Below are 72089 nucleotides of genomic sequence, written 5' to 3'. Positions count from 1 at the left end.
TGCCATATCCCTCCAAACCTATCCTATTCATATACCCATCCAAACACCTCTTAAATGTTGCAATTGCACCAGCCTCCACCACATCCTCTGGCAGCTCATTCCATAGATGTACCACCCTCTGTGTGAAAAAGTTGTCCCTTAAGTCTCTTTTATAACTCTCCCCTCTCACCCTAAACCTATGCCCTCAAGTTCTGGACTCTCCGACCCCAGGGAAAAGACTTTGCCTATTTATCCTATCCATGCCCCTCATAATTTTGTAAACCTCTATAAGGTCATCCCTCAGCCTCCGATGCTCCAGGGAAAACAGCCCCAGCCTGTTCAGCCTCTCCCTATAGCTCCAATCCTGGAACGCTGGCAACAACCTTGTAAATCTTTTCTGAACCCTTTTCAGGTTTCACAACATCTTTCCAATAGGAAGGAGACCAGAATTGCACGCAATATTCCAACAGTGGCCTAACCAATGTCCTGTACAGTGCAACATGACCTCCCAATTCCAATCCCAAACAGACAATCATTTTTTCAATGTATAATTTCAGTTACATCACACTGCAAATTTTTGTTATAAATTCTGTGTTACGATCGAGCCCTCCACAATCATCTGATGAAGGAGCGTCGCTCTGAAAGCTAGTGTGCTTCCAATTAAACCTGTTGGACTATAACCTGGTGTTGTGTGATTTTTAACTTTGTAATCCCAATTCCTGTACTTAATACTCTGACCAATAAAGGAAAGCATACCGAACACCTTCTTCACTATCCTATCTACTTGCGACTCCACTTTCAAGGAGCTATGAACCTGCACTCCAAGGTCTCTTTGTTCAGCAACACTCCCTACGACCTTACCATTAAGTGTATAAGTCCTGCTAAGATTTGCTTTCCCAAAATGCAGCACCTCACATTTATCTGAATTAAACTCCATCTGCCACTTCTCAGCCATTGGCCCATCTGGTCAAGATCCTGTTATAATCTGAGGTAACCCTCTTTGCTGTCCACTATACCTCCAATTTTGGTGTCATCTGCAAACTTACTAACTGTACCTCCTTTGCTTGCATCCAAATCATTTATGTAAATGACAAAAAGTAGAAGACCCAGCATTGATCCTTGTGGCACTCTACTTGTCACAGGCCTCCAGTCTGAAAAACAAGCCTCCATCACCACCCTCTGTCTTCTACCTTTGAGCCAGTTCTGTATCCAAATAATTAGTTTTCCCTGTATTTAATGAGATGTAACCTTGCTCACCACTCTCCCATGGGGAATCTTGTCAATCGCCTTACTGAAGTCCATAAGGAGAGAGAGATAAGAAGGGATTTCTATGGCTTTAAATGCTGGACAGACTTGGTTTAGAAAAGATGAGGCTTAGGTGCTTAAAAGTATCCACAACACTCTTCCAAAGTCAAATCTTGTTTCATTCAGGACCTGAATAGATTAATAGATGAAAACATTTTTCCAAAGTATGCAGTAGACAAGTCTCTCTCTCTCTCCTGAAGAAAATAAGAAGCAAATTTAATATGAAGAAATGTGAGATACGTCAGGGCACTGAAAGGAAATGCCCATCCTGACAGCTAGCCCTGGTGAAATCTGCTGGTTGTATATCAAAGACCAACTAAATTACATCCACCATTGTGACCAGTTTGTTCTTGGGAATTATTTGGCAGCATGTAAGGTGGAAGTGACTCCCCTTGTTGTGGAAAAGCCCAAGGAAAACTAAGAAACTGAGGAGTTAAAACAGAAATATCTTGGTATTTTTCCAGTCTGTGTGGTAACCAGATTCCATTATCAAAAGTCACAGCATGAAGTGAGAAGTAAAGAGAAAGATGAAGGAGTTGAGGTTCAGTTAGTGGATACCCTGTTTGACATAATGATGGAGGAAAAACCTGAACAGGCAGAGAATCAGACTGAAGTGTTCACTCTTGAAAGGCTAAGGGACTTGCAACAGCAAGACAAGACAATAAAAGATATATGTGTGGATGCCTACTCTGTAAAGGAGGCAAAGAATATTCTGGAGGGTTATTATCTGAAAGATAGAATTCTAAGGCAGAAATGGAGACCATGGCAGGTTAGTGCAGAAGAGAAATGGGCTGAAGTGCACCAGATTGTGTTGCCGGTAGTGTACAGACAGGAGGTACCCAGGGAAACGGAAGACTCAGGCTCAGGTACAAAAACATTTTTATTGCCTGGAATCCACAAGGATGTGGTTAATTTTGCTGTATGTGTCAGCCATGCCAAATGGTATGTAAGCGACAGGTGGTAATAAAACCAGTACTTTTGTTGCCAACTCCTGCATATGAAGAACCTTTCACATGGGTTATAGTTGATTGTGTAGGTGCCCTTCCAAGACCTAAAAGTGGAAACCAGTACTTGTTAACCATAATGGATGAGCCTACCAGATTTCCCAAGGCAATTCCATTACAGAGAATCAAAGCAAAAAAGGTAGTAGAGGAGTTAGTAGCTTTCTCCACAAGTATGGGCTACCCAGAGAGATTCAGTTGGACTAAAGGTCAGATTTTACTGCTAGGCTGTTTAAGGACATTATGGATAGCTTAGGTATACAGAACTTTAAATCCAGTGTGTATCATCCTGAATCCCAGGGACCTTTAGACAGGTGGCATCAGACCTTTAAGACCATGTTGAGAGCATACTGTCAGGATTACCCGAATGATTGGGATAAAGGTACCCCATTCGTATTGCTTGCCAATAGAGATGCCCCAAATGAATCTACTCAGTTTACTCCCTTTGAGTTAATATTTGGTCATGAGGTGAGAGGCCCTTTGAAATTAAAGAAAAATTGACAGGACCGAAGTTGGAGATCTCACACTTAGATTATGTATCAGGGGTGAGGGAGAGACTAAATCAAGTAGGTGAGTTAGCTAAACAGCACCTAAAGAGGGCACAGTATAGAATTAAACATGTGGCATATATAAGCTCTGAGACTCGAATGTCTTCCCGAGGAGATAACGTGTTAGTACTGTTACCAGTGATAGGAGATTCCTTCAATGCCAGGTTTAGTGGTCCCTATCAAATTGAGAAGAAGTTGAGTCAGGTGAACTATTTAGTAAAGATGCCAGATAGAAAATAAAGGTTTCAAGTATGTCATGTGAACATGTTGAAATCGTATTACACTTGAGAGAAAGAACTGGAGAAACAGATGTTAGTTACTGCCCCGCAGAGTAAGGAATCAAATCCAGATGATATGAATTTTGGGGTACTTCAAAATAGAGTAAAAATGAAGAAGTCCTTGAGGAGTGGGATAGGTTAGTAAGTTATCTATCTCAGGAGCACAGAGTGGAGTTGAAGAATGTGTTACCGTATTATAAGGACATATGTAAGAATCAGATGGGGAGGGCTAATGCTATTGTACATGAAGTAGACATAGGGAATATTGCTCCAATAAAACAACACCCCAATTGGCTTAATACTTTCAAAGCCAGATAGGTCCAGATGGAGGTGAGGTCATGCTCAACGAGGACATCATTGAACCAAGTCAGAGTGAGTGGAGTTCACCTATCGTCTTAGTTCCCAAACCAGACAGGACTCAACGATTCCACATGGATTATTGGAAGGTCAAGGCTGTTACAAAGTCAGACTCCCATCCAATTCCTAGATTGGAGGACTGCATTGAGAAACTCAGATAAGCCAGTGACATCACCAAGTTGGACTTGATGCGGGTGGTTTTATCAGAGTCGGCGAAAGGAATTTCTGCATTTGTAACCCCAAATGGGCTATATCAATTTAAAGTGATGCCCTTTGGAATGATGAACACACCTGCCACATTTCAACGACTTATGAACAGAGTTCTGGTTGGGTTAACAAACTGTGCACTCTATTTGGACGATTTAGTGATCTTTCGTAAATCCTGGAAAGATCACATAATACAGTTGGCAGAACTCTTTGAATGACTACGAGAAGAAAAACTGGTGATAAACTTAAATAAAACGAAATTTGCGAAACCAGAGGTGACTTTCTTGGGATATAACATCAGTCATGGAGGGTTGACCCCACGGAACGCAAAGACAAAAGCCATTGAGAAATTTCCACGATGAACCTTGAAGAAAAAGGTGCTTCGATTCTTAGGATTCTATTGGAAGTTTGTTCCAAACATCAGCAGTGTCGTGGCACCGTTAACTGATTTGCTGAAGAAGAACACAAAGTTTCTGTGGACAGAACCAGGCCAGGAGACAGTGAGGTCTGCAGATGCTGGAGATCAGAGTTGAGACTGTGTTGCTGGAAAAGCAAGAATCAGGATGAAGGGCTCCGGCCCGAAACGTCGATTTTCCTGCGCTCTGATGCTGCCTGGCCTGCTGTGTTTTTCCAGCAACATACTCTCAACTCAGAACCATGCCAGGAGGCATTTGACCATTTGAAATCAAGATTATCCACCAAAACAGTTTTAGCTACACCAAACTTTTCAAAACCTCTTAAAGTTGCCATCGATACTAGTGACATTGGAGTTGGAGCTGTACTCCACAGGAAGATGACGATAGGATTGAACTGCCAGTCGGATACTTTTTGAAGAAGCTCAACATCCACCAGAGGAAATACTCCACAATTAAATGGAACTGTTCAGTTTGGTACTGGCCTTACAACATTTTAACATGTATGTCACGAACAATGTGTCGGAGACAGTTGTGTACACTGACCACAATCCACTTACATCCTTAGAACGTTTTAAAGATAAGAATATGAGACTATTTCGTTGGAGTCTTATATTACAGACTTTTAAAAACTCATACATGTTGCGGGTCGGAAGAATGTAATTGCAGATGCGTTATCGCGGATTTAACTGATAGATTTTAGATGAGATTTGTCTTTATTTAACGTTATAGAGATATTCAGGTATATGGGAAGAAGTTAAGTTGAACTTATATTAAAGTTATCTGTATGTTAGGGTAATGTATTTATAAGGTAGAGGGAAAAAAAATGAAGCCATCTTTTCATTATAATGATTCATTTTTTCTTAAGGGGGAGGTGTTATGAAGATATTATGGGTGTGCGATACCTTTAAAAGAGTAAAAGCTAGCAGTGACAGCACCAAGTGTTCTCAATAAGACACAATGTAACATGTGCTCCAGCTACTGGGGTAGCTAGTTGCCTGGAAACGACAAAACAGATTCAAATTTGGCCAATCAGGTTAAATTATATCCTGGAAAAAAACATATCAAATTTCAATCTGGTTTGAATTGGGTATATTGATAATCTTAAAAGCCAATAACACAATCCAATGCTTTGGATTAGAAGACCGGGGAAAATTGAACAGTTGGGAGGAGAACTGCCACCAGACCAATAGCTAGAGTCTGCTAGTCAGAACTCTCTGAGAAGTACCTGTCTAGAGAAGGATTTTGCACAGAGAAAAATATCAACACTGACCTGGAGAGCAAATCTATTGACAAAGATAAGGAGAAGATTCAGCCGCTGGCTGGTTTCAAAATTTGAATTTTCCTGTAAATCTTAATTGGGAGTTTTATCGGACTAGTATTATAGAAGGGAAGGTAAAGATAGGTTAGAGAAAGGTGGTGTAAATAGTTGTGAGTTAATTATTCTCTATTATATTTTAAGAAATAAAGTTGTTAATTTTTACTTTAAATAGTTCTTGGCCTCTCGAAGTTTCTCAAATTACTGCACAGGATAAATCTTTTCTGTGTTGCTGCTTCAAATTAAGCAGGAAAGTTTACCCCATGTATAACATTATATTATGGTCTTGTTTAGCCTAATCCATTCTTTGGCTGATTTTTGCACCTTACATTCATTCATTTTCCTAGGATCACATGTTGCACTCAACTCCCATCTCTTTGGCATTTTGGTTTCTGAGTCACTGTATTTCTTTCAAGTCCTGGCAGTGGGATGAAGAGAACTTTTTAAAAATCAGTTCTTCAAAACCACAATTTATTTGTATCTTACATAAATGGTATTTTCTCGTCTCACTAGTTCCACAATCTCAAATAGAGCTCTATTGTCAAAGCTGCATTCTAAAAGAGGAAGAGAAAAAAACTTCCATTTATACAATATATTTTATGTAGTTGTCAATCCAAAGCATTTTAGTGCCAATTAATTAGTTTATAAAGTGCACTGTTGCAAAAAAAAATGGCAGATATGTAAGTATAGCAATGTTCTAGAAACAGCAAGAACAAATAATGTATTGTCATGTTGTTTGAAAGGAATACGAGCCAAAAAACTGGGGAGAACACATTTCAACTTCTCTGAATACTGTAATGGAATCTTTTAGCTGAGAGGGCAAATGATGTTGAGATTTAATATCTTGTCCAAACTCACCACTAACAGTGCAGTACATCTTCGATACTCAATTTGGTGTGTTAACTTGGGTGATGTGTTCAAGCTTCTGGAGTAGGATTTGAAAATTAAACCTTTCGATATTGATACAGTGACCCATTGATCTAAAACTACCACAACAAAGGTGCATAATAAAAGATTTCTTTTCCCTTTTGTGTTTCTTTGTCTCCCTGCAAACTTTGATTAAAGAAAAGTAAGTCTGAAGGGAATGCTTATTGTTCTGTCTGTGCTTCCTTTTATACATTAATGCTATTGATTTACTTATTGCATGTGCTTCTAGTAAGTTCTGCATATTTCCTGCTAAACTTCAGCATTTCCTGTGAGACATTCAATGGGTGATATGCTACTGAAAATCTTGCATGCATGGTATGAGCTGTAACTCTTTAGGAAACATTTATGCCTCTGTACTGAATTTTCTCAGGTCCTGAGTACAGTAATATGGGCAATAGTGAGGTAGTTGGGAAAATACAGTGAGCATGGGAAAATTAGATTCTTGATACTGAAAATAATAAGTCTGATTTTGCACATAAGGTGGAGGTGCCAGTGTTGGATTAGGGTGGACAAAGTTAAAAGTCACATGACACCAGGTTATAGTCCAACTGTTTTATTTGGAAGTACAAGCTTGCAGAGTGCTGCTCCTTCATCCGGTAGCTAATGACTAACTACCTGATGGAGCAGCGCTCTGAAAGCTTGTACTTCCAAATAAACCTGTTGGACTACAACCTGGTGTTGTGTGATTTTTAACTTTACATATAAGGTTGAACAAATAGATGAGAATCTCGCTAGTGAGTGATGAGGGGTCTATTTGCATGCATTAATACCTTACTAATACCAAATCTCACCTCATTGACATGCAAGTTGCTATTTTCCCAGGCAGTAGAGTGGAACTAGACAGTGACAATTTCTTGCACAAAATTCTGAGCAGATCCCTAGCTGTTGCAACTTGCCAGGATCTTCTCTAGATAGCCATCTTGGCCAACATTTTAGGGGATGCTCCCTAGGTTGTGTTCCATCCAGGGAAGCTGGCATCGCACAAACATCAGTTTTACCACATGAAATTGACTCATCTCCAACTCACTTATAATAAAGTTTACCACTTTAATACTGCATATTGGAGATCAGCAACACTTTTTATTGGGCGAGATTGAGTACTGCAGATGCTGGAGATTAGAGTCAAGAGTGTGGCGCTGGAAAAGCACAGAAGGTCAAGCAGCATCCGAGAAGCAGGAAAATCCAGTGCAATAGGTGGATGGAGGTGGGGGTAATGGTGATATGTTGGAGGGGAGGGGGGTGCAGATAGGTAGGAATGAAGATGGGACAAGTCATGAGAATGGTGCTGAGCTGGAAGGTTGGAACTGGGGTAAGGTGGGGGAGGGGAAATGAGAAAACTGATGAAATCCACATTGATGCCATGGGTTTGGATGGTCCTCAAGTGAAAGATGAGGTGTTCTTCCTCCAGGCATCAGGTGGTAAGGGAGTGGTGATGGAGGAGAACGCATCATCTTCCGCCTCAAGACCCTCCAACCCCATGGCGTCAATGTGGATTTCACCATTCCTCATTTCCCCCTCCCCCACCTTATCCCAGTTCCAACCTTCCAGCTCAGCACTTGTCTCATCTGTTTATCTTCTTTCTGCACCTATCAACCTACCTGCATCACCCTCCCCTCTGACCTATTATTTTCACCCCACCTCCATCCACCTATTGCACCACTCTCCTCTCATTTATCTCTATACCCCCCAGGCTCCCAGCCTCATTCCTGATGAAGGGCTTTTATCAGAAATGTAATTTTCCTGCTCCTCTGATGCTGCTTGACTGCTGTGCTTTTCTAGCACCACACTCTCAACACTGCCAGCCTGTTCTTTTGTGCTCACTCGTTCTGCGTCTCTTTGGAGATGACAGCATCTCTTTCCATTTTGTGAATTGGCATCTCATTCAGAACTTAAGGATTCACAGTAATTGATTTGCTTTGTCTTTAGTACGGACACAAAGTTAAGTATTCTGACAAATTTGCCAGCAATGGTCAGTCAGGGGGGTAGACGTGTTGGTATCATTTACATCAATGTCAGTCCTGCAGCATATGATAACGTAAGAAAAATGAGCAGGAATAGGCCATCTAACCCATTGAGCCTACTCAGAAATACAGTAAGATCATGTCTGATCATTTTGTGGACTCAGCTCCACTTACCTGTGCCCTCACCCATAACTCTTAATTCCTTCACTGTTCAAAAATCTATCTATCTTTACCTTAAAAACATGCAATGAGATAGCCTCAACTGCTTTACCGGGCAGAGAATTCCACAGATACACAATACTTTGGGGAAGAAGTTCCTCCTCAACTCAGTGCTAAATCTGCTCTCCCTTATTTTGAGGCTGTGCCCCTAGTTCTAGTTTCACACACCAGTGGAAACAACCTCCCTGCTTCTATTTTAACTATTCCCTTCATAATTTTATGTTTCCAATAGATCACCCCTCATTCTTCTAAATTCCAATGAGTATAGTCCCAGTCTACTCAATCTCTTCTCATAAGCCAACCTTCTCAATTCTGGAATCAACCTAGTGAGCCTCCTCTACACCCATTCCAGTGAAAGTGAGTACATCTTTTCTCAAGTAATGCATCAACAGCTTACATGGTAAGCACACTGAATGTGCTTCAACCAATTGGTAATGTCTCAAAGTCTCAGGGTAGTCCTTCAATGAAATCAAGATGGAATGTTGTCCATCAAAGGGGCTTTGTCCATCAAAGCAGTGGGAGTTTGGGAAGTCAGTTGTTGGAATTGGAGGCAGCATGTAAGCTTGGGAGATAACCGAGCAGTGGAGTGCACAGAGGTACTGTGGGAGGGATGATCATTATTGAGCACCATCGACCCAGCTTTGATGGGAGGCATAACTAAGCTATAGACCCAGGGGTTCATGTGGGGAGATGAAGAGTTAAATAAAAGAATTGAGTGAGAACTTGGGGAGGGTCAAACCCACTGGGACTGAAAGAGTCTACAAGGCAGAAAGGAACAAGAATGTTTAATGACATCAGCTAGATTGACAGGCTGAGCCTGCAGAAGGCTCTGAGTCACCATCCATCCTGATTCAAGTTGCAAATGTGCAATGGAAGGGAAAAATGGCTGTTACCCCACCTGAATTGGGCAGAGTGATTTTCCTTTTTCTCTAAGGGAACAGCCGTACCTGTGAGTGATCTGTGGCCATTCAAGAGACAATTGCATTTAGTTTTGTTGCGACCACTACTGATCACATTACTGAGGAGATGCTTTGTTTCTGACATTGCCCATATAGACTTGTTGGAATCGTTACCAATGAACCCAGGAAAATAAGTTGTTGCAGTCTCTATGTCCTCTGCATACAAGTGACCACAGAAATTGAGGAGAGATACATATAGCTGGAAGTCCAGCACCAGCAACAACCTCCAGTAGATGTGAAGCAACCTCTTACTGCTGAGCCTCCACAAAAAAAGTGCCCTCATGATGCAGCAAAAGTGCAGGAAATCGTCTTTGATGGAATATCCTCCAGCTGAGAGTGGGGTACCACCACCGCTAAATTACAATATCCCAGGACACCATGACAAAGCTGTGCATTTGCTTCAGCATTTGAGGTGCAGGCTACTATATTATGTACAGAGGTAGGGGACAGAACACCATGTCATGTACATGTAACACAACATTTTTTCCTACTGGGGTCAATGAGTGCCATAAGATGCCTCCATGAGGTTCCCATGCTTGTTTAGATATGGTAGTTTGTTGCATTGCAATCCACTCTTCCACTGCTATGTCTGGCTGCAAAGATAAATCCGCAGTTGAGATGAAGAAACCTCCCTTTTGGTGGAGCCTGTTCATCTTGGAATTTTAGGCAGGCCACCATGGGTGCATTTGTGGCTAGAGGGTCCTGTCATGCTGTGTGTGTCCTGGCTAGATGCAGGTTAACCTTTCTTGGTTTGAACTTCCCTGGGGTTGAATGTTGCAGCCTTGCAGGCAGGGTGGAGGGCAGGGGTGAAGTTCCTCTGCAGTGTCCTGAAAGGAGATTTCCTGGGGGTCCAAAAGTGATTCCTGCTCTTGCATGCCTTATGACAACATGGATTGCAGGGCTGAATGCATATCTAGCAAACGTTGATTTTGTTGGACTTTTTATAGCAACTACAAATCTATCTGTGGAGACTGCTGGATACACAGATGCCAAACCAGCAATGTGCAAATGGCTTTGTTGGACTGCACCAACGTTTCATCCAGCACAGTGGTCTGCAATTAAACATTAGTTTTACAAGTGACCATGTAATCACTTGATTGTGATTAAAATCAATCTGGTTTATAAATGTACTTTAGAGAATGTAATTTACCATCCTTACCCGGCCTGGCCACATGTAACTCCTGACCCACAGCAATGCGGTTGACTCTGAACTGCCCTCTGGACAAGTAGGAATAGACAATAAATGCTGACATAGCCAGTGACATCCACATCCCATGAATGAGAAATAACAAAAGGGATGATCACCTTATTGGGATTGTATTATATACCCCCTAACAGTCAGAAGGAAATTGAGAAATGTGAGAAACAGAACTCACTCACAAATCAATCAGCCTGAGACAAAGCCTTGGAAACAAGAACAATTTATTACAGTCTTGCCAGAACTGGATGCTTCTGTAATCAAGCAGAAATGCACGCGAAAACAGAGCATGTAGGCAATCTTATTCATTTACAAGTTGTGGAATCACGCTCATTTTAGGACATTGAACCCTAACACCAGACTCATTAATATCAATAATCCATAGATAGCTAGATTGACTAACCACCTTCCCCAACCAGTCAATCCCCAATTCCCCCATTCCCATCCTTTTTCGTTCCGGTACCGATTACAGGCCTCCCTTATCTTGGCGATTTTGTCTCGCACATGTTTGGAGATATCAGTAATGTTAGAGGAGATCTCAGGGATGTACGTACAACATTCCTCTCCAATTAGTGCACAGGTACCACCCTCCTCGGCCAGAATATAATCCAGAGCTATCCTGTTCTGAAGGTCGTTAGTCTAGTGGCAATCATTTCAGTCGTTATGGCTGCTACTCGGGATTGGGTTTAAACCAACGCATCAGCAATATTGTTGGCCAATTCTTCCAGGGAAGCCGCTAACTTTTTTTTTAGATTACCTACAGTGTCCACACCGACCCGCCCATACCCCTACATTTATGCCCTACCTAACACTATGGGCAATTTAGCATGGCCAATTCACCTGACCCGCACATCTTTGGACTGTGGGAGGAAACTGGAGCACCCGGAGGAAACCCACGCAGACATGGGGAGAACGCCTGATGCAGGAATTGAACCCGGGTCTCTGGCGTTGTGAGGCAGCAGTGCTAACCACTGTGCCACCGTGCCGCCCACTATTTTGTATTTCTTCTCCTGCTCGTGCAGTCACATACATAGGTATCAAAGTCCAGAGGAGGCGATCTCCTTCGGTTACTTTCCAGGTTACTCATCTTCCTCCCTGTTTATTCCGAGGTATTTTTGGGGCTCTCTTTAACAGCCTCAAGTGGGGAATTATATAGGCGAGGTAGCAGTAGCAAGTCCAGCCTTTCTGGCTTTGAGTTAGTGTCTGAACTGGATGGTCCCAGCACCCATTTCCGTTACATCCACCACTCCAAACGTACTTCTCGCCGAGGATAAATGGGTAGGCCTTTAAGCCCAATATGTCCCATTCAATACTTGGGGAAAGGTTGTGGGAGTAGCTTGGCTGGTGTAGACACAAGATGATTTTCCTAATCGGAAGGGTGCGGTATCATTCTGATTACAGAAACAAGTGGTATTTACTGCTCCTTTCGGGGGGGGGGGATCTCTAAGGCCATCGAGAGCACCCAGAGTTTTCGGGGCTGGTCGAGGGAACCACCCTGCAAAGTTATAATTACCCCTTTCAAATCTCCAAGTTGTTTCATTTGAACCCGAGTCAAATTGTTGTACATTGTCCACTTCTTCTTGGGTAAGTGGTATTACTGTGAGAGGAATTCCAGATTCCCCATGGTGTGGGATCTCCGCACATACCCAACAGTCGGTATGCCCCTTTAGTTTAGCATAATTCTGACATAAAGCGGTAAAATGATTTTTCCCAGCCCCCCTTGGCAGCTAGCGCCAATATTATCGTGACAATATAAAGCTGACCATTCATTTCAGCTCACAACCCTATCTGTCTATTCCCTAACTCTTTAAATATCAGAGAAGAGTGAGTCCATGCAACACTTACAATTGTTTTGGGATACAGTTTTTTAAACCAATTCTTAATAGTCTCCTATTTCAGTCCATTCTTTTTGCTCAGCTTGATTTTCAGAGGGTTGTTTGTAGGATGAGCTTGCCACTCTGCCGGAGGCGAAGGAGCGTCCACCAGGCCCTTAACACAAGTGTGATGACTCCACCCTTTTTCAGCAGTTCGGATGGCTGTTTCAATAGTCAGAAGGTTAGGAACGGACCCCCCAGCTTGGGTGCAGTTTGGTATCTTTCCAGGTCTTTATCAGGACCCAATCACCCATTCGATGTACGACGAACTCAAGTGGAGGTGTCTGGGTCAACAGACCCTTCTTCCTAAGGACAGACAAAGAAGAGCTGAGCGCGACAATATAGTTCTTTAAAAACTTATCATTGAACTCCAAGTTGGTAATTCCCCTCTTCCTGATGAAGGGTTTATGCCCGAAACGTCGAATTTCCTGTTCCTTGGATGCTGCCTGACCTGCTGCGCTTTTCCAGCAACACGTTTTCAGCTCTGATCTCCAGCATCTGCAGACCTCACTTTCTCCTCAAAGAATTCCCCTCTTCCACTCAAGAAAGGTAATCCAAACATCATCTCATAAGGAGAGAGGCCTATATCACGCCTACGCGCAGTCCTAATGCGTAGCAATGCGACAGGTAAACATTTTGTCCATGGTAATCGAGTCTCCAGGACTAGCCTAGACAATTGCTTCTTTAAGGTTTGATTCATTCGTTCCACCCGTCCAGAGGAAGGCGCATGCCAAGGAGTGTGAAATTCCCAAGAGATCTCTAATCCCGCCATTACTTCTTGTAGGATCTTAGAGGTAAAATGGCTACCTTGGTCTGAATCTATACTTTCCACCACTCCATATTGAGGAATTATATGTTCTAAAAGAATTTTCACTACTCCCTTCGAGGTAGCTGAGGACATTGGAAATGCCTCCACCCACCCAGTTAGGTGATCCATTAGGACTAATAAGTACTTTTGTTTCCCTACTGAGGTAATTCTGTGTAATCTATCTGTATTCTTTGAAAAGGTCTTACCCCAGTGTTTCTTCCACCTTTTGGCCCCCTCTCGTTACTTTTTTATTAATCTTTTGGCAAGTCGGGCATACCTGCTTGGCTAATGTGTATATCCCTTTACATCTGTACTTCCTTAACACTACGTCACACATAGCTTGGGAGCCCCAATGACTGCCTTGGTGAAAGGTGGTTAGGATGTTTCTCATGACTGGTTTACTTAATAACTCCCTCCCATCCAGGAGGATCCATCTTCCTTGTGTTGTCTTAGCCATCGTTACAGTTACTGCACGATCCTCCACCCCAATTTTTAAGCTCAGCAATATAATCAAATCCCTACCTAATAGATTACTTCCAATGTCAGGAATATATAGTAATTGTCCTATCACTTCCTCTTCATTTCTTCTAATTAGGGTTGGTTCAAAAATAGGCACCAAGAATTCTTTGCCTTTTACTCCGGAAACCTTAAGATACTCCTTTTGTCAATTTAACGCCAGTAGGTCTAAAACTTAGAGATGACCGTGCCGCTGCTGTGTCCACCAAAAATACTGCCTCTTCCCCTTCAGGTCCCACCTTTAAATTTATCAAGGGTTCCCGGTGGGTCTCAGGAGCAAGGAACCCCTGACTCCCCTAATCTTCATCTAAGGTCATTTGGGAAAAGGCTTCCCTTGTGCTAATTCCGGACATTCACGTTTAAAATGTCCCACTTTCCCGCAATGGTAACACCCTGCCTGTTGCCTCCTTTCCTGGGTATCTGACCCTTGTTTTTCGTGTCCTCCCCTACCCTTCCTGTTATCCCCTGATCCCATTCTCCTTTTTGTTATTTCTTCTACTGCCTCCACCATCATTTTGGCTTTCTGTTTCTGCTTCTCGTCTTCCCTTTTCACATACACTTTCTGTGCCTCACATAACAGCTCTTCCATCAGTCTTTCACTCCATCTATTTAATTTCTGTAATTTCTTTAGTATGCCCGGCCATGATTTAGTTACAAACTGGACCTTTAAGAGTCCCTGTGCTATCTGATTATCGGGATCCATTCCCGAATACTTCCTTGTGGCCTCCTTGAGCCTTTTAAGAAATGCAGAGGGGGTTTCATCCTTCTCTTGTCATACTTCAAAGGCCTTAACAAAGTTTTGTGATTTAGGTGCTGCCTCTTTAATTCCTAATATTACCATTTCTCGTAAATCCCGCATTGACTCCCTATCTTCTCATTATTTTCCCAATGAGGGTCAACAGTTGGGAATTGCTGTTCTGCTGGGGCCCCTTCTTCCCCAACTGGGTGTTTCTTTTCCCATTCCTATAAAGCCGCTCTCCGAATAATATCTCGTTCTTCCCCTGAAAATAATGTTCCTAAAATTGCCATCAGTTCTCCCCAGGTATATAAATTAGGCCCTAGGAATTGGTCTAATTGTTTGGCTAGTCCAACTGGATCCTCTATTAAACTTTTCATTTCCTTTTTAAAGACCCTAACTTCACTGCTAGTTAAGGGAGCGTTTACATTTCCGATTGTACCTTCCCCAATCGGAACCTCTCATAAGGGACATAATTTTATACCCCTCCTTTACGTGTGGTGGCTTGAGTGATTCTGGACCCTCCCCCCGCACCCCTCCCCCCTCTAGGTTTTGCATCTTTTAGTTTAGAGTCCGTTCCCCTTTCTGTGTCTGGACTCGGTTCTACTTCGGGAGCTGTAGGCTTGTTCCGGGGAGTAGTATATGGGGGCAGCAAAGACGTTAAGGGATCTCATTATGGCTTTCCTTTTTCATTCTTTTTTTCCCTGATTCCTCCGTATTCATGGGACATAATTTTACTCCCATGCTCCCTATCCAATAAGCCGCATATTCTGACTCTTCTTGACTGTATGTTTCTTTCCGATTGACGTATATATTTAGATCTTGGCATAGCCAATCTTTATCGGATCCATACTTGGGCCAAAAAAAACCCAGGCGCCTTAATATTTTCTCTAGTCCAAACGAAACAACAATAGTTTATCATTTTAGCCTTATCTTTCTCCCGCGTCCAGGAGTTGTGTACCCAATTACCCAAGATTTTCCCCAAAGGACTGTCGGACGGAATATATTCCCCTTTAACGTTATTTACAGATCAATCGTTACCCAGGCAACTCCACGTGCCTCCCACTGCTGCTAATTTAATTAATTTTAACGAGGTCCGGTGTCACCTTCTTCCACACCCCCTTCAGGGTCCTGACTAGACACCTTACTCGTCCGATTAATCTGACCTATTATATGCTTTTTGAGACTTCAACTATTCTCCATTAATCACTTTTATGTAAGGAAAAAGAGATTAGTTAGAAACTGATAGTAAGGCAGCCACGACCTGTAAAAAGAACAGGAGTTAACATTTTATTTCATAATCTGTAAAATCCTCAACCATAAAAGAAATCATATTAAAATTTCCATAGAAGAAATCAGATTCAAAACAGTCCCGGATCTCAAGCTCCAGGGAACAAAGCACAAACATTCAATCACCAACAAACAAATGTGCATTCAAACCGAATCACAAAGGGTTAAACTTTAAGGATATATCCTTTAAGACCTTTCCCTACCCGGGTCTTGTGCACAAGAGTTGCCCGACCGAATCCGCCACGTCTGCCCGCTTTGTTTCCAGGATCTCCAGTCTGAATTGTACTCGCCCAAACCGTGAACGACAAGCAAGGGAGTCAGAGATCACCAAAATCGGCGAGGTGCACCTCCCCCATCGTCCCAAGAGTGTCGAGCGGTCGGAGTTTTGGATCCCGAATGAGGCCCCCAAATTGTGAGAAACAGAACTCACTCACAAATCAATCAGCCTGAGACAAAGCCTTAGAAACAAGAACAATTTATTACAGTCTTGCCAGAACTGGACGCTTCTGTAATCAAGCAGAAATGCGTGCGAAAACAGAGCACGTAAGCAATCATATTCATTTACAAGCCTCCCTTTTCCCATCCTATCATTAGCCAATTACCTCACTTGTTTTTTTCTCTCTAGTTATTTTCTTATCTGGCCATCCTGCTGTCCTTGTATGTCTGCATTCTTTGTTCCTTGTTTGTTATAGCTTGTTCTTTTATCCAGTTTCTCCTATCATACTATAAGCTTTATTGTGAAATGAAAGTTATTTCCTAGCTTAACACTATTTTCTTTAAAAGACCCTCTATATTCATTAAAGTCTTAGCCTTAAGTATGCTACAAGCTACAAGAATTCCGTGACCGTTTGTATAATGTTCCCCTTCCCCTTCCCCCACACTTCAACCCCTCACCCATCTGCAAAAACAACATTTCTAATCTCCCACAAGAAACAAACTTGTAAGGAGATCTCAGCTATCTGTAAGAATAATAGGGTGGTTATGGTAGGGAATTTTAATTTTCCAAACATAGTCTGGGACTGCCATAGTGTTAAAAGTTTAGATGGAGAGAAATTTGTTAAGTGCATACAAGACAGTTTTCTGATTCAGTATGTGGATGTACCTACTAGAAAAGGTGCAAAACTTGACCTATTCTTGGGAAATAAGGCAGGGCAGGTGACTATACATCTCTATGACTCTATAAATAACCCTCTATCAAACGCCCCAAAATTGACACATTCAAAATTTGGGAAAATTGAACTCAAAGTTAGAAGATCATAAATTCAAGACCAATCTCATATTTTGAGTACATAATCTGGATTGACACAGTGCAGTACAGAAGGGGCATTATCAAAGGTGCCTCCTATCCGATAGGCTATTAAAAAGGCTTAGCTGAAGTGGCCATTAACAAGACTAGGTGAAACATATTCAAAAGAGATTTTCCAACTGACAACTTTTCTTTGAGCTATATTTGTACCTTGATACTAGTGGAGAGGAAAGCATGTGTTCTTTTTTTTACTGATATGCTTGAGTTTTCTGTAACCAGAAGGAATTGATTTAATTCTGCCAATACTGCATTTCTTTAATTACCTGTCAGAGGTGGCCTAGAGATAATAGCCTTTCCAGTGGCACATATATCCAAAATCATTGGTTTTTAACGTTTCAATAATTTATGAAAGGAAGTTATATGATATGCCAATATAAGTGTAAATGATAGAATCTTATTAGTAATAATTAATACAAAATCGTCTGTCAAAGAATGATAAAAAAATTATTTCTAAGATCTACTGGGTACAGTATATGTGGTTTCCAGGACGTTTGTCTCCAGCCGGACTGTTTACGGTAGCTACTCTGTTCCAATCGGAGCGGATAAACTGTAACACATTAAAGATGGCCGCTACCGTGGGAGAAGAGCTGCCGACGGTCAGCGGTCGTTTGACGACTGTGTTTGTTCGAAATCTGCCCAAGTCTGCGGTTGGTGAGCAACTGGCGAAGATTTACAGTGAGCTGGGCCCGATCAAACACTGCTTTGTGGTGAATGAGAAAGGTGAGGGGAGAGGGAGGAGGGGGAACACGTGGTGAAGGAACAGCAAGCCGGGACAGTCCTGCCTCCTTTTCCTGGTGATTTAGCTGAAATCTTCATAATTTCCAGAGTCAATAAGAGAGGTGAACTCGGGCTTTGCCAGTCGTATGGAGAAGCTTTATAGAAACATAAAATGGCCACAATACAGAAGAAGACCGTTAGGTTGATGGTGTTTGTGCCAAATCTAAACAAGGAAAAACTCGGCTAGCTCCGTTTCCCTTCGCCCTGCAACTGTTTTCAGGTGAAAGTGAGGACTGCAGATGATGAACATCAAAGTCAAAAAGTGTGGCGCTGGAAAAGCACAGCAGAGTCCTGATGAAGACCCTATGCCGTCTACTCTCCTGCTCCTCGGATGCTGCCTGACTTGCTGTACTTTCCCAGCGCGACACTTCCCCACTTTTCAAGTGCCTATCTAATTCCCTTACGAAAACCACAATTAAATTTGCCTCAGCCACACAACTGAAGAGTCCATTCAGGTTCTGATAAGTCAGCAGTTGTTCCTTTCACCAGTCGTCCTGAATTGCTATCTCCCATTCCACAAATGGGAACAGTTTCTCTGTTTTTCTGTAACCTGTTTACATACCTCATTATTTTGAACAGCTCTTCTACTTTGGTTGTGTCAGCTTTGCAGAAGAGTATTTGTGTTCTTCTGAAAAGTGGTTTACAGTGTGATCATGGACAGATAATCTGTTTTGTGTCTGACGATCATTGAGGAGTGGATACTGGCCAGGACAGTTGAGTTAACACTTATGCTCTTCAAATTGCCAAAAGTCACATGACACTGAGTTTATTTGAAATCACAAGCTTTCATAGCACTGCCCTTTCGACACCAAGTCAAAGCGCAGCGCTCCTAAAGCTTGTGATTTCAAATAAACCTGTTGGACTATAAACTGGTGTTGTGTGCCTTTTGACCCTTTCACCCTAGTCCAGCACTGGCAGCTCCACATCAAGGCTTCAAAAATGCACAGTGGGATCTTTTGGATCCACCTGAACAGTTAGATAAGGCCTTGGTTTAACTCATCTGAAAGACTGCCTCAGTGCTCCCTCAGTATTGTAGCAGAATGTCATGCTTAATTTTTTTTGCTTGCAACCTCCATCAAATCTCAACCTTTTCTCCTGTGAGGAGAACAACCTCAGCTTTTCAATCTGTGTAACTGCATCCTCTCATCTCTGGAATTGCTCTTGTAAATCTTTTCCATCCCCCTCTAAAGCCTTCATATTCCTTCCAAAGGTGAAATGCCCATATTTGACAAAATACTCCAAGTGAGATTGAACATGTATTTTGTAAAGGCTTATCATCATGTTCTTGATATTGTAATGTATGCCTCGATTTATAGAGCACAGGATCCCATGTGTCTTTTTAACTACCTTTTCAACAACTCCTTTCAATTTGTGAGCATTTACTTACTCCTCTGTTCTTGAACCTTCTTTAGAATTATACCTTTTATTTCAAATCACCTTGCCTCAGTCTTCATACCAAATATATAATTGGATGCTTTTCTGCAATAAAAGTCTGTAATATTTCTATCGCATCTCACAACTTGTCTCTGTCCTTTTGAAAGTTTTAAGTATATTCCTTAACAGCTCATAATGTTTTTGAGATTTGGTTATCTACAGAGTTTGACATTATGGCCTTTACACCCAAATTTAGATGATTGCGATCTATCAAGAAAAGTTTTGTCCTCTTATCAGTGCCTGAGAAGCACCAGTGTTTACCTTCCTCCAGTCTGAAAACTAACAGTTCACCACTACTGTTTCCTATCACTAACTTTGTATTTCTGCTGTCACTATAATTTTTATTACAGGCTTCAACTTTGCTGGCAAGTCTAATATATGACACTTTATGGATTACTTCTTAAAGTGCATGTACACCACATCAATCACATGAACCTTATCAACTCTCTGTTATATCATCAAAAATAAAATCAAGTTGGGTAAACTCAATTTTAAAAATCCAGATTATCATTTCTAAAAGTTTTCACACCACTGAAATTAAGATGACTGGTCTGTAAATCTTGGATTTATCCATAAAAGCTTGTTCAAAATAAGTGTAATGTCTGTAATTTTCCAGTGTTCTAGCGCACACAATTTTAGTAGCATCTTCTTTCATGGGAATTTAGTAATTCAACCATGGCCTTTGTCTTTATGTATAACCTTCTGATCCCTCATCATCCCATATCTCTTGCTACCCTTTTAAATGTACAAAAGGTTTTACATTCTTTAATATTACTTGCCAGTATCTTATATTCTCTCTTTGCCTCCTTTTGTCCTTCTCTAAGTTTCTTCTTTCAGTCTGCTTCTACTTTGTATTACTAATCTGGTATTTGTCATTTGTTGTATTAAACTGCTATCAGTCGTTTCCTATTCATAGACATGAACAAGGAGCAGAGCTAAGCTAATTGTAACCTAAAACCCACATTTCCCACCTATCTCTGATAATGTTTCAACCCCCCCCCCCCAACAAAATATATCCACCTCTGCTTTAAAAATATTCAAAGATGCTGCATCTACTGTCTTTTCCAGAACAGAGGTCCAAAGACTTACTGCCCTTTGTGAAAAATTGCCGCATTTTTGATCTAAACACTTTTTTAAAAAAACAAGATCCCCTAATTCGAGATTTTCCCAATAGAGGAAACATTCTTTCTGGATCCAACCAGTCAAGCCCCTTCTGGATCTTATGTTTTAATCAGGTTGTCATGTTCTCTTCCAGACTCCAATAGATACATATATCCTGTATAAAATTTCCTCACAAGGCAATCTACACATTTCTTTTGAACTGCTGTTAATGTATTTACATCCTTAATTAAGGTAACCAATAATATTCGCAATACTCATTGGTGTCACCTGTGCCATTTTATAACTGAAGTGTAATCTCCCTATTTTTATATTCAATTTTTCCTTGCAATAAATAATTCTATTAGCTTTCCTAATTATCCACTGTAACTGGTCACTATGTTTTGTAATTCATGTACTTGATCAGGTGGATCACTCTGCATTTTAGAGCTCTGTGATTTCTCACCATTGAAATAATATGCTTTTTAATTCTTCCTATGAAAGGGAAAATTTAATTTCTTTGTTATTTGTTCATATCACTGGTGAGGTTGCAGTTATTACACATCCCTATTTCCCAGGTGAAGGTAGTGGTGAGCCACTTTCTTGAACTGTTGCAACACTTGCATTGATGTAAGGAAGAGAATTCTAGGATTTTGGTCTAGTGACAGTGAAGGATTGGTGATATTGTTCCAAGTCAGGATAGCATGAAAGAGAGCTTGCAGGTGCTGGTGTTCTCTATTATCTATGTCTCCTGCGAAGAAGCAAAAAGGATTGGAAAAGAGAGATAGGGCAGCAAGTTCTGGCAAGCCAAAGGACAAGCCTCAGTTAACCTTGTGGACATATACCATTCCCTCCACCCATAACAAATTTTTTTTTGTCATGTATGGGAAGGGTAGTTTCACAACATAGTTAGGTTTTTAAGAGTTGTATGACAATTGTTTTTAGTTGTTTATCAGAAGTTTCAAGTTTTCTTTACAATAAGTAGTAATCCTAGTTAAGTATAAAAATCTGCATTTTCTGTTCGCCGGGGTTTAAAAAGACATACAGTACTTTGATAAAATCTTTTAAGTTTTGTGATGAGTCCAGAAACAGCAGAGCTTGGTTTTCAGCACAGTTTGTCATCATTGTCATCCTGTTCCCCCTTCAGTTGAAGCAAAAGGCTCAGAGATAGAGTAGTTTTACCTCCCTTTATTCTAGGCCCTGAGAAAGTAGGAAGTGAATTTCTCACCACATTATTGCTGGCATATTATCTGCTGTTGTAGTATGAATATAACTGGTCCGTTTCTGATTAATGATAACTCGCAAGTTGATAGTGTGAGTGGGTGATGGTAATGTTGTTGAATGTCAAAGGCTGATGGTTAGATTCTCTTATTGGAAATGGCCATTGCCTGGCACTTACATGGCACATTTGTTACATGCCACTTATCGGCTCAAGCTTGGATGTTGTCCAGGATATGCTGCCTATGGACCGAGACAATTTCAGTATGTGAGGAGTTGTATGTAGTGCTGAACATTCTGCTATCTCTCTGTCTCTGTCTCTGTGTCTCTCTCTCTCTCATTGAGTGTATTTAAGACAGCTGGGTTATGGGGACAAGGCAGGACAATGGCGATGACAAACATATCGCCCACAATCAAATGGCAGAGCAGACATGATAACCGAATGGTTTGTTTCTGCTCTTATGGTCTTTTATCACTTTGTTGATTATGTAAAATGGACTGAAAGGGTGGTAATTGGCCAGATTGAATTTGTCCTGCTTTTTGTGCATAGCGACATTTCTGGGCATTGTTCCACATTGTTGGGTAAATGTCAGTGTGGAAGCTGTACCAGAATAGCTTTGACAGGGCACAGCTCGTTCTGGAGCATGTCTTCAGTACGTTTGCTAAAATGTTGTCAGTTCTCATTGTCTTTGCAGTAATCAGTAGCTTCAGTCTGACATATGTGACGCTGGGAGCCTGAGGAGTAGGCTGATATGGCTTATCTGCTTGGCACATCTAGGTGAAGGTGGATGTGAATACTTCAGCCTTGTCTTTTGCACTAATATGATCAACTTCCCCATCGTTGAGAATAGGGATATTTGTGGAGTCTTCACAGCATTTATTTTTCATTCGCCACAGGATGATGCAGTCTGTAGAGTTTATATCTGATCCATTAGTTATGAGACCATTTAGCCCTGTCAGTTGTGTGCTCCTTCTAGTGTTTAGTGTCTAAGTAGTCCTGTTTTGTAGCATCTTTAGGTATCATCTCAGTTTTTTTGTTAGGTAAGATGCTGCTCCTTATATAATCTCCTGCAGTCTTCCAGTTCTGTGCGCAGACCTCGACGACCCGTGTAGCTAGTAAGAAGAATTGAAGGATTGTTGATTATGCTTCAATTGCCATGTCTTTGCCAACTCACTTCACTTATCTATATCTTTTTGCCACCTGCCAATGTCCTCTTTACAACTCAATTTTCTATCTATCTTGGTGTCATCAGCAAATTTGGCAAACCATTCTTTCTGTCCTTTCATCCATGTCATTTATATAAATTGTAAACAGTTCAGATGCTAATGCTGCACACAGTACTCACTACATTTTGCCAACTTGAAAAGACCCATTTATGCCTACTCTCTACTTTCTGTTAGCCAGCCAGTCGTCTTTCTATGACAACATGCTACCTCTGCAAAATTAGCTCCTGTTTTCCATAATAACTGTTGACGTGACACTTCATCAAATGTGTCCTAGAATTCTTAGGTACAGTAAATCCACTGGTTCCCCTTCATCCACAACTCATGTTACTTCTTCAATGAATTCCAATAGATCGGTTAAACATTTCCATTTCACAAAATCATGGTGACTCTATCTGAATACATTGAACTTACCTCAATGCTCGACTTTTATTTCTTTCATAATATTTGCTCATGTCTTCCTTTTGACAAATGTTAAATGAACTGTCATGTAGTTTCCTGTTTTCTCACTCCCTCCATTTTTGACTAACGGAATTACATTTGCTATCTTCTAATCTATTGGGACCTTCTCTGAATTGAAGGAATTTTGGAAATTTAAACCCAACACATCAACTATTTCACCTGCCATGTTTTTAAGACCCTAGGATAAGGTTCACTGGGACATGAGACTTGTCAATTTGCAGCTCTAACAATTTACTCAATGCCACTTCTCCAGTATTTGTAATTTACTTGAATTCCTCCCTCACATTTCCTGATTTATAACTACTTCTCGAATGTTACATGTAGTGAAGACTACCATTTTTTTATTTTCCATTACCAATTATACAAATTTTCTTTTTATAGAACCAATGCTCACTTGGTTATTTCTTTCTTTTTAGAGTCATAGAGATGTACAGCATGGAAGCAGACACTTCGATCCAACTTGTCCATGCTGACCAGATATTCCAACCAATCTAGTCCCACCTGTCAGCACCCGGCCCATGTCCCTCCAAACCCTTCCTAATCGTATACCCATCCAGTTGCCTTTTAAATGTTGCTATTGTACCAGCCTCCACCACTTCCTCTGGCAGCTAATTCCATACACGTACCACCCTCTGTGTGAAAACTTTGCCCCATAGGTCTCTTTTATGTCTTTCCCCTCTCACCCTAAATCTATGCCCTCTTGTTCTGGACTCCCCACCCCAGGAAAATACTTTGTCTATTTATCCTATCCATGCACCTCATGATTTTATAAACCTCTGTAGTCACCCCTCAGCCTCCGACACTCCAGGGAAAACAGCCCCAGCCTGTTCAGCCTCTCCCTATAGCTTAAATCCTCCGATTCTGGCAACATCCTTGTTAATCTTAACTGAATCCTTTCAAGTATCAGTCAAGATTAGAGTAGTGCTGGAAAAGCAGAGTAGATCAGGCAGCAACCGAGTAGCAGGAAAATAGACTTTTCAGGCAAAAGCCCTTTATCAGGAATGAGGCAGGGAGCCTCGGATGTGGAGAGACATATGGGATGGGGGTGGGGCTGGGGGTAGATAGCTGAGAGTGCAATAGATGGATGGAGGTGGGTAAAGGTGAAAGGTTGGAGCAGATAGGTGGGAAGGAAGATGGCCAGGTCATGAGGACGGTGCTGAGCTGGAAGGTTGGATCCTCTGGTAAGGGGGAGGGAGTGGAAATGAGGAAACTGGTGAAGTCCACATTGATGCCATGGGGCTGAAGGGTTCTAAGGTGGAAGATGAGGCGTTCTTCCTCCAGGCATCGGGTTGTGAGGGAATGGGGATGGAGGAGACCCAGCACCTGCATGTCCTCTGCAGAGTGGGAGGGGGAGTTGAAATGTTCGGCCATGGGGTTGATTGGTGTGGGTCTCCCAGAGATGTTCTCTGAAGTGCTCTGCAAGTAGGCATCCAGTCTCCCCGATGTAGAGGAGACTGCATTGGGAGCAACGGATACAGTAAATGACGTGTGAAAGTGCAGGTGAAGCTTTGAACGATGTGGAAGACTCCTTTGGAGACCTTGGATGGTGAGGGGTGAGGTGTGCGCGCAGTTTCTGCAATTCCTACGGTGGCTGGGGAAAGTACCAGGAGGGGAGGGTGGGTTGTTAGGGGGGCGTGGACCTGACCAGGCAGTTCCAGAGGGAACTGTCTTTATGGAAAGCTGATAGGCGTGGGGAGGGAAATATATCTCCGGTGATGGGGTTCATTTGTAGGTGGCAGAAATGTTGGCTGATGATGCGATGTATACAGAGGTTGGTAAGGTGGAAGGTGAGGACCAGAGGGATTCTGTCCTTGTTGTGTTTGGACAGGTAGCGTTTGAGGGAAGGTGCAGGGCATGGATGAGATGCATTGGAGGGCATCTTTAACCACGTGGGACAGGAAATTGCAGTCTTTAAAGCAGGAGGCATCTGGTGTGTTCTGTGGTGGAACTGGATCTCCTAGGAGCAGATACGGCAGCGATGGAACAATTGGGAAAGGGGACAGCATTTTTGCTGAGGCAGGGTGGGAGGAGGTGTAATCCAGGTAGCTGTGGGAGTTGGCAGGTTAGTAGAAAATGTCAGTGTTTAGTCGGTCACCGTTGATGGAAATGGAGAAACCCAGGAAGGGGAGAGAGGTGTCAGACATGGTTCAGGTGAATTTCAGGTCGGGGTGGAATGTGTTGGTGAGGTTGATGAGCTGTTCAACCTCCTCGTGGGAGCAAGAGGTAGCTCCGATGCAGTCGTCAATGTAGCGGAGCAAAAGATGGGGAGTGGTGCTGGTGTAACTCCAGAAGATAGAATGTTCTATAATAGCTGACAAAGAGACAGGCATAGCTTGGCCAGTGCGGATGCCCATGGCTACCCCTTTCGTCTAGAGGAAGTGGGAGGATTCAAAAGAGAAATTGTTGAGGGAGAGGAACAGTTCAGCCAAACCTTTGAAGTATCACAATATCTTTCCGAAAGGAAGGAGACCAAAATTACATGCAATATTCCAAAACTGGCCTAACCAATGTCCTGAACAGCTGCAACATGACCTCCCAACTCCTGTGCTCAATGCATTGACCAATAAAGGAAAGCATACCAAACGCTGCCTTCACTACCCTATCTATCTATCTGCAACTTCACTTTTAAGGAGCTAAAGGAGCTATGAACCTGCACTTTAAGGTCTCTTTGTTCAGCAAAACTCCCTAGGGCCTTACCATTAAGTGTATAAGTCCTGCTAAGATTTGCTGTCCCAAAATGGAGCAACTCACATTTATCTAAATTAAATTCCATCTGCCACCTCTCAACCCATTGGCCCATCTGATCAAGATCCCGTTGTAATCTGAGGTAACCTCTTTGCTGTCGACTACACTCCAATTTTGGTTTGCTGTTTCCATCTGCAAACTTACTAAGTATACCTCTTATGCTCGCATCCAAATCATTTATGTAAATGACGAAAAGTAGTGGACCCAGCACCAGTCCACTGGTCACAGGTCTCCAGTCTGAAAAACAACCTTCCATCACCACCCTCTCTTCTACCTTTTGAGCTAGTTCTGTATACAAATGGCTGGTTCTCCCTGTATTCCATGAGATCTAACCTTGCCGACCAGTTTCCTGTGGGGAACCTTGTCGAATGCCTTACTGAAGTCCATATAGATTATGTCCACCGCTCTGCCCTAATCAATCCTCTTTGTTACTTCAAAAAACTCAATCAAGTTTGTGAGACATGATTTCCCATGCACAAAGCCATATTGATTATTCCTAATCAGTCCTTGCCTTTCCAAATATATGTACGTCCTGTCCCTCAGGATTCCCTCCAGCAACTTGCTCACCAACAACGTCAGGCTCACTGATCTATAGTTCCCTGGCTTGTCCTTACTATCCTCCTTAAACAGTGGCACCATGTTAGCCAACCTCCGAGCTTCCTTTTCAAAATGTTTGTAGAAATTCTTACCTTGTGTTTTTTATATTTCAGGCAAGTTTATTTCTGTATTCTAATTTTTCCTTCCTTATTAATTTTTTTTTTAGTAATTGTTTTACTGGTTTTTATATTATGTCAATCTCCTGATCCATGGGTGGTGGGTCTGTTGCTTAGAATGCATCTATTCTGAAATATCCAGTTAAACATTTGCTACAGCATCTCTCTTGACCTACCCTTTAATCTGATTTTTCCCATTTAATTTTAGCCAGTTCTGCTTTTATGCCCTCCTATTTAAGTTTTAAAACATTTGCTGTCCCTAAACATGAAGTAAATGAAAAGACTTCAAACATTTAATATAGATGTGTTTGTCCTCAATCAAATTGATTGTTAGCATTTCCCACATGCTACAAATGTGATACCTTGTCTGTCCTGCCATTGTTAATTACTTAATTATTTTATTCAAATATATTTATTAATGTATTTGTATATCTTGTCAACTTGCCCCTAGTTGCAATACGAATTTGAACCTTGGGAATAGAATAAAGTGTAGTCACTTAGCAGAATATCATCAAGTTACTAGCTGCTTATGTAGCAGAGTAATAAGCAATTCCTGGAGACTGCAGAAGCAAAAACAAAGGAGCACCTAACTCCCTCAATTACACATCGCCCAACGTAAGTGAAACATTACGTAGAAGTTACAGCAAGAAGAAATGGGCCACCTTGTTGTTGTACCACACAGACTTGTAACTGTATTAGTTTCCCTTTTAACCAGAATTTTCAATGCAAAGGGTAATGCACTTGACCTATAACAAACCCTCTTCGTGCTACTGCTGAAAGATTAGATGAGATTAGATTAGATTCCCTACAGCATGGAAACAGGCCCTCCAGCCAGAAGGATGGTAAGGACAAGCCAGGGAACTATCGAGCTGTGAGCCTGATGTCGGTGGTGTGCAAGTTGTTGGAGGGAATCCTGAGGGATAGGATGCACATGTATTTGGAAAGGCAAGGACTGATTAGGGATAGTCAGCATGGCTTTGTGCATGGGGAATCATGTCTCACAAACTTGATTGAGTTTTTTGAAGAAGTAACAAAGAGAGTTGATGAGGGCAGAGCAGTAGATGTGATTCGGCAAGGTTCCCCATGGGAGACTGATTAGCAAGGTTAGATCTCATGGAATACAGGGAGAACTAGCTATTTGGATACAGAACTGGCTTAAAGGTAGAAGACAGAGGGTGGTGTTAGAGGGTTGTTTTTCAGACTGGAGGCCTGTGACCAGTGGAGTGCCACAAGGATTGATGCTGGGACCTCTACCTTTGTCATTTACATAAATGATTTGGATGTGAGCATAAGAGGTACAGTTAGTAAGTTTGCAGATGACAGCAAAATTGGAAGCGTAGTGGACAGCAAAGAGGGTTACCTCAGGTTACAAAAGGATCTGGACCAGATGGGCTAATAGGCTGAGAAGTGGCAGATGGAGTTGAATTCAGATAAATGCGAGGTGCTGCATTTTGGGAAAGCACATCATAGCAGGACTTATACACTTAATGGTAAGGTCCTAGGGATGTTGCTGAACAAAGAGACCTTGGAGTGCAGGTTCATAGCTCCTTGAAAGTGGAGTCGCAGGTAGATAGGGTAGTGAAGAAGGCGTTTGGTATGCTTTCCTTTATTGGTCAGAGTATTGAGTACAGGAGTTGGAAGGTCATGTTGCAGCTGTACAGGACATTGGTTAGGCCACTGTTGGAATATTGTGTGCAATTCTGGTCTCCTTCCTATTGGAAAGATGTTGTGAAACTTGAAAGGGTTCAGAAAAGATTTACAAGGATGTTGCTAGGGTTGGAGGATTTGAGCTATAGGGAGAGACTAAACAGGCTGGGGCTGTTTTCCGTGGAGCGTCAGAGGCTGAGGGATGACCTTATAGAGGTTTACAAAATTATGAGGGGCATCGATAGGATAAATAGACAAAGTCTTTTCCCTGGGGTCGGGGAGTCCAGCACTAGAGGGCATAGGTTTAGGGTGAGTGTGGAAAGATATAAAAGAGACCTAAGGGGCAACTTTTTCACGCAGAGGGTGGTACGTGTATGGAATGGGCTGCCAGGGGAAGTGGTAGCGTTCCAACTGGTCCATTTGCAACATTTTAAGAGGCATTTGGATGGGTATATGAATTAGGAAGGATTTTGAGGGATATGGGCCAGGTGCTGGCAGGTGGGACTAGATTGGGTTGGGATATCTGGTCGGCATGGACGGGTTGGACTGAAGGGTCTGTTTCCATGCTGTACATCTCTATGACTCTAAGCTGGAAAGATGGAATTAAAATTACTTTCCTGCAATTTTAAGCAGAAAGTTGTTGATGGTAGAATAGTGGACTTCCAATGCACTGTTTTTGTATGTGACCATTACCCAGTGCTGTGTAGCAGTGTTGTCCTTCGTTTTGGTTCAGTTCAGTGAAGAACAGTGATTTGATTCCTTTTTCCTTTTCCCCCAGGGAGTCAGACTTGTCGTGGTTTTGGGTATGTGACCTTCTCACTTCCGGCAGATGCGCAGAAAGCTTTGAAAGAAGTGAAATTCTATGATGGCCAGAAACTCTCTGCTTCTCTTGCCAAGAAGAAGCTTTTGGGAAAGAAAGCTGGTGAGTGTTCCAGTATGTTAACACATAGAGCCCTACTCTTTGCAGACAGAGTGAATGTGTACACACACTGCGCCTGTTTCAAAGTGACAATATGGGTGATACTTTTCTCAGGTACATTCCTCTGGTCAATGCCTTGACCATCAGAGTCAATCTGTGTGATTTTAAATTTAACCAAAGACTGTCAATTAACAGTCAGCCGTCATTTAACTTAAACATAGTCATGTACATATCAATCAGAGTCCCATTGCCAACCAATCTTCACTTTCTTCTCATAGAGTGTAAAATGTTGTTTCGCTTTACATTGGTGTTCTTGCAACTGTCCCAATGAGTGGAAGAAAAAAAAAATCATCACCGTGTCTTTTTTTCAGCAATATTCAAGTTTTGTGTTACCAAATGACCATTTTACATTTCCTTTGCAGCCCCCAAGGAAGCTTCTAAAGCCAATACAAAACAACAAACACAGAAGAAATTGCAGAAGAAAGCAAGACTGATAGTTCGAAACCTGAGTTTTATGGTACTGAGTCAACATTCATTCAATTTAATTTCATGCTACTTTCACTTTATTGTTTACACACAAAATTCCATATGGGGGCTTTGTTGTGTGCATTGTTCATTTGGTCAGCAATTACATATAAATAAGAAAACTCTATCACAAAAATCTAACTTTAATTAAAAATGTATTAAAAGTATTCTAATACAACTAGATTAATCAGTCAGTGAGTCCACCTTGAGTACATATCCTTGTCAGCTTCTGTCTAAAGTCCTTATGCAGAAGAGACAAATTATTTTGGGAACCAGTTTGTCCTGGATTTGAGGGGTTGTAACTCATTCTCTGAATCTACCCAATAGTAATTAGAGAGACAAGGGATGATTTTCACTGTGTATGACACTCTTTAGTATAATTATTTTAAAAGGAATGTCAGCTCATCAAATGCCTTTTCTTGCTTTGTTTAATAATTTCTGTATCCTCAATATTGGTTGTTATATTGATTGGTCAGCTCTGGAATGCCTCGCACATCTCTTTGGCCACATACACGGTAGTGGAATGTTAAAAGTTCTTGTTTCCCAAAGTTATTTTTTTTAAAAAACTCCTTGAAGACTCTGTGCCATGATCTTTCAGTGTTGTGCATGGAAGTTTGTCTCTGAAATTGAATCCTGCAATAAATATCTCCGGTGTCACCTATGAGTCAGTTTTCATAGTGACTTTACATTGTGAACCTGCCTATGATTTTGAGAAGTGGTGACATTAAATACATAGCCCTATGTCTGCTCTTAGTTTCTATCGAATCTATTCTGTTATTCCATATGATGATGGTTGATCCTCTATTTCAATGCCATATTCTCGCTTTCTCCTCATACTCTTGATGCCTTTAAAATCTAAAACACTTATTTATTTCTCTCTTGAATATACATAGTGACTTGGCCTCTACAGCCTTCTTTGTTAGAGAATTCTATAGGTTCACAACCCTTTGAGTAAGAACTGTTTATCCTGATGAAGTGCTTATGCTCGAAACGTCGATTGTCCTGCTCCTCGGGTGCTGCCTTATCTGCTGTGCTTTTCCAGCATCTCACACTCGACCATGTATGACTGCAGCAAGACATGGCTGCATCTAAATTCAAATCTCTGTTTTATTTTCTTGCTGTAAAGGCCAATGTAATATTTGACTTCCAATAGCTTGCTGAACTTGCCTGTCTACTTTCATTGACTGGTGTGTAAGGATATCCAGATCCCTTTGTACATCCACACTTCCCAATCTAACACAGTTTAACTAATACTCTCCCTTTCTCTTTTTCACACTGTAAGTCTGTAATGTAATATAGTAAAATTAAATGTTAGATAAATTTAACATAAATTAACTCATTGATCCAAAGTCTATTGATAGTTGGGTGTATTGAATCAAACATCCAGTGAAGTGAATGAGAATTGGAGGATACATTCCACTGATTAGACTCGTACCTGTTCTAAAGGATTAATGCTGGCAAATAGCATCTCAGCTGTAGCATATTGCTGCAAGACTGCCTTGTGATATTGTCCTGGAATCAAATATCTTGAGGTGCTTTGTCAATGACCTTCCTTCCAACATAAACCATGAAGTGGGAATGCTCACAGCTCATTGTGCAATGTTTCGTCTCATTCGTATCACCTATAATAACAGCAGTCTGTGATGATGTGCACACAAACTTGGACAGCATTAGATTTGGACTGATAAGTGGAGGTAGCAAGCAGAAATGACTCTGTCCAACGAGAGAGAATCTAACCATCTCCCTTGACATTCAATGACATTATCATTGCTGAATCCCTCACCATTAACACCCTCGGGTTATAATTGACCAGAAACTTCATTGGGCAAGACACTATACTGTGACTTTATGATTGTTAAGAGACTCGGAATTCTGTAACAAATAACTCTCTTAAGCTCTATGCCATCCACAAGGCACAAGTCAAGGGGATGATAAATTACTCTCCAATTGCCTAGATTAGTGCATCTCCAATAACAATTAAGCTTCGATACCATTCGGGTGTTTGATTGGCATCTTAACATTCATTCTGTCCACGGCAGTGAGTATCACATACTAGGTACACTGCAGCATCTCTCTATGCTTCCTTCATCAGCACCTTCCAAGCATGCAACTTCCACCATCTAGAATAACAAGGTTAGCTAGCTCATAGGAACACTATCACCTGTAGGCTTCCCTCCCAAGTGGTACATCATCTTTCACTGTTGTTGGATCACATTCCTGGAATTCCACCCTGCAGCATAAGGGTTGGAGAAGATAAGAAGGTAACTTGTCACTGCCATCACTAGGGAAATTAGGAAGGTGCAATGAATGCTAGTGATTTCAGTAATTCCTTGAAAGAATATATTTTGAAAATGTTGAAACAGCTTAACTGATCATGCAGTATCTGAACTGTAAAGTAATACTTGGGTTGAATTAGCTGTGAGCTAGTTTGCACTTTCCTTCACTCCTTGTGATCCCATCCAGTGGGACTTTGCTCTGCTTTCTGTGACTTCTGGAAGCAGGACAGGGTGGTCTTTGTGATGTAAAGGGTTTGAAGTTGGAAGCTCAGTTCAGTTAAATTGGTCTGCAACACTACGAATGACTGCAACACTGACTATAGATAGTATATGTATGGGGAAGTGAATAAAATCAATGGCAAGTTACTGGCGTTTTTGGCAGGCACTAAATGATGGTTTTAAGTGATGGTTTCAGTTGTGTTAATGTTTGAGTGAAAGTCCTTCACCTAGCCGGTGATGTCCAGCAGGACGGGCAGTGGACAGTTGAAGAGAAGTCATGGAGGAAAATAGTCTTTAGCGAGGTAGACCACGCTGAGAGGATGAGCAGAGATGACTTTGATCTCAGTCACAGAAGTTGCCATTTATCGTATTTGTTTAAGTCTGTTTGAGTGCTGAACCTGAGGTTCAAATATAGTTGTGGCAAACATGTGATGGAGAAAGGCATGAATTTAAGAGGTTGAAGGATTTTGGAGAGGAAAGTGAGGTCAGAGATGGGGTAGAAACATAAATAGAAGCAAGGATCAGTCTGATGGTAATTTACAAGAACAAAGGAATTGAGAATGAGACCTTTAGAGGAGTGTGTTGATTTTCAGATTATTTCAGAAAGAATTATTTCAATATTGTTGTTGAAACGATCATCTCAATATCTCCACAACCTCTGTCCAAATATTTTCCTCTTTTCAAACGTGGCTCAATACCTTTGGAACTGTAACTAATGGTTACTTTTCTTTTCAGTGTTCAGAAGATGACCTGAAGACACTTTTCTCGCAATATGGGACTGTACTGGAGGTTCACATCCCTCGGAAAGAAGGTTAGTGATAAGAGGGAGAACCATCTGATTCAGGAAGCTTGATACTGATCTCATAACCTCACAGCGAGACATCTAATCCAGTCTGGACTGGACTATTTGTCTGGGCTTGCAGTGTTCCAGTCAGTTATAACATGTACAGACACGGAAGCTACAAGAAACTTTAGAGAAGTTATAGAACAAAGGGTGAAATCATAATCAAGTGAATAATTCTATGAGAAACAAAAGGGAGGGAAAATTGGAAAGGATTCTAATGATGTGTAAAGTTTCAAGGATTGCCAGCAGACTTGCTTCGGTTCTATCATTGCCCCACCTTTGCACTCAAAACTGACTCAATGGTGAAGCATATGGGTGTCTCCATATTATGTTAGTGGCACTGTCTCCTGTATCAGTGTAAACCTTATGTGAATTCTCTCTACATTCCAAATGTATGATTTTGTTTATACTGCACAGAGTTCAGATAATTTCTGTTCATTAAAGCAATGCCATATTTGATGGAATGTTTCAAATTCAAACATCACATTTCTGAGTGGCCTGTGTATTTTTTTCTCTCTCAGATGGGAAAATGCGAGGATTTGCATTTGTTCAACTGAAGAACCTTCTGGAAGCTGGGAAAGCCTTGAAGGGAATGAACCTGAAGGAAATTAAGGGTAATGAGAGAATTTAACAGCTACTGTATTGTGGAGTAGAGGTGGGGATTGGGAGGTGTGGTATGTGGTGGTATGGCAAGCTTCACAAATGGGAGGTTATGCCTCAAGGGAGGAAAGGCTGAAAGGAGCAGCCATACTAAGCCGATTGTGTCTGATATCCTTTTTTGTTCAGGTCGTCCTGTAGCAGTGGATTGGGCAGTGGCCAAGGACAAGTACAATGCAGCAGTGAATCTCGAGAGTACAGGTAACTGGAAAAGCTAAGTTATTGAAACCTTCAGATTTTCCAATCAGTGACCTTGCGTAAGGAGAGATTGCTCTTGAATTTTTGCTTCTTTGCTGATTACCTTGCAGTTTGTTGCCCATCTATACTAAAAAGCTTCCATTTATATAAGCACCTTTTAATAGTAACATTTCCAGGTACTTTAAGAGGACAGTTGTCAAAAAAAAAGCACTAAATCACATTACCTAGAAATTAGGTCAGAAACTTTGACACAAGGACAGGTTTTAAAGAATATGTTTAAAGCGGGCAGGAAGTGGAGAGGTTTAGGGAGAAAATTGAATAATGTAAGGCTCAGGGATCTGAAGGAATGAATACCAGTGGTACAGTGAAGAAAACTGGGGATGAGCAAGCAACAGGATAGAGATCCAAGAAAGTTATAGGGAGAGGTATGGTGCAAGCAAGAATGAAATTTTAAAAACTTAAGCTTATACCTTACCTGGAGCCGGTGCTGATAATCGAGCAAAGGACATGATGGGTAAGTGGGATTTGGTACAGAGTTAGGATGTCACTTTCTGTGAATGTATGTCCCTGTTGGAATTTACAACAACATAATCATTAATGGCAGGAGCTGAGGATAAGGATGTTCTTCAGGCTGCAGATAAAAACAACAAAAGTCAGGAAGAAGCAGATAGTAAGGACCATGTGGCCGAAGCAGAAAAAGAACCTGCGAAGGAATTGAATGTAATGCTGCAGCGGAATGTCGTGTCCAAAAAGAGGTAATGGAGCATAATGTCAATCCTCTCTCCATAGATTGATGCTGTTAACTGCTTGAGAGTGGTTTCGTTCAGGTGCAGCTGGAAGTCAGTAAGTTGCAGTCCTTTCAGAAGGCACTGACCCATGATATAGATCACCTCACCTGGTTCTAACACACAGGTACTGAGCAGCAGAAAGCTTGTCTTCTGTAGAGAGGAGTATCACAGCTACATGCCCTCTATTGGAGTTCCACACTCACATTTCAGGATGCATTGAACAGTAGAGATAGTGTAGGTCCTTATTTACTCCTCTCTCCTCCACCAGCATGAGTTCTGCCAGCAATGTGATATGACTGCTGCATATACCTATAGGATTCAATAAGATCACTCCTCTAACGGTATAGACCTAACTCACTTAACCTTTCCTCATTACCTTTCCCCATCATTGCAGGAATCTGTTATCTGGACCTTCCCTGGACAGCTTCAAACACAATTCTGTCCTTTCTCAAGTAAGGAATCAAAAGCTGTACATAGTACTCCACATGTGGGCTCACTAAGGCCCTATACACTTGTAGCAACACTTCTCTGCTTTTATACTGATTCCTTTTGCAATAAATGTCAGAAGTACAATTGCCTTCCTAATAACATGTGGTATCTGCAAGCTGAGTTTCTGTGATTCAAGCACTTCAATCCCTTGCATTTACCTTCCTAATTTGTTGACCTACTATAGGCCTTAAACTTAGTAAATAATTTGTTAGTGTAGTGCTAGAGAAATAAAATTTGCTTGTGGTAACCCAAAGCAGACATACAGGAATCAAATTAAATGAAAATAAACAGACGGCTGCCATTTGATCCATCATGCCTTTTTGGAGCAATCCAATCAATTGTCTTCATCTATTCTTTCTGGAACTCACTACCACAAGAAGCAAAGGAATGATGGGGCAAATAATGTATTTGCATTCAAAGAAAGCTAGATATGTGCATGACAGAAAGTAACTGGACAATGTTAAGGTTTGGGTAAAATATGGGAAGAAACTTAGAATCAACACTAATTTAGATTGTTTGAGATGAATGCCCTGTTTCTGTGCTGTAAACACTATAAAACAGAGTCCAGAATTCTAGGTAAATTGAGATAGCCTTCATGGCCTTGAATTGTACATAATTTAACTATATAAGATTAATTATTGATCTAACTAGAATCTAGTCTCTTTATATTCCTTGTCTGATCAAATCTCTGATGTTAGACTTCAACGCAGGACCTTCTGAATCCAGGGTGAGCAATGAATGATATTACGCTATAATGATTCTTGATGCTTATTCTTGGATCATCTGATCTACAGGACTATTAGATGGATCTACTTCACCTATAGTCTTCAAAATGCAAGCAGGCCTTTATGCCCCACTATTGAGTGTCGTTGTTTAGGTCCTGTACAAGCCATTGGTTTGTTTGGATTGAAATTAACTAATTTGTTTCCTTCTCATTCTCATCTGTGATGCTGATCTCGGGCAGATTCTAAATTTATGTCTGTGATGCTCAGAGTTAAATCTGACTTGAATACCTTTGCATTTCAGATCAACTACGAAGGAGGAGGAGGAGGTTGTGATTGAAGCTTCAGAAGATGAAGCTGATGATGATGTGTCAGATGAAGAAGTGTCAAACGATGAAGTATCAGAGGATGATGAGCAGGGTGAGCAATGAGTCAAAACTCCATGCAAAACATTTCTAAATATTGGTGGAATTTGGTACCTTTACAGATAGTTGAGGGTAGGCAGATTGCTTTGAGCTTGTACTCTAAGGGACATGTGATTATCAGACAGTTCCATCTTTTTCCTTCAGATGAAAAGCCTACGAAACAAACGTTGAGAAAGCCCAGTCTCCCAGTGGATGTTCATGAAGGACGGACAGTCTTCATCAGGTCAGACCAGAAATGTTTCTTATGGAAGTTATTTGGGAAGGTGGGCAATCTAAATATAGCAGTATGCTATTGAACTCGAGCTCGCTGCTGGTGGGATGCAGCAAAGCGAACATTCAAACAGCTTTTCTGCACTTTCCTGGTCAAAGAATGAAACTGATTTCCAAGGAACATTTATGCAGCTGAATGTATCTTTTGATTTCTGGGCTGAAAGAGTGGTGAGGAATATTGGTACATCCAGTTCCCTGGGCAGTGAATGGACTCTGAAGCAAAGGGTGTCATTTAAGCTGCTGCTGTTCCTCCAACCTGTGTCTCAGGGGGGCAAACTTCCCTTCTTCGAACTTTGGTCCCTTGTGATAGGTGTGTAAAATTCAGATATTGTTTGCTAGGTGTGTGAAATAACTGCATGGAGGCCAATATCCTAACACCAAGTCACCCTATATTTATACGTGCATATACACTAGCTGTAACCAGCCAGCTCTGATTCAGTCCCTGAAGTCAGGAGATTCTTGATTCCCCTTTTTTTTTCTTTTTTTTCTTTTTATTTTAAAACCCCCACACTACCACCTAAGTGCGGTAGTGCTTATTTTTCCCCCCAGCACCCATGTTGTGTGTGTGCAGATGTTGGACACGGTGAAAGACACAAGGTGCACAAATCTTTATTCGGTTTTCACCACCAGGAAGAAAGGAAATGCCCGAGTGGACAGTGACAAGCAGTGTCCTTCACATCAAAGGGCAATGCTGCGTGATCAGAGAGTGAAGGGGAGGGCAGGGATTAAATCAAAATAGAGTTGGAGGGGGAAATAATGCATTCCACTCCCTGCGGCACCCACCTGTCCATGAACAACTACAGAGTATTGGTGGAGACCGCGTGCTCCTTCTCCAAGGACACCCGTGCTCTAACGTAACCGCGGAAGAGGGGCAGGCAGTCAGCCCTCACAACCCCATCCACGGCCCGCTGCCTGGACCTGTTTATGGCCAGTTTGGCCAGATCCATGAGGAGGTCTTCAGGGTGCCGAAGATCAGGAGCATGGGACTGAAGTGCAACCAAAAGCAGAGGAGGAGATTTTTAAGAAAATCAAAAAGGGAGTGCAAACACCCACACCCAGTATATACGTGGACCACAGACTCCACAGCACCACAGAACAAGCAGTTGGGCTGGGAGTCCATAAACCACCGCAATCTGCGGTTGCAGGGGACTGCTGCGTGCAGCACCCTCCACCCCAGATCCCCGAGAGAAGGGGGGAGGACTCTCACGTAGACAGCCCTCCACTGGGGATCCCCACTGCCTGGTGGCAAATGGGCACACCAAGGCGTGTCCGGACGGTGGATGAGGGAGAAGAGGTGGACGGTGTGCAGCAGCAGTCGATACAGGTTCTGCCTTTTTACGTCCTTAAAAGGGACAAAATTAAAATTCCGGAGATGGCTCAGGTTGTGGGGTACAGGCTCCCGAGGAATAGCCTACTGCACCAGGTATTCCCAGGTGGTCTCCCATCCAAGTACTAACCAGGTCTGAGTCTGCTTAGCTTCCAAGATCAGACGAGATCAGGCGTTTTCAGCATAGTATGGCCATAGGCAATCCCCTGTTTATGTCAGTCAGCCAAGGCTCCTTGATTGGCCCTGGTTAACAACCCGAATCAAGGTTCTCATAGTTAATAATTCAGTGTGTATTCTTTGGACTGAGCCCATGTCCCAAGCTCTGGTATTTTCTTATGGAGCAAGTTGGTCTCTCCTGTCCGGTTTTTTTTATTGTTATGCATGCAGTTTATTCTCGAGGCTCCTGAGGAATGTGTTTAGTGCTCAATCCATGGTTCATTAGTAGAAACGTCCATCTTTCAATCTTCATATTCCTGTAGAGTCTCTGGTCATTTGATGTCTGTGTTGAGCTGTGCCTACTCAACCAGCACCATCCCTGGATGAAATTTCTTCTGCACACGTACATTAATTCAGGCTTTACCATTTATCTGTTGCCTCTATACACTTGCTTGATTTACCTTCTGACTTAAGGCTTTTCTCTTTAATTTCTCCTCCAGGAACTTGTCCTTTGATACTGAGGAAGAACCTTTGGGGGAGATGTTGGAACAGTTTGGAGACCTGAAATACGTTTGTGTAGTCAGGCACCATGACACAGAACACTCCAAGGGTGAGTCAAATGACCTAAAACTGCATAGCTTCTTTCTTTAAAAAAAAAAATCCAGTGTAGTGGGTAGAAGTAGATGTCCGATTCATGAAGGATGTGTAGTTGGTGTAAAGAAAGCATAACCCAGCTTTAGTTACTGCCCTGCAATGTTAGTTGATTGTAGGTGGTAAGGGAAAGTGAAGTAATGTTATTATTGGCCTCAGTGAATCTCGATTAAGAAAAAGACAATCATTCAGTCTGATTGATCACCTCAATCCTGCTAAATTAGGGTGTACAACATCAAAATGAAGTGGCCTGCTCAGATTCTACATGAGGATGCTCTTGGATGCTCAGAATGTACTGGATGTTTGTATATTTAATACCTGAAAAAAACAGCATCTGTTGCAGTGCAGCGACCTCTCCTATCTCATTGGAGTGACTGTTTAGCTATTTGCTAAATTCTCTGTAGTGGGACTTAAACCCACGATCTTTCATTTCAGTGGAATGCACCCTATCTACTGGACTTTGATTAGTACTATGCAGAGAAAATTTAGTCCTGTCAAGGTAGGATACTGCAAGTATTAGGCTGGTTATCCCTAGTTTTGGATTTTGCCAATGATGGCCAATAACTATACAATGGGAAGATAAGTTGATGGCCATATGCAGAGCATAACTGGTACAGAGTGTGCTTTAGCTGTGTGTATGGTTCCCTAGTCAAGGGAGGGCAATGAATTTGTGCTGTTTGACTGTTTTATGTCTTATATCCTTTCGATTCCCGTTCTTTACAGGTTGTGCCTTTGCCCAGTTTATGACAAAAGAGTCAGCGCAGAAGTGTATGGAGGCAGCAGAGAGCCGGTGTGAGGTGAGGAACTCATGCTTTTAGACAAAAGCTCATTAGTCCAACCAGTAAAATTAAGACTCAATACACATCTCTGATTTTATTTTGTTCCCTCCCATGATTTTAAAATTAGGGATTGCCAACACACCCAACTTCCCTCCCTCTGTTCATTGCAAAGTTTTAAAATGAATGTTTTGATCTTTTGCTCTCTACTTCTTGATTTTTAGCATCTATTTTTCACGTATTGATGGTATCCTGTGCTGTGTTGATATCCTCTAGTTTTCATGAGAAGTTGCGGAGAGTTGGCCCATTTACTATTCCTGTATCAATCCCATTGAGCAACTGTTCTACTAAGCCAGTTTGTTGATCAGTCAATTGGTCGAGATTGCTGGAGGGACGTACTTGTGCATAACTAACTTAAGATTTTTAAAATATGGCATTATTATTATTGCTTGAATTTTGGTTTTGTAACTCTTTTACAGTAATGGAGTGACTTATCTTAGTTGCCTGCACTACTTCCTCCCCTCAACCTATCTACCAGCTATAGTTCAGTGTTGTATCATGGCCTCCTGCTCCTATCCCTATCAGTCCTTTCTTTTTCTCTCGCTCTCACTCTCTCTCTCTTCCTGTCCCCCGTTGCACCCCCAATCCTACGTAATTTTCTGTGGGTCATTTATGAAATTCATCACAACCCATACAACCTGGAGTGCCGCCTAAACTTCCAATCTGTTCACGACCACTTTTCCCACCACAAGAAAACCTTTCTTTTTTGCTCATCCATTTGGGTAATTCCCTGAACTCTGATCATTCCTGTGCACTGTCTGGATTCTTCCAATTGTCAACAGTTTGAGGCTCTAGACTCTTATCACTGTCGGCATTCCATGGTTTTGCACATGGCGGTCTTGACAAAAAACATTTGTCTTTTAGAATGGAGGACTCCAGCTGGATGGGAGGAAACTGATTGTGACCTTGGCAGTTAGTCGTGAAGAGGCCAAGAAATTCTCCCAGAAGTCATTGAGAAAACCACCTGGAACACGGAACCTGTACCTGGCTCGAGAGGGCTGTAAGTATTTTGGGGAAAGATTTTGAGTAGATTCCTATTCCTTGTGCAGTATAGCTTTGTGTGTTTATTATCATGTAAATGTTGGTCTGTGACTAGGTGGGAAGCACTTTTATCTCTGAGTCAGATGGCCATGGCACAAGTCCTACTTTAGAGATATGAGCATACAATTATGACTGACATTCCTAATGCAGTATTGAGAAATGATATCTTTTGAATGAGACATTAAACTACAGCTCCTTCTGCCCTTTCCAATGGATGCCGTCGATGATCCTCAGCACAACTTTAGAACAAGTGCAGTAGGGTTCTTCCCAGTGTCCCAGTCAAACAACATTAATAAAACATTATCATTTGGCTCTTATCTCCTTGTGGGAGCATGCTGTAGCTGCTACATTTCCAACATTTTAAAAAGGTACTTAATTAGTTGTGAAATGCTTTGAGATATTCTAAGGTTAGGAAAAGTGCAAAATTGATTTGAGTCCTTTCTTTCTTAAATGACAAACTTTTTCCAGATTTTGGTTGCCTTTTATGTCCACATGGATAGTGCTCTAAGCAATTGAAGGTAAAGTGGAATATACGCACAGTGCAATATTAGAATATGGAGTGCATGTCCGCAAGGAGTTGTTGATGACCATTCGAGAAATGTGAAAGAAAAATTCAAAACCTTTAATGAAGTAGGATTAGAGATCTTCTTCAATATAGGACTATTCTAGTTATACCTCTGTCTCTCCAGTAATGGGACTGAATTTTAGAGGTTTACCCTTTATCATTCCTTTCAGTGATTCGAGCTGGGATGAAATCGGCAGAGGGCATGAGTGCCACAGACGTCACTAAGAGAACACGAGTGAGTTATCTGTTCATCTTTCAGAATATAAATACAATGCATATCTCAGTCTTCTTTAATACATTTACCTGTTCTCTGTTTTTCTCCTTTTTCTGATTTTTGCTGGAGGTTTGTAAAGAATAGTTTCATCTCTGGTTTTTAAGCAAGATGTATTGTTTAGAACAGGCCATATCAGCAATTTAACACTTATATAGTGCACCATTCCATCATGTGTCAATTTTTTTCAATATTGATGAAGGATATCTTCTACTGTGGAAATTTATAAGAGGTATGGTGAACAAATAAGACCAATTTATCCACTTTACATTGTGAGTTTGAAACAGCTTAACGCAAAGAAGCTGACAGGTTAGCAAGTTCAAGAGGATATTAGATAGATTTTTGCTGGTCAAAGGCCATTGTTATACTTGTGCACTGTACCCTGCCATGCAGTGTAATCCATCCTCTTATCCACTGAAAACTATGCTTCTTCAGTGCAAAGCACACTGTGATAATAGATGATTCAGATCCCAGTTAATTACTGTTGTCTTGTATTTAGTTTGAGGAGCTGAAGCGTCAAAAGCTGAAGGATATGAATATCTTTGTCTCAAAAACAAGGCTGTGTGTACACAACATTCCAAAATCATTGACTGACCAGCAGCTCCGAAAGCTCTGTTTAGAGGCTGCAGGCACAAAGGATGCACGCTTAAAGGAGGTAAGACTGGTGCTGGAAGTGGAATCCGGGGGGGAGATTCCATTAAATATGATGGGGCTACCCCATCTCTGCTCTAGGCAAAGATGGGATAAGCTGTGAATGTGCATCAACATCTCTCCACTGGGCTGTTTCTATCTGAGGAAGGTCTCTAAGTATTTTGTTAATGCTAGTAGATCTTTCAGTGATATTACTTGCAGTATGAAACATACCTTATTTTGGTTATAGGTTTGTTCGCTAAGCTGGAAGGTTCATTTTCAGATGTTTCATTGCCGTACTAGGTAACATCATCAGTGAGCATCTGGATGAAGCACTGGTGGAATGGCCTGCTTTCTATTTATGTGTTTAGGTTTCCTTGGGTTGGTGATATCATTCCTGTGGTGACATAATTTCCTGTTCTTTTTCTCAGGAAATGGTAAATGGGATCCAAGTCAATGTGTTTGTCAATAGAGGTCCGGTTGGAATGTCGTGCTTCTCGGAATTCTTATACGTGTCTCTGTTTGGCTGGTCCCAGAATGAATGTGTTGTCCCTGTCAAAGTGGTGTCCTTCCTCATCTGTATATAAGGATACTAATGAGAGTGGGTCATGCCATTTTGTGGCTGAAAGACATGACCCACTGTCACTAATATCCTTACATACAGATGAGGAAGGACACCACTTTGACAGGGACAACACATCCATCCTAGGACCAGGCAGAGACTCGCACAAGAATTCCTAGAAGCATGGCATTCCAACTGGAACTCTATCAGCAAACGCATTGACTTGGATCCCATTTATCAACCACTGAGAAAAAGAACAGGAAATGATGTCACCACAGGAAATGAACAACACCAGCCCAAGGAAACCTAAACACATAAATAGAAAGCAAGCTCTACCAACAGTGCTTTATCACTGATGATGTTACCTAGTAGGGTGACAAAGCATCTGAAAACGAACCTTCCAACTCAGCAGGCAAACCTACATCCAGAACCTCAACCTGAGCTACAAATCTTCTCAAAACTTGCTAAGCATTGCAACCGTAGAATGTTCTATTCTTTCTTATATAATTGCTTATGTGATGGGCTAGACTACTATCTATTGCCCATCCCTAGTTGCCCAGAAAGCAATTAAGATTCAACCACATTGCTACGGGTCTGATGTCACATGTAGACCAGACCAGGTCAGAATGGCAGATTTTATTCCGTAAAGCACTTTATAGGACCAAATAGATTTTTACAACAATTGATAGCGGTTACACAATCGCCACTCAGCTAGCTTTTATTCCAGATTTAAGGAATTCAAATTTCACCACCTGTCAATACAAACCTATTTCTCCAGAACATTACCCTGGGTTTCCAGATTGCTAGTTCAGTGACACTGCACTACATGTGTATCCCCCTAGCTGCTGGAATGACAACAATATCTCTTTAAAACCATCAAATTTAATTTGATTAACTAATCACAGAGGTTGATCATCCGGTGTGTATTGTTATTGTTTTGTGTGATTGGGAGGGTATTAAAAGATTGATAGATTGTTGTAAGTCATAATCCAGAAATTCTAGCTTCTGTATAAATATTTTCTGGTTTTTGAGATACATTTATTTTGAAAGATGATCTGCATCTGTAGGCAGTTGCATCAGTTTGCAATATATGTTACACCTTTGGGACCTCCTGAAGTTGTTAATGTGTTGGTTTTAATTTTCCAAAACTCAGTAGATTATGGGAAGGTTCTGTTAGATTAAAAAATAGCTATTCCAAATGTGAGGAAGACGGAAAGCAAAGAGCTACAAATTTATTACCTTCACATCTGTCATAGGGAAAGGTTAAAAGATTTTATTAAAGATGTTATAACAGGCCACTTATGCAAGTTCGATGTAATCAGACACAGCCAACCCTATTTTATTGAAGGGAAAATCATGTTTAATTTATTGCAGTTCTTTGAAGAAGTAATTTATGCTATATCTGTGTGTATATATGAAACCAGTGTATTGTATTTAGACTTCCAGAAGACATTTGATAAAGTGGCACATTAGATATTATTATGGGAAATAAACGCTCATGGTTGTAGGAAGTTACATCTTAGCATGAATAGAAGATTAGCTTGCTAACAGAAAGCAGAGTCGATCTTTTACAAGCTAGCAGGATGTCACAAGTGGTGTGTACCATAGGGGTTGGTGCTGGGTTCCCAACTCTTCACAGTTTATATAAATGATTTGGATGAAGGGACTAGAGATAAATTTGCTGTTGACACAAAGATGGGGAGGAAAGTGAGATGTGAAGAGAACATAAGGAGCCTATAGAGGGAGATAGACAGGTTAAGTGAATGGACAAAGAGCTGGAAAATGGGTTACAATGAGGAAAAGTATGCAGAAACTTTTGCAGAAAGAATAAAAAAGATTCTAAATTGTGAGATGATCTAGGTGTCCTCATGCATGAATCTCAAAAGGTTTGTATACAGATACTATACAGATACAGCAAGTAATCCAGAAAGCTAATTGAATATTATAGTTTGTTGTGAGAGGAATTGAATGCAAGAATAAGGTGTTAATGTTTCAATTACACTGTGCGTTGTTTTGCAGACGGTTGTCTCTCAGAGGAAGTGAGAAGTGGCAGTCAGATCTTGGCACTAAGAATGACTCTTATGTTAAGTCGAGTTTGTCAAGATTCCAGATGGTAACAAGTATTAGGCAAAAACGTAATCAAAGCATTAGCTTTCAAGAAGCTTCTTATAAGAGAGGTTGAGAGAGGAATTCTAGAGTTCACAGCCTTGGCACCTGAAGGCATGGACATCAGGGGTCTGTTGATGGCAAACAGAATTGTAAAAGGCCAAAATTGGATGAATGCAGAGATGTTGATGGGTTACAGTAAATTACAGAGGTAATGTGGCTAGAGGCCTGAGTGGATTTAAAAACCTGAATGAATTTGGAAGTTAATGCATTGCTGATGTGTTACTAGACTGGGAGCTGGTTCAACGATTAGTTTGTGGGGTGGGGTTGATTGATAAATGGAACGTGGTGTAAATGAAGAATCAGGACAGGTATACCCATGCATTGAAATAGCTGCTGTCTGTAGTTTGCTTACAACTGTCTTTCACGTTTTTTTCTTCAGTGTCGGATCATGCGGGACTTGCAGAAGGCAAAGGCAGAAAGAAGTGGGTGCTCTCTGGGCTACGGCTTTGTAGAGTTCACAGAGCATAGTCACTCCTTGACAGCCCTGCGCTGTCTGAATAATAACCCAGACATTTTTGGGCCAGAGAAGGTGAGTGAATCAAGCATGGCATGTCAATGTAACGAATCTCAGTGCTTTGCAATGGATGGAAATGCTGGCCATCGTTTTTTGTTCGGTATCCTCTGTCTGCGCCAGCATGAAGTAGCTTTATGTTCAGGAACTTCACCCTCTCCTGCCAAACAATACCAAAATGCAGATTATATTCATATAATTTTGGATAATGTAGCTGGTTAGCAATGAACCTTGTACAATGTGGGCCTTCATCCCTGCAATGGTCTACTGAGATGACTGCAGCATCACTACAGCAAGTCAAACTGCAGAAGGTTATCCAGCACAATAACAACTTGTTTAGTATGCTCTGTACTGCTGACAAGGAACCTGAAACAAACAGGTGGAAAAAGAAATATGGAATGTAAATTATCTTTCACTTAAGTTGTGCATTTACTTTTCGATCATCCCTTCTTTAATCCACCTCTCCTGAAGGCACAGGTTCTGATTTATAAAGTGGGAATCTGTTTCTATTGCACTTATATTTATCACATATGCAACCCAGAATAATGGTGTGAAAGTCTTTCCCAACTAGTTGTGTGAAATAGACATGGGTAGTCATGTTCTGGATCTCAGACAAAAGATAATGAATATTGATGCTGGAGCAGTTCATTGGCCTTAGTTAGAAAGATACCATTCGGGAGCAATGTTGAGTCTAAGGTGCCGTGTTTGGTCAGAGTAGAGTTTGCTTTACTTGACCTGGCACCTCACATTGAGTGTTTTTATTCCAGAACAGTGAAATTGCTCTCTGTCAAGACGGCCAGATCTACTAGCAAAACATAGGAATGGAGGAGAAAGGTCTCAAAAATGGGTATGCAGCACTTTGGTGTGCTGCTGGATGTTTTCGGTGCATATAGATCCTTGTCCTGGATGATAGTGTGTGGAGATAATACAACGCCTTGCAGAGGAGACGAGAAATATTCTCTTGGCCCCGTTGAAATTTGCCAAGAATTTTATTTGTGGAAGGTGCAGAAACCTGATTTCCCCTGGTGGTCCTATGTTTTACACAATAAGCGAAGCTGCCAGCTTGCTGCAGTTGATAATGTCAGGCTGGGTATCTCTGGTTAGGAAGTGAATTCTCACTCTTGATCATATGCGGTGGCTCCTGGCCTCAATACCCCAAAATATCCTGTCAACATTCAACATTTTGGTGAAGATTTTTTGGTGGAGCATATAGGGAGAAATGGTAAAGAGGTTGCACACTTAAAACAATTCAGAAAACATCTCGAAAGCTCATGAGAATGTTTTCCTACAAATGGTTGTTAAGAGCTCATATATGCTAAATACAAGAGCAATAAAAACAGACTCCCACTTTATAAATCAGAGCCTGTGCCTTTAGGAGAGGTGGATTAAAGAAGGGACGATCGAAAAGTAAATGCACAATTTAAGTGAAAGATGATTTTACTTTCCCCCTTTCTTTTTCCACCTGTTTGTTTCTGGTTCCTTGTCAGCAGTACAGAGCTTACTAAACAACGAAACAAGAAGTTGTGCTGGATAATCTTCAGCTTGTCTTGCTATATTGATGCTGGAGTCATCTCAGTCGTTATGGATGCTGGAGTCAATCAGTCCGTTGCAAGGACTGATTCTAGGTGTTTAATTTAATATTGTACCTGCACAATATTTATTATGATTCTTGCATTTTTCTCCCTCACCCCACCTTGTTCCTGAAACAGAGGCCAATCGTGGAATTCTCATTGGAAGATCGGCGGAAACTGAAAATCAAAGAGATGCGCAAGCAGCGCAGTCTGGTAAGGGTGTCTCTTACAGTGGTACAATTTACCCATCAGTTGTGGACAGTTCTAACACCAAAAAGGAGAAATAATCTTGGAGGTTGGGATGTTATGTGGGAATATGTTCTCGCTGTTCACCGTAAGGACAAGTTGACAAATTGTTGATCTTTGATGTGCCTAGAATTCTTCTAAGTTGTGTGGCCATTCTTCCAGAAAAAGTTGGAATGCAAAAGGAGGCCATTTGGCCCATTGTGTCTGTGCTGGTTGTCTGGAAGAAAGCTAAGCAAAGGCTATGGACTTTGCCAAATGTTCAGCAATTTTAATGAAGCCTTGTGCTCCAGACTTTGCCGCTTCCCTAACCAAGTTCTTCAGTGTAGTAAGGACACTGTCATTAATCTGGCAAGGTAAAACAAAATTGTTAGGCTTTACAATTTACAAAAGACAAATCCAACCCAGCCAAATACCATGGCAATAGTCTACTCTCAATCATCAATCTACTCTCGATCATCAATAAAGTTATGGAAGGTATCCTTAATAGTGCTATCACATGTTAGCTGCTTGGCAGTAACCTGCTCGCTGACGCCCAGTTTGGCTTTAACTGGGGCGATTCAGCTCCTGCACTCGTTACAGGCATGATTTAAACATGCAAGAGAGAGATGAATTCCAGATGTGAGGTGAGAGTGACAGCCGTTTACATCAAAGTTGCATTTGACTGAGTGTGGCAACAAGGAACCCTATCAAAACTGGAATCGATGGGTATGAGAGAGCAAACTCTGTGCTGGTTGGAGTTACCCCTGACACATGGAACAATGGTCTTGGTTGGTGGAGGTCAGTCATCTCAGCTGCAGGACATCTCTGCAAGAATTCCTTACGGTAGTGTCCTTGATATGACCATCTTCATCAATTACCTTCCCCACTTCTCTCCTCATAATGAACGGATGTTCACTGATGGTGAACATTGTGTAGTTATCATCCGCAACTCCTTAGATACTGAAGCAATCCATGTTCAAATACAGCAAAATCAGGACAATATCTGGGCTTGGGCTGACAAGTGGCAAGTCACATTCATGCCACACAAACGCCAGGCAATGACCATCTCTAACAAAGACTATTTAATCACCGCCCTTTGACATTCAGTGGTGTTACCATCACTGAATCACCCAGTATCAATATCCTAGGGGTTACCATTGACCAGAAATTCAACTGGACTCACCACATAAATACAAGAGCAGGTCAGAGGCTAGGAATACTGAGGCAAGTACTCCCCTAACTCCCCAAAGCCTGTCCACTATCTATATGTCACAAGTCAGGAGTTTGGTGGAATACACCCCCTTGTCTGGGTGGGTGAAGCTCAACAACACAATGTGACCTGATTGAAACAGCATTCATTCTCCCCACCACCTACTCCAGTAGCAGCTCTGTGTGCTATCTACAAGATGTGCAAATTTACAAATGACTCTCAGTACCTTCCAAACCTATGATCACTTCCATGTAGAAGGACAAAAGCTGCAGATGGTGGGAACGCCACCAACCTCAAGCTCCCACCCCCCCCCGCCCACAAAAAAAATCCATTCGCCATCCTAAATATATTACGTTCTTTCACTGTTGCTGGGTCTGAATCCAGGAATTCGCTCCTTAAGGGCATTGTGGGTCTGCCTGTAGCACATGGACAGCAGCAATTCATAAGGAAACTCGCCAGCATCTCCTCGAGGGCAAATAGAGACAGGCAATAAATGCTGGTCAGCCAACGACACCCACGTCCCACAAGTGAGTTAAAAAACTCACTCTTTCTGTTCTTAATCCCAAATTTATAAAAATGTTTCCTTTAAAAATATTCACCTAATTTTCTTTTGAAAGTTACTACTGAATTTGATTTAGAGCATTGATCCTTCTTCAGTTGTTTCCATGGGACAAATAATTGGTTTTTGGCAATAGAGTGTTTGAGATACACTGAGGGTATGATGATATGTAAATGCAAGGTATTTCTTTCTTTCTTAAAGTTCACAGTAATTTTTTTCCAGCCTAGGCCTTGAAGAAAAGTGCCAAGTGCTGGACTGCTGATGCCATATTGTACACATTAAATATGAACTCACTCTCTAAATATAAATGCTGTTGTATCTTGATTCAGCCAGTGGAAGGTGCTGTCACACTGCAATAACTCAGCTGGCGTTTCCAGCAGCTGCAGTATTAACTTAATGGTGGAATGCAATTGTATAAGTCTTTTATGGTTTGTCTTTTGGCAGCAGAAGCAGCAGCAGCATAAAGTGGGAGCAAGTAAACCTGTGCAGACTGGGAAATGCAGTACACATTCAAGCACCCAAGAGCAAACCACCCTGCAAACTATTCCAAAGAGTGACAAATCGTGGTCTGGATTTTGTACCACACCTGAAGTTGAGGAGGTGGAGCTGCCCAATGGCAAGAAACGAAAGAAGGTGCTCCCTCTGCCTTCTCACCAAGGCCCTAAAATTCGGTACGAATTTATCATGCTATCGATCTTGTAGCTTAAAAGGAAACTATTTAGTTTGTTGTTCGTGTGCTGAATCTTTAAAAGAACTATCCAAATTGAATTCCACAGCCCTGTAATTCTAGTGCCTTAATATATATGTCCAATTGCTTTGTAAAGTTCCTACCCTGTTGGGTAGAACATTCCAAATTTTAAGACTCCTCTCGATGGAGGCGAGTGGAAAATCCTCCTCATTTGATCTCTCCTCATATTTTTGTCAATTATTTTTACAAATCTCTAGTTACCAAGCTCCTTGCTAGAGAAATGAGTTTCTGAGTACTTGTCTCATCCAAAGTACTACCTGGTTTCCCTTACACAAAGCCATGTTGACTATCCCTAATCAGTCCTTGCCTTTCCAAGTACATGTACATCCTGTCCCTCGGGATTCCCTCCAACAACTTGCCCACCATCGATGTCAGACTCACCTGTTTATAGTTCCCTGGCTTGTCCTTACCACGTGTCTTAAACAGTGGCACCATGTTAGTCAACATCCAGTCTTCTGGCACCTCATTTGTGACTATCGATGATACAAATATTTCAGCAAAGGGCCCTGCAATCACTTCCCTAGCTTCCCACAGAGTTCTAGGATACACCCAATCAGGTCCTGGGGATCTATCCACCTTTATGCATTTCAAGACATCCATCACCACTGTCTCTCTAATATGGACATTTTTCAAAATGTCACTATCTATTTTCCCTGCATTCTATATCTTCCATGTCCTTCTCCACAGTAAACACTGCAAAATACTGATTGATTGAGTATCTCCCCCATTTCCTGTGGTTCTACACATAGGCTGCCTTGCTGATCTTTGAGGGGTCCTATTCTCTCCCTAGTTACCTTTTTTGTTCTTAATGTATTTGTGGAATCCTTTTGGATTCTCCTTAACCCTATTTGCCAAAGCTATCTCATGTTCCCTTTTGCCCTCCTGATTTTCCTGTTAATTATACTCCTACTGCCTTTATACTCTTCTTGGGATTCACTCAATTTCTCCTGTCTATACTTGACATTTGCTTCCTTTTTCTTAACCAAACCTTCACTTTCTCTTGTCATCCAGCATTCCCTAAACCAACCAGCCTTTCTTTTCACCCTAACAGGAATATACTGTTTCTGGACTCCCGTCTCATTTCTGAAGGCTTCCCATTTTCCAGCCTTCCCTTTACCTGCAAACATCTGCCCCCAATCGGCTTTTGAAAATTCTTGCCTAATACCGTCAAAATTAGCCATCCTCCAATTTAGAACTTCAACTTTTAGATCTGGTCTATCCTTTTCCATCACTATTTTAAAACTAATAGCTGGCCCCAAAGTGCTTCCCCACTGACACCTCAGTCACCTGCCCTGCTTTATTTCCCAAGAGTAGGTCAAGTTTTGCATCTCCTCTTGTAGATTCATCCACATACTGAATCGGAAAATTTTCTTGTCCACACTTAACAAATTCGTCTCTATCTAAACCTTTAACACTATGGCAGTCCCAGTCCAAGTTTGCAAAGTTAAAATCCCCTACCATAACCACCCTATTATTCTTACAGATAATTGAAATCTGCTTACATGTTTGTGCATTAGGTTCTCTGGAAGCAAGGTTCTAGGCTGTCATTGAAGCTGATGAGGCCCGGGGAAAGAAAATAGACCCAATGCCTCACCTATGCACATGATCACAGAATCCCTACAGTGTGGAAACAGGCCCTCCTACCCAGCACGTCCACACCAACCCTTTGAAGAGTATCCCACCAAAACCCATTTCCAACCCTATTGCTGTACATTTTATCCCTAATTAACATATCCCTGAACACTACGGGCAATTTAGCATGGCCAATTCCCCTAACCTGCACGTCGTTGGACTGTGAGAGGAAACCAGAACACCCGGAGGAAACCCCTGGAGACACAAACTCCATGCAGACAGTTGCCCGAGGCTGGAATTGAACCCGGATCCCTGGCACTGTAAGGCAGTGATGCTAACCACTGAGCTGTATGCCAGTGTGTATCAGATTAATAATCTTTGAAATATCTCGCCTACCAAAACTCTCACTAATGATTCAAGTATTTCAACTTTCTGCTTCACATCCTCTGCACCTGGCATAAACTTGTGCTCCTCTTCTGTTTTTGTCTCAATGGCAACTAGGGACAGGCAATAAATGCAAATCCAGATAGCGTAACCCATATCCCACAAGTGAATAAAAGAATAGAAGACCTATTCACCCATCTCTGTATGTTTGTTCACTGACCTACACTGCATATTGGTCAAGAAATGCTTCAGTTATCAAAGCCCTTCAGTACTTTTCCTCTGTGTATATACGGGACAACCTCAGTTATCCGAATTTCAGATTATCCGAATAAGATCTCAAGTTCCCCATGCTTGGATAAGCTGTGTTATCCAAACATTTCAATTATCCCAATAAAATACTCCCCGCCCATGTCATTCAGATAATAGAGGTTACCCTGTACATGCATCCTTTTAGGATTCTCATTTATGCCTACCGCACTAAAACATATGGTTCCATTGTGTGATTCTGTTCAATTATTTTAGATTATGCTCCAGCAAAGACTCTGGGATCTTTTACTGCAATCAAGGTGCTATAATGTTGTAATGTAAGTTGTAATATGAAAGAACAGTAAAAGCTGGAGCATCTCTTTTGTGGTTAACCTGAATTGTTAGTGATATAGATTCCCTCTAGTGGCTAAGTGGTAGTGCTGCAGCTAATGGCTCAGCTGATGGAATTATTCTGTGCCTAATTTTTTCCCTTCTAATTTGAACAGGAGCCTGTCAATGTTCCCCATTGTTGTTCTAGAATTTCTAAGTTTTGCACATTCCTCCTTGGATGTGTCTGTCTCTACTTCTCCCACTGAGCACTGAATGCTGCCGCAGACCCCAACTTTCTCTGAGCTGGATTGGCACATGGATCTATAAATAGTACAGAGTAGCTGAAAGGAATCTCGCACTTTATCAAAATTGGTGTATGTGGCATGAGCTATCCCACATCTCTTTGATCCCTTCTGCTGGAAGTTATGGGCTGAAGTGGGTGGGAATGCCATTTTTCAACTGAAGTTCAGATCAAATCAGTTGGTAACACTGGTGACAATGAACCCTGTTGGTGACCATTGCTGGATGTAAAAATAGTTGACCTCAGTCAGGGCAGACTTTGACTTCTGCCTGCTCCCTGTTCAGGAGCATGTGCTCCCATTACTGGTGTTCACACTGATTGTCTGTATTAACCTGAAATTTCTGAATCATTTCTTGTTCTAGAAAGCGGGATAAAGGGAAACAGCAGCAACCACAAGCCAAGAAGGTGAAAACGCAACCAAGCCGGGCTGAGAGAAAGAAGATTTCAGTCATGATGAAGCAGTCCCTTTCCAAAAAGCAGGTGAGGCACCATAAGAGTGAGGCTGTTGTGCGTTGGAGAAAAGGTTGGGGTTGAGGCTGTGTAAAAAGGGAGAGAGATGAAAAAGTCCAGGGTTGGTTCAGGTCCTACATTGAGTAAGTTCTATATGTTAGATCTCTCTATGTTAGTGCTGTAATTGGCACACAGTACCTTGAGATCAAGGAATCAGAAGCTAAGTTACCCAGAGTTCATTACTCTGCATCACTCTAATTAGGAACCCATCTGGAAACTGCTCCATCTGTGGATGTTGGGTACACCACAGCCTGTGAAGCAGTTATGACCTGTGCTATCAAACATTTTGCTGTTACTCTGTATGCAGTTACCCATTGAAGAAGATTCATTTTGATGAGCTTTAAGGATAAGGAAACCTCCTGGTATTATGAAATGTTACCATGGTTAAGCTCTTTAGTAGATGATGGGGAGAACGTAAGTGGGAGAGTAGGAAGAGAGCACAGGGAATCAGTTGAATTTTCAACTGAGTGAGAGAGTGATCTCTGGCTGGGGTCCTCACTGCAGCAAGAACACTATTGTAGTCATTGGTAGAAACCAACCCAGAAATTGGTGGCTTGTTTATGAAATATTTCTTGAGCTTTCATATATTTTCAACTGTCATAAATAAAAACTTTTCTCTGTTCAAAATTCTAAAGGGTGCAGAGACTAACAAACGGAACAAGGAAGAGAAGAGATTTAGCTCCTTGGTCGAGCAGTACAAGAAGAAACTCCTGGGGTCAGTCACAGCCTCCTGCCCCATGAAGAAAAGCAAATGGTTTCAGGATTAGAGTGGGATTAAGGATTCTGCATCCCACCTCAGACAGACCGCAGGACTGGCGTGGGCCCCACCTCAGACTGACCGCAGGATTGGCGTGGGCCCCACTTCAGACTGACCACAGGACCAGCGTGGGCCCCACCTCAGACTGATCGCATGACTGGCCTGGATCCCACCTCAGACTGCAGGATCAGTCTTAACTGTCATGAGTAGTGCATTGTAGACCCTGCGCATCTTGTATTGCCCAGTGTGGTATTCTATGGATGTCATGACGTGACCTGCATTATGGTGTTTGGCATTCTTATTGTTTTCAGGAAGAATACAGTTCAGTGTGAGGAAGGGCTGCTGCTGTTTGAGGGGGTTTACCGGACACTGCAACTCGACGTGGTGGTGGAAGAGTGTGTCTAGAATGGTGATGGCCTGTATGTGAGAGTGGGTGTGTTTATGGACAGTGCATATGTTTGCAGTTGTAGGTGTTTGTGTGTTTTGTATTGTTGTGTTTGCTGGTGATTTCTGCTGTCAATCCTTTGAGAGGGTCAGAGAGCAACTACCCTACATGTTGAGTTGGAAGTTCCTTAGAATTTAAAGTTGCTGTGCAGCCAAAACCAACCCTTCAAAATGTTTTGTTCATTTTAAGTTTAATATGTGAATGTGGGAAAGGAATACTTGTAAATATATAAAAGTTTTCATCTGGTTTAATCACAGACCCATTATAGCAGTGATATGTCATTTCTAGCTCTAGCTTTCATTGTTATCTTCTTGAGCGGCTTAGATGCACATTGTCAAATCCCTGAGCCTGATGTGAAGTTTAAATTCACCTTTGTCTTTCACTCTTGTATGTTCATATTTGTGAAATCTGTGTTCTGATTTAAATTTCTCAAACATTAAGTGCTGGGGGTAAAAGAAGAGCTACTCAAGTTAACTTCACTATGAAGGCGACCATCAAATTGCACTTAACTTCATTTCAACTGAAAGTGGGTTATTTTGTGTCTTATCTACAGATGCTATGCATCTATCTGTATATCATCGAAACTGTAGTCTGTCCAATGGAGTGTATGGGTAGATTTGTAAACAGTGAATGCATTCTTCCCTAAAATATTGTTACCGTTGGGAGTACAAGGGCTGCATTTGCACTACACTTGTCCAGTCACTGAGTGCTGGCTTAAATCTCCTACAACTCCTGGTTTGAATTTGTCGGTCACCAGAACGGAGCAGGGTGAGACCCTCTGGAGATAGTTTGGGCCTTGATTCCAGATTTACGTTTCACCAGCTCAGTTCTTTACAAACTTCATATTGCATCATTCCAGCACCAATTTCCTGCCTAAATGCAGAGTCTCATTCTTTGCAAAATATTTGTGTCTTGGTCAGTCAGCCTTTGTTTTAATCCAGAGATTGTTACTCTCAAATAAAATAAGAAAAAGTTCCTTTCTCCTTTTACCTCCATCAAGCTCAGCACACACTCTGCTCACTTATGTCCCCAGTTATTACAATATCTTCCTGCCAATCTACTGTCCCAATTCCCCACCCTCCCAACTGACATCCCAACCTTTGCATTTTCCCTCTTTGACATATCTTGCCTGGTTACACCTACGTGATTTTTTTTTCTTGAGAGTTGATATTCAAAAGCATTTACTGTAATAGGTGAATTTTTAAACCATGTCCCAATTTGTAACTTGAAAAGGTTCTTGTTATTGTAAAGCTTGATGCTGGTTATGTCTCTGGACTACACCAAAAAGTGCTTTTATTTATTTTTCCTGCTTCTTCCCTGGTGCCGAGTGGCTTAAATTGTCGCTGTGTAATGATGTTACTCAGATTCTTTCCCATTCCCCTGCTAGACTTCCGTATAAATAAACAACTTAAAATGGACTAGGCCTAATCGTAAGCCTCTTAGTCACAGGCACACATTTGAATTGTGCTAATGTGACTCTCAAAGTTTAAATCTAGAGCACATAGAACGCATTTATAAGAACAAAGCACAGATGGAGAAGCATCCTGTTTAGTTCATTAGTTGCGTAGACTGTACAGTGAGTCCTTTTGTGTACTCCTATTCATTGCATACACTGTGTACAGTACACTCCCTTGTATCCCAGTTTCCTGCACACTACAGTCTGCTCGAATTTGGATTCTGCCCCCAACCCAGTTCACTTTCTGCAAGGATTCCCCCAGATTGAGCAAACTTAAGGCTTTACCTACACAATCCAAGTAATTCATTCTTGATTGATTGTTTCCTCACCAGGTATTTCCAATATCCTGCTTGCTCACAAGCCGTCCTATTCCCTAACCAACCTCACAGATGATCCAGTTAGATCTATGAATGCTACAATTAAAGGGTAAAGAGTTCTCCCAGTATCATAACCAACAATCCTCTGCCAAGCACTACTACAGGAAACAATTTGAGTGATAATTAACTTTGTGATAATTGCAAGTAAAATAGCTATCACTTTGCCTACATATCTAAACCATCCCTTTTAAAAGGAGCAGTTCTGTTGAAATACGTTGAGACATTTCTGATCTAGGCTAAAGTTTATCCCTCCCTCTATCCTTCCTAAACATTACTGGATATTTATACAACTAAATATTCCTAAACTGTTAAAGGGCAACAAGGAATGGACAGTATTAAAAACTGCATTTAAAATGAACTTTAAAATTAACATGAGAGGACATGTAATTGAGATAGATCAAACAAAATAATAATTCCTCTTGCATACAGCAGAATCCCATCAAACACATTAAAGATGTGACATTAAAAAAACTAAATATCTGGTTAAGATACCTTGGCAAAGTGAGGATTGCAGATGCTGGAGATCAGAGTCATGAAGTGTGGTGCTGGAAAGGCACAGCCGGTCAGGCAGCATCCGAGGAGCAGGAGAGTCAACATTTCGAGCATTAGCCCTTCATCTCTTCCTGATGAAGAGCTTGTGCTCAAAACACAACTCTCCTGCTCCTTTAGATGCTGCCTGACCGGCTGTGTTTTTCCAGCACCACGCTTTTTGACTCTGGTTTAGATACCTTGATGATTATTGGGGATTTAGGATGCATGGAACAGCAATGATCATGATTTTTCAACTGAAAAGTGGAAAATAGTAATATTTCCTGATTTTATTCCTTCCATTTTGACCGAGTAGCACTGAAGGGACAGTGATATAGTTCAATGCTAGGATGGTATGTGGCTTAGACGGGTTGCAGGTATTGATGTTGTTATGTATCTAGTCCCCCTATAATTTCAGGCAGTAGAGGTCACAGGTTTTGAAGATTCTTTTGGCACTCTGACTTGAGCCTTTATAGGGGGTGGAAAAAAATCAACAGATGAATTACTCGTCACAGAATTCAGAATGCCTGACCTGCTGTTACAGTCATGTGTGGTTGGTCCAGTTAGGTTTCTGATCAATGCCTGGTTAGGATTTTGATGATGGGAAAACGATGCTAGTAATGATATGAAGGCATGGTACATTGGGGAAACCGAGCAGAGGCTACGGCAACGGATGAATGGGCACCGCACAACATTCAACAAACAGGAGTGTTCCCTCCCAGTAGGAGAACACTTCAGTGGTCCACGGCATTCAACTTCGGACCTTCGGGTGACCATCCTCCAAGGCAGACTTCAGGACAGGCAGCAGCGAAAAGTGGCCGAGCAGAGACTGATAGCTACGTTCAGTACCCATAGGGTTGGCCTGAAATGGGACCTTGGGTTCATGTCACACTACAGGTGACCCCATTGCACTACATACACACACGCACTCCTACTAAGTGCACACAGACACTCTCTCTCACAGACACTCACAACACGCACATGAAGAAGGGCTTATGTCCGAAACATCGATTCTTCTGCTCCTCGGATGCTGCCTGGCCTGCTGAACTTTTCCAGCATCACACTTTTCAATAACACACACATGCACATACAAGTTTGTGGGGTGAATTTGTACTTGCAGAGTTACATTGTACTTTGCTCAAAAGCCACATGAATCCATGTAAGATTCTGTTAACTCATTTTTAAGATCAGAATCGGTCTAAATTTTGTGGCACACACAGCAGCACAGAGGGGTGCCAATACCCAACATATTGTCTGGGCTGACACCAATTGTTAAAATTCACTTGAGAATGTAACTTTTTAAAAAAAGGTTTTGCGATTTACATGTGAAAGAAGTGAAATTATCATGGTTGTTCTAACAGATGAGAGACTTAACAAACAATCAAGGAATTTTTCAATGTATAATTTCAGTTACATCACACTGTAAACTTCTGCTATAAATTCTGTGTCTTACAATCTTATACTTCACAACCACCTGATGAAGGAGCAGCGCTCCGAAAGCTAGTGCTTCCAATTAAACCTGTTTGACTATAACCTGTAGTTGTGTGATTTTTAAAAATGCTAATAATGTAATTGAATGGCATGGGCAGGTGGTTAAACACATTCTCTTTGGCAGGTAACGAACATCCCAAACAATGTGTGGTGTAAATGTTAGAGCCATACAAAACATTACACTACAGAAAAAGACCATTCACCCCATTGTGTCTGAGCCAGTTGTAGAAGGGGAAACAAAACTAGTCACCTGTTTTAATCCCACTTTCCAGTCTCTGATCCATGGCTTTTCAAGTTACAGAATTTCTGCCTTGACCACAAAAGCAGACAGTAAATTCCAGCCATTCATCTCCCTCTCAGTGAAAACATTTTTCCTCATGAACCACTGAATTCTTCTACCAATGTACCTTAAAACCCTTCCCCCAGTAATCCATCTCTCCACTAGGGGAAACTGACCTCTTCCTGTCTTCTCTATCTAGGCCTCTCATAATTTTGTGCACAGTAATAAAGTCACGCTTGGCTGCCTCTGTTCGAAACAAAACAACAATGGCCTATCCAAATCATCCTCATAGCTGTCATTTTCAGGTCCTGACAATAGTCTTGAAAATCACCTTTATACACTGTGGACATGAGAGGAAGTATATCCTTCCTGTAATGTGACCAGAACAGTAGAAACATATTTCAGTTGTGGCTTAACCAGGATTTTATATCATTCCAGTATCTCTACCTTGCTTTTGTGTTTCATATTCAATCCAATCACAAAAAGCATGCTGCATAAAAGCATTAGAAATAGAAACAGAACCTGGCCATTCAGCCCCTCAAGCCTCTTCTGCCAGTTAATAGAATCATGACTGATGTTTCTCATGTTCACTTTTCTGCCCTTTCCCTGAGCCTTCACTACTACTAAACTTTTTTACAATATTTATTGTTTTTTGTTACTGTTGCAGGCTTTCTTTTTCTACTTTAACATACTACATATGCTTCTGGATAGACTAGAAGCTCTAGATTTGGCAGTACCAACTTTCTTTTTGTGGGAATATGGAAACTGCTTGTAGAATCTCTCTTTTGAATGCTTTCCACTGATTTCCTTCAAGTAGCTGTATCCAGTCTACATTTTGCCTTCAGCTGTGTAAAATTTATGTTCCTCTGATTTAGAACTTTTAGTTTAACATTTAGAGTCCAGTGAATCTTCATCGGAACCAGACTTGAAGCATTACCTCTGCTTTCTTCCTACAGGTGCTGAATTTTTCCAGCAATTTCTGTTTTTGTTTCAGATTTCCAGCACCTGCACTTCTCTGCTTTACTTTGGAACTTTTGGCCATGTTCTGTCTTTGCTCTTTTCCATAATGATGCAGAAAAACTTTTATAATCATGCTGTCCAAAATGGTCACCCACTGCTGCTTCATAAACATGCCCAGCTTCATTTTCTAAAACTAAATCTAGAATTACATCCCCTTACATTGGGTCTGCCGTGTGCTAGCTAATAAAGTTTTATTGACTATCTTTCAAGGATTTTGTGCGCTTTGTGCTTCTCACATTGTTCAAATTCCAGTTGATATAAGGGTGGTTTAAGTCACCTGTTATTACTTGCCCTATCTTTATTGTGCTCAGAAATACGCCTACATATTTTCTCTGTCTTCCTTCCATTATTTGGGAGTTCATAGTACACTTGTGGTAGTGTGGCTGGCCTTTTTGGTGTATTTCTGATATCAATCCATATAGCCAAATTTTGTACAAAAACAGAAATTGCTGAAGAGTCTCAGCAGATCTGGCAGCATCTGCGGAGAGAAAGCAGAGTCAACATTTTGGGTTCAGTGATTAAGAGTCAGACCTGCTGAGTTTTTCCAGCATTTTCTGTTTTTGTTTCAGATTTCCAGCATCTCAGGCCTTTGTTTTATTTTAGCCTAATTTAGTGATTCATTTAGTAAGTCATTTCTCACAGCTGTAATTTCCTGAACCAATCATGCTATTGCCCCACTTTTTTAAACTTTGCATCCAGGGATTTGAGGTGCCAATTTTACCATCCTTTCAGCCAAGTATCAGGAATAGTCCTGATATCCAGCTGCCACATGATACCTCATCAACTTTACTTGTTATACACCTTGCCTTTTAACGCTGCCAAATTCCTGTGCTGTACTTTTTTTAACCTTTGCTTTGACTTCAGTTTTCCTCGAGCTCTTCTGTCACCTTCAATCAAATACTGCTATGTTGTCAATGGCAGTCATGTCTGAGATTTTGTTTGGCTAGTTTGGATGGCTGGTTTGTGATGCAGAGTAATGCTAACAGTACAGGTTCAATTCCTGTACCAGCTAATGTCCACGAAGGCCCTGCTTTCTCAACCTTTCCTCTCACCTGAAGCCTGGTAACCCTCAGTCATCAGTTGACATTCTGTTAGTGAGAGAGAGCACCTATGGTCCTTTGAGTATATGGCAAAATTCAGTTGTAGTTTTGTCCATGTTTGGACCAAAATAGCAATAAGCTGAGTAGGTCTGGTGGAACCTCACCAATATCTTTTTTTAGAAGACCTCTTTAGTTGTCAGGTATTCTTGAGAGCTGCACTTGTGTATAAATCATTTCTGACATCCTACTGATCAAATTCTTTGGGACATCCTGAAATTATGAAAAGTGCTCTGTGAATGTATCATGATTCTGGGTATTCTCTTTAGGGGAGAAAGAAACCTTTAGATATGTACAATTGGCTGGGTTGTAGAGTTCATGATGTAGGGCATGATGGAATTAATATGTAGAATGATCTTTTTCTTGACTCCTGTATTGTGCTTCTTGAGACCGAAACAACACCATTGCCCAAGCAAGATCTTCTGAGCTTTAAGGAGTCAGGTGAGTGGAGAAAGTTTGCGTGTAAAAATAATGCAAGCAATTAAAGTGAGATGGAAAGTTGCCTCACCTCCCTACAGGGCAGTGAGTTGGAGCCACTCCCTTGGCAGCTGGATCCTGTGATGCACCCTCTCAGTAACCACAAGAGGACACACCTCCTTTCACTTTATTAACACATTCCAGTTATATTAGGTAAATGACATGGCCTTTTAAATCTTACCTACATCATTGTGGGCTCCCCACACAGCCACTAAATTGTGAATTAATTGAAATAACACTTGTATTAGTTGTTTTTATATCATAACTCAAAAGGAACCACACCCTGGAAAGTTGCCTATGTGATTGTAAGTTTGTCTAAAATCTAAGGACCTAGTCTTTTTATTTTTATTTTGACTTGAGTTTTTTGAATATCTCAATTTTTTACTTGGTGGAATTCCCATTGTTTTGAGACAATCTTACTACCAGCACCATCCAGAGGTAACCAGCAAAGGATTATTATTAAAGAAAAAATGCAAAAGTAACGTGTAATCTAGCAAAAAAAAATTGTTAGAACTCCGACAAACAAAAAAGGAGATTTGCAAAACCAAATGTGAATCCCTTAGGGACTGAGAAATTGTAATGAAGAATAAATAAGTGGTAGAAATGTTAAACGAAATGTTGATCACCAGAATAGAGGACATTTACCAGAAATGTGGAGAAATCAAGGATCTAGTGACAGTGAGGAACTAATTCATATGGATAATGAAGGAGAAGTTAATGGGAGCTACAAATGTTTATTCCCACTACTTGATAGGATTTATGTCCTGGGTTCTACAAAAAGTGGATTGGATGCATTGGTTGTGAACTTGCAAAATACTTTAGATTTTGCAATAGGCCCAGTGATTGAAGTGCAATAAATGTAACACCGCTATTTGAGAAAGGAAGGAGAGATAGAAAACAGAACTTCAGTTAGTCTACAATTATTAGGAAAAAAATGCTGGGATCCGTTGTTTAAACAATGACGAGGCAATTAAATTGATTTAATTTAGACAAAGTCAACATAGCTTTTAGGAAGGGAAATTGTTTTATACATTTGAGTTTTTTGAGGATATTACTCACTGGGTAGTTGAAGGAGAAGCCAATATAGTTTCTCTTTTAGTTTTCAAAAGAAATTCAATAAGGTGCCACCACAAGTTTTGTTGAATAAGGTTATGATTGGAGGTAATATGTTGCCATAGATAATTTTAAAAAACAGAAAAAGGAATGAGGCAGGTCACTTACAGATTAGCAGACTGTTAATAGTAGGGTGTATAAGGATTTGATGCTTAGACCTTAGCTATTTATATATTAATTGGTGACTTAGATGAATGAGCTAAGTGTAGAAAAATAGTATCTTTAAGTCATGAATAGCTGTTAATTGTTAGTGTTCAGAGGGATTTAGGTATCAAACTCCACAAAGAGGGAAGTACATGTGAAATATTTGTATTTTGTATAAATTAAGTAGATTGGGAGGCAGATTTTGGAAAGGTGCAGAAGTAACAGGGTTGTTGTCATGGGTGACTTTAACTTCCCTAATATTGATTGGAACCTCTTTATAACAAATAGTTTGGATGGAGTTGATTTGTCAGGTACACACAGGAAGCATTTCAATTTGTAGACAGACTGACATGGGGAGACCATATTGGATTTGGTGCTTGGCAATGAACCAGGTCAGGTGTCAGATCTCTCAGTGGGAGAGCATTTTGGTGATAGTGATCACAACTCCCTGACCTTTATTATAGTCATGGAGAGGGATAGGCTAGTATGGTATGAGAAAGTATTTAATTGAGGAGAGGGTATTACAATACTATTAAGCAAGAACTGTGGAGCATAAATGGGGAGCAAATATTCTCAGGGAAATGCACAGCAGAAATATGGAGGCTATTTAGGGAGCACTTGCTGCGAGTACTGGATAGGTTTGTCCCACTGAGGCAAGGAAGGAATGGTAGGCTGAAAGAATCTTCAGTGACAAGGGATATGGAACATCTAGTCAAGAGGAAGAAGGAAGGTTGAGGAAGCAATGATCAGACAGGGCTCTCAAAGTTTACAAGGTAGCCAGGAAGGAACTGAAGAATGGACTTAGGAGAGCTAGGATGGGGCATGAAAAAGCCTTGGCATGTAGGATGAAGGCAAACTCCAAAGCATTCTACACTTATGTGACGAATGACAGAATGGCCAGAGTGAGGGGAGGGCTGATCAGGAATAGTAGAGGGAACTTGTGTCTAGAGTCAGAGGAGGTTGTTAATGAGCGGGATCTTGTCATTTGTGAGGATAGTGTGAAACAGGCTGATATGCTCGAATAAGTTGATGTTAAGAAGGAGGATGTACTGGAAATTTTGAAAAACATGAGGATAGATAAGTCTCCTGGACCAGATGGGATATACCCAAAGTTATTACGGGAAGTGAGGGAAGAGACTTCTGCACTTTTGGCAATGATCTTTGTGTCTTCACTGTCCACTGGAGTAGTACTAGGCTATTGGAAGGTGGCAAATGCTATTCCCTTGTTCAAAAAAGGGAATAGGGATAACCCTGGAAATTACAGACCTGTCAATCTTACATCGGTAGTGGGCAAATTATTGGAGAGGATTCTAAGAGACAGGATTTATTATTATTTGTAAAACCTTAGCTTGATTAGAGATAGTCAACATGGCCTTGTGAGAGGCAGGTCATGCCTCACAAGCCTTATTGAATTCTTTGAGGCTTTGACAACACACATTGATGAAGGTAGATGTAGTGTATATGGATTTTAGCAAGGCATTTGATAAGGTTCCCCATATTAGGCTCATTTAAAGTAAGGAAGCATGGGATACAGGTAAATTTGGCTGTCTGGATACAGAATTGGCAGGCATTTAGAGGACAGGGAGTGGTATTAGATGGAAAGTGTTCAGCCTGGAGCTTAGTGACTAGTAGTGTTCCACAGGGATCTGTGTGGGACCTTTGCTCCTTTGTGATTTTTATAAAGCAGTTGGATGAGCAACTGAAGGGTGAGTAATTAAATTTGCTGATGACACGAAAATTGGTGGAGTTATAGATAGTGTGGAGGACTGTTGTAGATTGCAGCAGGACATTGACAGGATGCAGACCTGGGCTGAGAAATGGCAGATGGATATCAACCTAGAAAAATGTGAAGTGATTCCTATTGGAAAGTTGAATTTGAATGCAAATTAGAGGGTTAAAGGGAGGATTCTTGGCAGTGTGGAGGAACAGAGGGATCTTGGGGTCCATGTCCATAGATCCCTCAGAGTTGCTACCCACATTGATAGGTTGTTAAAAAAAGTGTGTGGTGTGTAGGTTTCCATCAGCAGGGGGATTGAGTTTAAGAGCCACAACGTTATGCTGCAGCTGTATAAAGTCCTGGTTAAACCACACTTGGAGTATTGTGTTCAGTTTTGCTTGCCTCATTATAGGAAGGATGTGGGAGCTTTAGAGAGGGTGCAGAGGAGATTTATCAGGATGCTGCCTAGACTGGAGGGCATGTCTTATGAAGAAATGTTGAGGCTTTTCTCATTGAAACGAAGAAGGATGAGAGGTGACTTGATCGAGGTGTACAAGATCATGAGGGGCATAAATCAAATGGATAGCCAGAGACTTTTCCCCAGGGTGGAAATAGCTATCACAAGGGGGCATAATTTCAATGTGATTAGAGGAAAGTTTAAATTAAGTTAGATTCCCTACAGTATGGAAACAGGCCCTTCCATTTAATTGACTCTTGGATAGGCACATGGATGGTAGTAAAATGTAGGGCATGTAGGTTAGTTTAATCTTAGAGTAGGATGAAAGATAACACAACATCGAGGGCCAAAGGGCCTGCACAGTGCTATACTGTTCTATGTTTTAATGTTGAGGTTCCTTGAACATTTGTTTGGTTACTGGATAAAGCAAGCAAGGTTTGAGAAATGCTGATGATAAATGAATACTTACAATACCTTCATATTCAAGAATGAAAGCCTATATCTCTGGGTCTGTATATGATTCAGAACTCTGGCATTGTCAACATCCTTTCCTTCCATTAACAAAGCAATTGTGTCAGTGATCATCATTCATTATTTTGCCTAAGTCCAACGCCACCAATTTTCTCCCTCCTTCCCATGAGATACTGATGCTAAAAGTACCTTTTGATGATATCACCTCCATTATTTCCATCTGGTAACATTATTGGTCTTGGCACTTCCTCATCAAAGTTGTAATCCCACATTTGTTTATTGAAGAGATTTATCAGAAATTGTTCTTAATCTCACTTTTCAGAAAACCCAAGCCTTTACAACATTGTTCCCTCAGATACACGATGACGTTTGTTTGATCAGCATCATTTCTTTCATCTTGTCCCATATATTTCTCTATCGCACAACCTTTCTCAAAAAATCCTTTCCCTCACCGTGTTTAATTTCTGCTAGCACAGATTGTTTTTTCTGTCTTTCAGCCCTATGATCCTTTCCATGATGTGGAGGTGCCGGTGTTAGACTGGGGTGGACAAAGTCAAACATCACACAACACCAGGTCATAGTCCAACAGGTTTATTTGGATACAAGTTTTTGGAGCACTGCTCCATTGTCAGGTAGCTGACGAAGGAGCAGGCCTCTGAAAGTTTGCACTTCAAAATAAACCTGTTGGACTATAACCTGGTGTGTGATTTTTTTTTAACTATAATCCTTTCAATATCTTAACTGTCTCACCCATACACTAAAATCTATCCCTCTTTCATTATACTCTGCAACCTTCCTTTTGATAACCCTTCATTCTTTAACGTCTCTCCATCTCACCTTTTCCCTGAAATCTCTCGATATGTCTCCTCAGTAATCACTCTCTCAAATCTCCACCTTTCTCATGTACAATGTCTTGTTCAAAGCTCCTTATTTTTCTTTGTTACCGATACAATTTTAGGCATTGAGCTTGTATCAATGGTGAGCTAAGGCAGAATGTTTAAGTCTCACTCCAGATATTCAAGCATGTAGTCTCAGCCATCAGAGTGCTGCACTGCCAAAAGTGCCAAGTTTGAACAAGATGCTAATTCGAGGTCCCATCTCTCCCGCTAAGTAGATGTAAAACATCCTATCACACTAAATGAAGGAAAGCAGATGTGATCCGATCTCCTGGCCAATATTTATCCCTCAACCAACATTATAACTAAATTATTTTGTCATTATCTCATTGTTGTTTATGGTAACCATTCTGCACATTAATTAACTGCTGTGTTTAATATACGGTATTCCAAATGACTGCACTGGCTATTAAATGACTTAGAATGCAGAGTTCCAAAGAAAACTAATCTCAGTGTTAACTCTGTTCAAATCTGCTGAGTTTGTCTAGCATGTTCTAATTTATCTCAAGTTTCTTATTAGATATATATTTAAATCATCACACTGGCTTCTAATCTTTAGTTTCTTGCCCAGCAATGACGATTGTGGAAGGTTTCACATTTCTCAACTACAGTATATTCTGTTCATGCAATCAGCAGTCTGTAATATTGCAGTTTGATCTTCTTAGCCAGTGCTCCTTATTTAGCTCATTCTTTCCTGCTGCTTCAAGCACCAACTTTGGTAGTTTGGATGAATGCCTATATTTTATATGTCAGGCTTGACATTAAATTTTGGCAGGATATTTAAAGGTGTAGGGCATTATGATGAAGCTTAATTCTGTCCTAATGACATCTACACATGGGCATTTCATCATGGCAATGTTTGTTACTGATCATAATTACAATTCACCACAAATTAGTATTATATGGTGAGTCTTATTTAATTGTGAGATAATATAAATTTGGTTTTGACACTCATCAAAGGAATAAACATTTCTACCTAACCCATGCTGACAATTATTGTGATTCCATTCTAACTTGGGCTGTATTTGCACTGGGAGTGTTTTACAGGATAGTGTAGAGGAAGCTGTCCTCTGCATCGAACTTATGCTGTGACTGCCATGGTAATATTCGATGTTGCTGTCGGATACAAAAAACACAACTATTTCCATTTGTTTAAGAATGACTGCCCTTATCTTGAACAGATTCCAAATCTCATACTATATTTTCCAGTATCCTTGGATACCATCATAAGGACACTCCCAACCCCCACCCTGCTAGCATGGAGACCAGCATATTTAAAAACTCATCACCCAGTCACTGCGTCTCAACGTCAGTATATGCTTTAAGGGATGTTGATTTTCTCATACAGGCACATTAAATCGGTGACTAAAATGTAACTTGTGTTTTGACACTGCTCACAGTTTATTGATGATTAATTCTCCCACTCATGGACTGAAATCTCTGGTCCATGATCCAGAAGATCAAACAGAAGTGAAGCAAGGGCAGTCGTGCAGAATATTCCTCCCGCAGGCAAATATTTTTACAGTTATGTTTGTCTTTGGCAGCTGATCATTTCTGTCCAGGGTGGCTGGAGGCCAGTAAGCACAGGAAGGATTCAATTGCTGGTAATTTTAACTACTTGCTGTCCGAAACTGGAGGCCAATGTTATAGTTATGTTGCGCTCCACCCTGAACTACTTGTGAGCAAGATTAATCTTGCATGTGTAATTAGCTTTAATCTCCCCAAACAGCCCCCACCTCACCCCAATTCGAGCTTCCCTCCTCCACCCTTAGAAATCTCCAAAATTTCTGTGCCTTACTAATTCTGACCTCTTGTACATCCTCAGTTTTAACTGCTCACTGCTGAAACCTTGAACAAATGTTTCCTCTGATTTCCCTTAACTGTGCGTGGCCCATTTATTGCAGAGTAAGGGCCCTTTAAAGATTGCTGTGTGACCTCGCATGCGCTCACATTAAAGGGACTGCTTCCTTCTTGCAACCTATTTGTTCTCCAGATGGCAAATCCTGAATTGCTGTCCAACAGCACAGCCACACTGCTTTGGGAACTTTGCACTCAACACTAGAGTTCCCTTCATAAACTTTCCTCTAGTTTCCTATTAAAGTGAGCACTTCTTTCATCATCAGTCCTAACATCTCCTGATGTAACTCTTTTTTTTTGGGTAATGTTTCTGTAAAGTATCTTGGGCCTTTTTACTGGGCCTGTTAAAAATGTTAGATAAATGCAACAACTTATTGTAGAATCCCCACATTTAAGACCAATTCACAATCTTTAAGTACACTCAAACATTTTCCATTGTCATATTTGCCCAAGGCATACGTCAGTGGAATGTTTAATTTCAGGATTTTCCATCTGTATATTTTATCTGCCTTTTTAATTAAAACAGTAGTCAGTTTTTACAATACTTCACTCAGTATTTAAGCACTACTTATCCCACAAATTACACCCCAGGTCATGTTAGATCAAACCAGGGAAATTGCTCATTGGCTTTGATTATAACAGAACAATATTTGGCAATGGGAGTATGGGAAAGAATAGTGTTTAATACAATACAGTACAGGATTATTGCACCCAGTGAAAACACAGAAGATTTATATTCTGTAGCATGGGCTGAATTTTATCAGAAACTAGCTAAGTGTCAATGTTAGTGGGTTCCGTGGATGATTTCTCACTGTGAGACCTAGCAGGATTTCTCTCTCTATTTTCCAAATGTTAGGATCTCATGGAATTCCTGGCATTGGCTCTGTTCTTAAAGCCCAGCAGGGAATTAAGTTAAGTGCAATCAACCAGGAGCTATTCTTTACTGTGTATGTAGTGTGAAGGAACCACACTAGTGGGCGGCACGGTGGCACAGTGGTTAGCACTGCTGCCTCACAGCGCCTGTAGACCCGGGTTCAATTCCCGACTCAGGCGACTGACTGTGTGGAGTTTGCACGTTCTCCCCGTGTCTGCGTGGGTTTCCTCCGGGTGCTCCGGTTTCCTCCCACAGTCCAAAGATGTGCGGGTCAGGTGAATTGGCCAAGCTAAATTGCCCGTAGTGTTAGGTAAGGGGTAAATGTAGGGGTATGGGTGGGTTGCGCTTCGGCGGGTCGGTGTGGACTTGTTGGGCCGAAGGGCCTGTTTCCACACTGTAAGTCTAATCTAAAAAAAACCAAATATTTTTCTGGGTAAATGGGTGGGACGGCTGATACTCCATTGCAAATACAAGTTCACATTCATAAATCTATTGCTACTTTTATTGCTATTTAAGAAACAGATGACGCAGCATATCTGTCCTAGGCCTCATTCCATCTTAGAGACTTGTCTCTAGCAGTGCTACACTGCCCGTGTAGCCTCACATCATCTAGTCATTCAATATGGATCCGAAACATGCTGGAAAACCTTTAAATGGTTGAAAACATTTACTTTTATGAACAATGGCTGAAGTGAACAATAAACAAACAGAAGTTGCATTTGTCTCTGAGATTATACAAGAATTGCTTGCATTTTGACTAGCAATAAATTTACAGTCAATGAGTGATCACTGCACCCATCTCTTATCTACAGGAACCAGCTGTCAATTAAGTCCTATCTGGCTCAGTGTAAGCCTTTAATGATTGGCTGAGGGTCAGAGCACAAAATGACAAGGAAGGAGTACTACGAGCATCCAAATAGATGCAAAGTTAATAACATTAAGCCAGCAAATAGGAAAACCTGAGGTGCATCTTAGCTGGTGGTCTATGCCTGTGTGAGAAGACAGCAATGTTGTCATGAAAGGTGTTGGTTCAAAGTGCACTATTGAAGTGCAGAACTGTATTAAAAATGGATTGGAGATGTGCCATGAGGATGCGGTGGAACTGGAATGTGTCCAATTCCAGCATCCGTGGACAGGAAGTGTGGGCGGTCGCTACCCTTGGAACGTGTCCTGAGATGTTGGTGACTGCTGTCCAAGTTGAAGGCCCAGGGAATAAAGTGATGAGTTGGAGTTGGGAGGTAACCGCTTTGGGTTTCATGTTAGGAATTGTTGCTGTCTAGTTTCTATCCATTGGGAAGGAGAAAGGGAAACTGTAGGTAAATGAGGTGAAATTAGGTAGTAACAACATGAAAATGGATGCAAATAGATCTCTTACAATTCACTAGTGAGATTTATGTCTCACTGTTCAAAACATGGTGAAAATCCAGAATTTTTGCTCTCAAAATTGAGAATTTCATTGCTGCCAATCTTATCCCATCTTCTAAACTTGCTTGCCAATGCCTGTGTCATTGAGGGGCTGGAAAGATTCCCCACCTTGCAGATGTAGTTCATTATGTTTATTTTTAAAGACTTTATATAATGCATTTTATGATTTCTGGAGATCAAATTGCACATTACAACAAATTAATTGCAATCACTGATGATAAGAAGCATGGCAATAAGTTTGCAAAAACAACATTCCATGAACAGTGAGAATAGCGGCTTAGTGGTTAGCACTGCTGCCTCACAGTGCCAGGGACCTGGGTTCAATTCTAGCCTTGGGTGACTATGGAGTTTGCCCATTCTCCTTGTGTCTGTCTGGGTTTTCTCCGAGTCATCCAGTTTCCTCTCATAATCCAAAAATGTGCAAATTAGATGGATTGGCCATGCTAAATTGCTCATAGTGTCTAGGGTTGGCCATGGGAAATGCAAGGGTGGGTGGGATGCTTTTCGGAGAGTCAGTGTGGACTTGGACCGAGCAGGCTGTTTGTACACTGTAGGGATGCTCTGAAACAGGAACCAAATGAGGAGATAATATCTTTTCTTCTGTTTGGTATAAGGGAAAGATGTTGGCCAGAACTTCTGTGCTCACCTCCAAAGGCAGGTGGAACTTTGATTTATCATAAAGAGAGCACCTCTGTCAGGTGCAGTGCTCCATCAACACTGTACTGGAGCATCAGGTTGGATTATGTGCTTCAGTTCAAATCCCATTCTCGAAACCTAGCACCTACTCTGTGGTCAGAATGCTATAACTGAGAAATGACTGACATATGTACACAGGCACACATGCATGCAGACACACATACATTTGTTCATTTATTCATTCTTTAACTTTGCATAGAAGTTGTTTAGATTAAGTGAAGACACAATAAAATTAGTTTGGAGTGTGAGAAAAATTGGACCAGTACATACACAATATAATTCAATGGCCCATTTCCAAATTAAACAATGATCCCTTATCTTTATAGCTATTTTGTATTGGTAGCTCACTCTTTGACTTTTCTTTTCCAGTTGTTAAATCTAATTGCCAACTTTATAAAGTTGGCGATTGACACGTTATAAACTTTATAAAGGGTGGCACAGCGGCTCAGTGGTTAGCACTGCTGCCTCACAGCGCCAGGGACCCAGGTTCAATTCTACCCTTAGGTGACTTTCTGGAGTCAGCACATTCCCCCTGTGTCTATGTGGGTTTCCTCCAAGTGCTCCAGTTTCCTCTCTCAGTCCAAAGATGTTCAGGTTAGCTGAATTGGCTATGCTAAACTGCCCAAGTATTCAGGTATGTGTAGGTTAGGTGCATTACTCAGGAGTAAATATAGGCAGGGGGAATGGGTCTGGGTGGGGTTACTCTTTGGAGGGTCGGCGTGGACTTGTCGGGCCAAATGGCCTGTCTCCACACTGTATGGATTCTATGATAAAGTGTAATGTCTGCTGTCCCTATTTCAATGAGGATTACTTATGTAAACTTGTCACATGATAATTCCACGGATGAGCCAAGATGTTTATATGTGAAATTGGTCAAATTGTTTTTGAAAATCTTGATTGCCATTTTTCATCAGTAACTGACATTTCAAATATCCAAAGACGATTGAATATTTTAGGAATATCACTCTACAATTTTGAGAATAACAAATATATTTAGAGAGTGTCAGTTGACACCCCAAAACACCCTCAATAAGCAGGAGTAAATGTGTATGCGCAGTACCTGCACCAGTACAGCCATTCACTAATATTTATTGTGTTTAATTGGGTGCAGCCACTTTGTTTACTGTCAGAGTGTTTTATAAAATATGCTAGTGCAGAACATTCTACTTGCACAGCGATAACATTTCAGGGTGTCAGGAGACATAGTCTTGTATTCATCAATTGTATAATCACTTATTTATTTCTGTGTCTTTTAATATTGCCATTAAAATTTTACTTGGAAGCTA

The 72089-nt window shown here is 41.2% G+C and overlaps 1 protein-coding gene and 1 pseudogene across 1 annotated transcript; one reads left to right on the top strand and one right to left on the bottom strand.

Moving 5' to 3' along the window:
• Window positions 1-17763: 17763 nt before the first annotated feature.
• rbm28 (RNA binding motif protein 28) lies at window positions 17764-56865 on the top strand. Its single transcript, XM_060842536.1, has 19 exons — window positions 17764-17920; window positions 29297-29440; window positions 29860-29954; window positions 33193-33268; window positions 33823-33915; window positions 34088-34159; window positions 34761-34911; window positions 36460-36575; window positions 36725-36803; window positions 38834-38943; window positions 39708-39781; window positions 40685-40820; window positions 41597-41661; window positions 42197-42352; window positions 45438-45587; window positions 47279-47353; window positions 49579-49805; window positions 53078-53195; window positions 53861-56865. The coding sequence occupies exons 1-19, from the start codon at window positions 17764-17766 to the stop codon at window positions 53990-53992; spliced, it is 2226 nt and encodes a 741-aa protein (XP_060698519.1). The 3' UTR covers window positions 53993-56865.
• On the bottom strand, window positions 38259-38377 carry LOC132826976 (5S ribosomal RNA; annotated as a pseudogene).
• Window positions 56866-72089: the final 15224 nt, after the last annotated feature.

Source organism: Hemiscyllium ocellatum, chromosome 23, assembly GCF_020745735.1.
Source record: "Hemiscyllium ocellatum isolate sHemOce1 chromosome 23, sHemOce1.pat.X.cur, whole genome shotgun sequence".
Lineage (NCBI taxonomy): Eukaryota > Metazoa > Chordata > Chondrichthyes > Orectolobiformes > Hemiscylliidae > Hemiscyllium > Hemiscyllium ocellatum.
Note: the sequence above shows the minus strand (reverse complement) of the source record. Positions and strands in the feature narration are given on the sequence as shown.

Coding starts and splice junctions, on each gene's coding strand:
- rbm28 (XM_060842536.1), top strand. CDS start 17,764: ATGGCCGCTACCGTGGGAGAAGAGCTGCCGACGGTCAGCGGTCGTTTG. Junction 34,160..34,760: donor AGTGAATCTCGAGAGTACAG/GTAACTGGAAAA, acceptor CATTAATGGCAG/GAGCTGAGGATAAGGATGTT. Junction 42,353..45,437: donor AGGATGCACGCTTAAAGGAG/GTAAGACTGGTG, acceptor TTTTTTCTTCAG/TGTCGGATCATGCGGGACTT.